Raw genomic sequence first — 72,089 nt, 5'->3', positions numbered from 1 at the left:
TCAAATGTTTAAAGATAGCTAAGTTACATCCTTGTGCCCTCCAGTCCATTCTTAACATGGTCCAAGCCATCTTAAATTTTATTTATTTGGTTAAATATTACTGATCCCTTCAACTATTCTTTATATGATCTGTTTTATGGACACTTTATTCTCCTGGTTTTGGGATATTTAGACTTAGTCAATGGGCCTTTGAAAATGTTGGGCTGAACCAAATACTTCAGATCTAGGGTAGTCATTTCAGAATAGCATCTTTGTCCTGGACTCTGACAACTAAGTTTCCCTTGAATTTTCTGGTAGCTGCATCTCATTATGGCCCAGTCTGAACTTTCACTCCATACATACCTAGGCCTTCTTTGCGCTGACTTTGTTAAAAACAACAGCAACAACAAATGTTCCATCCTGTTCTTCCCGTGGTTATTTGGAAAGTATTGTCTTGAAACCTTATTCTGACCTCTATTAAAATTCATTTATTTGTTCAGCCTATTTTTCCAGCATGATCTCATCTTTTTGTCTTGATTTTTGCCATCAAGAGCATGTCTTGTTTCTTACAATCATGGCATATGCTGGTACGATAAACATGTCTTGGCAGTTAAATGTCAATTGAAATGCTAATGAGGTTGCATTTTACATATTAAATTAGAAAAAAGTAAAAGAATGAAAAGGTGTGGGTGAAAGAGTCATTTTCACAAGATTATTAGTCTATTTTCATAGACAATAGGCATCAAAATTTCAAAGAATGTACATTATTTTGGATGTAATTTTTCTTCCAGTAAATAATCCAAAGGACTTAATCTGATCAGTGAGAATAGGATATTTATTCCCACATAATTTAGAATACTGAAAAATTAGGGAGATCTAAATGTATCAGTAGAGGATTGGAGTAAATCTATTTGGTTCTTAAAATGGAATATTAAGCAGTCAGTAAAAATGATATATTTTTATGCAGTTAAATGGGTAAAGAACAGGCAATAAAAGCCTGAGAAGTAGAGTTTTGTTTGTTTATAAAAAGATGAGTATGCATGTGTGTGATGAGTCTGTGTATATGCAGAGAAATATCTGGAAGGTCCTGTACCAGTTTAATTACAATTCTACCTTGGCAGGAGAATTGCAGGTGACTTTTACAATCTTGTTTTTATCTTTCTTGATTGTGTAAATTTTCTAAAACGAACAAGCATCAGTTTTATAATTAGAAGATACTCTATTTTAGACTTTGGGGGGAAAGTTTGAACGGTCATGACAAACGCAGATCCTTACCGCATCTCACTGAAGTTCCTTCTCAGGTTGATGTAAGTGTAAGAAATATTCATCAGATCGGCATCAGAGTCACCACTTGCAATAACTATTTATTTTGGCTAACGCATGATATGGTTCTGGAAGTAAAGTGGGATCGATGCTTCTTCCTCCTTATTTTTTACCCTACTGAGCGTGTCTTAGTTGGGTCCCTGCAAACAGACTCTAATACGGAGATCTTCCCATGAGGGTTATTGAGGGGTGCTCTCAGCAGCTACACTTGTAATGGAGTAAGGGAAGCAGAAGTGGGCAGGGGCAGAAATTGAGCTGCGATGCAGTTGCCACAGAGGCCTCAACCCATCCTGTGGGGATCTTGGAAGCTGGGAGGGGCATTCAGATATGACTTGTATTGAGGCAAGGGACAAGGCCCTGTCCCTTCCCCTTGACCCCGTTATTGGATGTGGGCTGCCCCGGCAAGGAACATAACCTTGGGCGAGACAGCTTTCTTTGATCGAGGACAACTGCCAAGGGAAGATTCATCTGTGAATCATCAGCAAATATTCCCAGCAGTTGGGGGAGTCAGTAACTCTTACCCCGAAGGACGGACTCTGGGAAATGACCACAGGGTTGGCTACAGAAGGGCAGGTTGTGCCTTTGCCTTTTGCCCCAACAATTGGGGGAAAACATAGAAACATAGAAATACCAATTCCGTGTTTTTGCTCACAATTTTCCCTCTCTCTCTCTCCACGTACAGATTCCCACAATTAAAACACCTTGATTCAAATACAATTCTATGAAGAATTGGACTGAGGGCTAGTTCGTTCATTCATTCATTCAATATTTGTATTTATTGAGCATTTACTGTTGTGGTAGGCATTGTTCCAGGTGCTGAAAACACTACAAGAGACGAAAATTCCTTTCTTATAGATTTTATATGCTAAGTGGCAGACTGTGGCCATACTCAAATTTTCATGGCTCCCAGCGTCACTGAGGCTTTGTCATTGGGCCAAGCTGACTGATACTCTGCTCTTAAGGTGAGTCTGCTCCTTTTCAGAAGTGACTTAGTCACATGTGAATATAGATTTCTAGCTGCTTTCCTCAAGTATTAGTCTTTCAAATGAGCCCAGAGAAGTTTGAATCCTAGCTGTGGATTCAACTTTGAGTAAAAATAAATAAGTAAATAATAAACAAGCTAAAAGTAATTGCTTGACATTATGCAGGCAAAATAGCCAACTGACTAATGACTATTCCATTCTTCAGCAGAGTCTATGGACATTTAGATACAACCTAAAATATTCTGTCTCAGATAACATGAGGTGATGTTTTTCCTGAATGAGCACAGGACTCTAAAAAGGCTTTCTTTACTCTTTCCTGCTTGGCACCTCTCCTAGATAAATATCATTTGCTTTATGTTCTCAGTTTTAAAGTGAAATTGAGCCAGTGACTTTGGGCTAAAATCAATCTTGAAAAGTGGGGGAAGATGAAGATAATTTCTCTCAGTGGCACAATTCTCACATTTTGATAAGTAAGGCCACATTATTTCAGGTGGGATGAAGAAATAACATTGCTAGCAGTAAACAAACCTACTGGGGAGAAATGAAAACAAGCAGATACAATAGGAATGCCACATTTTTTCTAGATTTTGCTTTCTCAAAACTTATTGAGTGGTTATCCATAAAAACGATATTACATTTTTAAAGCTTGTAATAATTTCTTTGTGGTTTTTGTTAAATAAAAGTGTGATGACTGAATTCAATTTTTATCAAATGAACACTGTAATGTTTATCCTTTCATGTGAAGGTGGGAAAGGATAATTGGTGTAACTGATAGATATAATGGCGTTGACCATTATCCTAGATTCAGGGTTAGAATCTTACTTAGCTCTGTGAGTGTTATGACCATGACTGAGATACTTAGCAAAATGTTCATGCATTCTCTGCAATTTTCTCTTTAAAAACAAAGCAAAAGTTAATTATGCAGATTTTATTTGGACACACTCTTGATTCAGATTAAAGGCCGTACATAAAACAAAAACTACAGTCAAAATCTTCACACAGTTGCTGTTTCTTCTTTTCAATGGAAAATTGTATTTCCACACGGGTGAACAACTAGGGTTGTGAATGTTGCCATAAAATATGAAAATAATCAACAATAAAAAATGCCCAGCCATTCACACAAATTTATGAAGCTAAATCTCCTAAGTAACCCTCACATTTTAGCGAGACTTCAAGCTAAACTCACTGACCAACATTTTACAGAATAAGTAATTTTCCATGCGAGAACTCTTGGTGTAAAACTAATAATGGGGTCCTTGTTATTTAGGTTGATTTGTTCAGCTCGTTCCGTAGCTTATCAGCACTTTTTCAGACACTAAATGAAATATCTCAATACGAAATATCATGGAGACTTAAATTTTGAACCACCCATGTCATCATCATAGTCTTTACCGCCATCATCATCATCAACTCCACTGAAGTACCGAATAATTCTTCGTGAAGGTGATACTTGGAGAATTTCCAACTGAAAATAGTGGTTTTCTGTATGTTATGTTAATTAGTTCCAAATCACTTAGAATAAAAGTAGGTTTTTATTCACTAAGTGTCCTCTTTTTACATTTATTATATCATTTCAAAAGGCCTTATGTATAAGATATCATTAAAAGGAAGAACAGTGTTTTCTGTGGCTTGGATGAAAATCAGTATTAACTGGAATAAGGTCCCTTTGAACTTATTTAAGAGCTGGTTAGTTCAAGTTCTTGTGCATTAGTTAGGGTTCTCCAGAGAACAGAACCAATAGGATCAATCTCTCTCTCTCTCTTTTATCTATCATCTGTCTATTTAAAGGAACTAGCTCAAGTGATTATGGAAACTGGCAAGTTCAATATCTCAGAGCTGTCATCCCACTTTGAGTTTGAGGGCTGCAGGCTACTGAAGAGACAGGAAGAGCTAATACACTCAGTTCAAAGGTCATCAGGCAGGAGACGCACCTTTTAGTGGGGCTTGTAGGGTCTGCCTTTTGTTCTAATTAAGCCTTCAGCTGATTGGATGAGACCCAAACCTGCCCCATTGAGAACAATCTCTTTTACTCAATCTACTGATTTAAATGTTAATCCCAAAACATGATCAAGTGTTGATATTCTCAAGTACATGGTATGTATTTTGAAAATGTAGTTTAAAGTATTATTTATTTTATCTCTAGAAAGCGTTTTTGAATTAGCCTTTTGTATTTGTTTTGTTTCTTTGTTGTTTGTTGTTGGTTTTGTTTGTTTTTTAGGGACTTTTATTATCCATGTGCAATTTTTTTTGTCTATCCTCAGTATTTGTCACTTTCTTGGGAATCCTTTTTTTCCCTTTACAACTTCTGATTTAAAATTTTTTTCTACTCTCACTTTCTATTACTTTTAAATCATTCATTATTGTGTACAATCATTCTTATAATCCTTCTTATTTAGTCTTTATTTCTGAAATAATTTTTCTCCCCCCCCCCCGCCCCGAGCTCTATCTGGGCTTCTCTAATTCTGATTTGTGTTGACTTTTCTCATCTAGGATTGTTGCTAGAAGCTGGTAGTGGTATAGTCAAAGCTTGAGAGAATCCCCTTTGCTTGGGCTGAGTGCCTTCCTTCTTCCTGGATGCCTTTCACCATCTTTTGTGGGGTTATAATCCCTCTTCTTCAGGGATTGCCCCTGCAGCCCGATACCGTGCGCGCTCATGGTCTGCCCTCTGCATTTCTTTCTGAGGACAGTTACTGGTCTCAGGTTGGGCACCTGTTTCTCAAAACGAGTCTAGCACCATGGCTTTTGATGTCGGCCCTGTGTTCAATCTTTTCTCATGACTGTTGGCAGCCAACTTTTCTGCCATGTGAAAAAAGTTATTCTTCACTCTGTGAGAAAAACGGAGGCTGAGATACTGAAAGACTCAGAGATGAGTGTGGAGAGTTCTGGCTGCATTGAGGTTACACTTATTCCTGAGGCTCCGATGTTTCCGCGGCCTCCCCGGTTGGCTTGTTCAGCCTGATACCTAAGTGTCTTCTCATGAACTCTCCCTATTTATAGACGCATGTTTGAGTGGGGGTCTGTTAACAGAAAGAATACAACCAAGAATGTCTTTACACGACGTTTCGCATAAACAGTAATCAAGTTTAGAACATGATGAACTCTTTCAAATTCTGTAAGAACTGCATTTTTTCCATTTCTGCAATATTTTAGATAATGTCTTTAATTAATAGTTCTATTTTGAGTGACCTCATTTAAGTTTCTTTCATTCAGAGTATTACTATTTCTACTTCACAGACACCTTTAAATCTTAGAGTGGATACACTTTCTCATATATATACATATATATGGGAAAATTGTAGATATACATGGGAAAATATAGATCTATTTCTTCTTGTTTTATCTCTTTCTGTTTTCCTCCTATGTTCGACATGGGTTTTAACATTTGTCATTCCACATAATTAAAAAAAAATTCTCTACAGTGTCTATTCTGCTTCTTACTGTACCCAAAGCAGACTTTCATCCTGCTAACGTGGTTCTTTTCTTATTTCAGCCAATATCCTCTGTATCTCTGCCTTTATTTCGGCTGTTTTGTTTGTGGAGATGCCTGCTCCTATTTTATAGAGGCTCTGAGAGCTCTGTGAGCACACTGACTCGGAAAATTCTTATATAATTTTGAAGAAAAGAATTTTCAGAGCCGTGACCTCCCCCGGTCTTTAGGGAAATCTCTCCCTCTCTGCCAAATGTTTTCTCCCTCTTAGGTTTTAGTAGGTTCCACTGTTGATTTCCTGGACGCACGGACTCGGGAAGAGTTATCCAGCAGGGCATTTTTCAACAAAGTTCAGTTTCCTTAGTCCTCTTTGTTGTTCACTGGGGCTCAGACAACTTTCCTCTTTCAAATATAAACCTGAAAGTCAGGATGTAGCATTTTCCTTTTATTCTGTTTGTGGCGCCTACTGGCATCCATCCCATCTGACCGCGCTGGTGCTGTAGTGACCCTCGGGCTGGGGCTGTGCTGGGGAACCAGCGGACAAGCTTCTAACTCATGGCTGCTTCTAACCCCTGAGAACCAGCACACCCATCTCAGCACTCTCGGCTCTCCTGCGTCTGTTTTGATTTTTGTGTACCCACCCCCAATACAAAATGTCCTTGGATACTATCTTAATACTCCTCTCTACTTCCTATTAATGGAATGGAAAAATAAAAAGAGAAAAGAGCTGATAGAGATAGGTATAAAAGGAGATATACAAGGAGGACAGGACTCCGGTTACTTCCAAAATGATTGCTCGCTTGTTTTTCTAGAGTCCAGCCTCTACGTTCTGCGGTTAGGTGTGCAAAGGGGAAATGAGTCAGAGATTTTTTTATTTTTATTTTTTTTATTTTTAGTGAATATCTTTTGCTTCTGGATCAGATGGTTACAGTAGAGTCCAATAATTTGCTTTTCAGTTTATCCCCATTTGCAAAGCATTTAGGGGAAATTCCCTGGAAATTTTGGTACGTCATTTTTTTTTCTTTTGCTGTTGTCACTTACTGTCTCTTTCTTTTATCTTCATGGAAAGACAGCAGACCAGACACATCTAATCTGTTTTCATGTTCCCCACTAAATCACATTTGATCTGGGGGGGAGTTGTACTAGTGTTTACGAAGACAAAACTCTACTAGTATACTTAACAGAAGCATGTATATATTTTTATTGCAAAAGGCAATGAAACAGAGATAGCCTCTGTTTCTATAGCTTCTGTTTCTGGGACACAGAATCTCTATAGTATACTGAGTAATAGCATGGATTTTGCAGGCACATATACATGTGTCTAAATCCAGGCAAGATTTTTGTGACTTTCTGCGACTTTGGGCCATCCTCAACCATTGTGAACCTCATTTTCTCATGTAAAATGGAGATGATAGTACCTATCTTTTAGTGTCGTTATGAGGAATGGACTTAGCATTGGGTTTGCGTGTTATAAATACTCAATAGATGGCAGTCCTAATTGATTATTGCAAGTGCGACAGGAGGCAGTATCTCTGAATTTCCAAAGTGCATTTGAAATTCACAAGCCTTATAAGATTAGGTCTTATTCAATATTTTTAGAAAATAATATTCACGATAAAGACCTAGGCCATTATCTAGCTAACGTATAATTATTTTAACAATACAGAAAAATAACTTTTCCTGTCCTACACACCTTGCCCATTATGTGTTATCATGCAAACATGACTGAAGTGATTTGTGTAGCAAGTGGTTATTTACTTATTCACTATGATAAGGGGGCAACTGGTTCACACAGAGAATATATATATATATAAATATATTATATATATATATATTATATATATACATATTTTTCACAGAGAGTATATTTCTAAAATAAAATTGTGAACTTGCTTTGTCTACAGGCACGATAATGGTCTCTTTTAAGAAACAACCTTCTTGATTATTGATTGATCAAAGATTATTATTTGCATCAAAGCTGACTAATTCTGAAAAGAGAATCTACATATATTCTTGGCAACATCACCAAACCATTTCACGTGCCAAGAAAGTTACTAACAATATTTACGGAGAGCCAGTTCTTGATTATACAGCAATGAATTCCATTGTCTAGAGCTTACCCAGCTATATTGTTGCCTATCCTCTTTTTCTTCTCCTTCTGAGGTCCATCTGCCTTCCAAATTACACTGCTTGTTAACTTCCTCACCCCTGAAATTAGCCACCTTCTACGATGGAACTTTCACTATTTTATATCTGATAGCAAGATTTGAAAAAGAAATTTGAACCTATAATCTTTAACAGGGTGTCGAAATATGTGAATTTTATTTATTTGAGATTGTTATCCTTAAAAATAGCACAGTATACATTTATCTATTTTTAAAGAATTATTTATTTATTTGAGAGAGAGAGTGGGCGAGAGGGGGAACGGGCGGAGGGAGAGACTATCCAAGCAGACTCCCACTGAGCACGGAGCCTGACGCGGGTCTTGATCCCAAGCGCCATTTGATCAGAATCTGAGCTAAATCCAAAAGTCGGATGCTTAACCAGCTGAGCCACCCGGGTGCCCCAGCACAGTATATTTTTTATTTTAAAACATTTCCAGCTTTGTGTGGTGCATTGAAAAAGAGAGAAAAAGGCAAAAGTTTAGCAAATGCTAGGTTCCATTCATTAAGAAGGAACTGCTGGTTCAGAGGAAGCTGACTTGTACAGTAAGGGCATTCACTGCCTTCGATCCATGGGGGACTGGGCAATCACCACATGGGCTGATACAGATGCATGTCTTCAAGAAGTCGCAGCTGCCTCCTGCTAGGTACGTAAGTGGGCAAGTCCCTTTAAATATCTCTGGATCTCAGCATGGCCAACTCTGAAGTGTGGTATAAATATAAACTCCGTCATGTTTGTATAAATTCTTCTAATGGGGAGGCTTTGAGAAAATGCAAGTGTTGAAAGTTCAAAACAGGACAGTAAATGAGCACCATAAATGTCTCCTTCGCTTGGAGAAATTCAACATGGAGTCTCCTGGAATAGAGAAAATTCTGAGTGAAGGGGACTAGGCGGCATAACGCCATGGCTAAGAGCAGGAACCCTGGAGCCAGACTGCCCAGATGTGAATCCCAGCTCTGCCACGAATCTGGCGTGTTACCTTGGACAGGTTGTTTGCCCTCCTGTTCCTCAGTCACCTCGTCTGTACACCGCGGATGGTGATGATGGCATTTACCTTACAGCGTCGGTACAAGGGGCAAATAAATTAATATGGGTCAAATACTTAGCATCTAGCATGTAACACATGCTATGGAAATACTTATTGGGGCGCCTGGGTGGCGCAGTCGTTAAGCGTCTGCCTTCGGCTCAGGGTGTGATCCCAGCGTTCTGGGCGTTCCGGGATCGAGCCCCACGTCAGGCTCCTCCGCTATGAGCCTGCTTCTCCCTCTCCCACTCCCCCTGCTTGTGTTCCCTCTCTCGCTGGCTGTCTCTCTCTTTCTGTCAAATAAATAAATAAATAAAATCTTTAAAAAAATTTTTCGATGAGAGAAAAATCAGTTCTTAAACAAATGGTCTTGGTGGCAGTTTTGTGTTAAGGGCTACACTGTATCCATGAGTGCTTGTTATGTGAGGGCTTGTTACTCTAACTTGGATATCATGTGGTTTGACAAGGAAATGAAAATGAATAAAAATCTATGCTTTTAATTTGCCTGTAGGATTTTTAAAAAGTGAGATGAATTATAAGGGATTGAAAGTAGTCTATCATTGGGTCTTGACACTTGAATTTTTGCGCCCATCAGGGGAGATCTAGGTTGTCACCACAATCCATCCGAATCTGAATAGCACAAGCTTCCCTAACAGCCCTCCGACGGCCAATAAGAAGGATATTTGGACGGGCGCCTGGGCGGCTCAGTCGGTTGAGCGCCAAACTCTTGGTTTCAGCTCAGGTCATGAGCTCAGGGCCATGTGGGATCGAGCCCCACATCAGGCTCTGGGCTCAGCAGAGTCTGCGTCAGAGTCTGTCTCCCTCTCCCTCCCACTCTCTCTCAAATAAATAAATAAATAAATAAAATCTTAAAAAAAAAAAAGGATATTTGGAGGAAGAAAACCGGGGTCCCCACGCTGGGAGCGAAGCACTCACAAAGCCTTATAAACAGCCGCACACAATCCCACAAGAGGAAGCTCTGGGGAAGTGTAATCCTCGGCTTTAGCTCCCACAGCGTGAACAATGGTGTGGCGAGTGCATGGGAGATTTCACTGAGACAGAGTATTGTGACAGGTGGGTTTATTCCCAGTTGTTCGCTCTCTGTCACGTGCTCTGGCCAACGAGATGGGAGTAGATATGACAGTGGTCTTATTCAATAGAAGCTTAAATGCAATGGGGTGCTTCACTTGGGCCCTTTTCCTCCTGCCCTTGACCATGAGAACGGCAGGTCTCAGAGAGTGGTGTCGGGGTTGGCGGGTGAGGACACCCGTGAGGCCTGCTGAGCCCAGCTGATTCCAGCAGGGTCGGGCTGAGTCACAGTCTTCAAGGAACAGGAGAAGTCAGCAGGTGCTTGTTGTAAGCTGCCGAGCTATGGGGGCTGTTCTCTACTGCTTGGTATAGTTTCCTCATCTTACCTTTTTGAGGACATTGTCTAGTGGTCTAGGGAAATTTGTGGTGCCCCCAAAGCACTTTGGTACGTTAGTCAAACTTGAATGTCCTTATCATCACACTCACAATACCCGTATGTTGTCAAGACAGTAAATCTAAGAGTTTGTAAATAGGGATTCTGAATATTTGGGGCCCTTTTTTTAATATGTTTGAAGGATTAGTAGCAGGTTTGAGGGTCAAGGGTCTGTTGTCTTTCTCTACTGCTGTTGCTGGGGTACCACAAAAATGGTGGCAGCACTTGAATTATAATCGTTTATTTGGAGTAGGTGGAAACAATAATACTCTGATTTTACATTTCCTCAGCTTCTTTTGTCTGAAGCATTCAAAGAACTCTTGAAATACTGTCTCACTGATTCTTACACTTCTTGCACGAGCAGCAAAGTAGCTATAATTATTCCACAAGGTTTGCAAGGCAGACACACGGAAGCGAGTGAAATGACGGTTCTGAGCAATAAAATATCTGGGTATTCGTGGTTTTGTAGGAGCGATATCGATGGCCAACTCAATTTAAAATAATTTCTATTACAAGTTATTGTATATAGTATACTATTTTGGGACTCTAAAAAGTTCAATTTTTTTAGTGGAAAGGAGCAGGGGACAAATTAAGTAAATGATACCCTCTTTTAAGATGAAGCATCTGTTTTCACCCCTACTGTGAATATTCTGACAAACTTCCTTATCTTTTTAATAATTTCCTTACATCTATATAAAAATGTCATAATTTTAATTTTTTCCCCTTTCATTCACTGGAATTTTTGGAAAGATTTCCTTGTGGTGAAGTACATAATTCAGTTATAAAAATTTAATAAATACAAGAGAACAATGTGTATTCTTGGCTAACATGGTACCTAGTTCTAGATATTTCTATTAAAGTAGGTTTATTCATTGTGAATTACATTTCTTTAGAGCCTTAGGGATGTTTTCTGTGCTTGATTTACCAAGTTCTGAAAGAGATATATTAACATCCTTCACTGTGATCATGACTGCTATGGTCAAAATTGCTTATCAATATTCTGCTCATTCCTTTTTATTCTTTGAAGATTTCAACATTATTCACCACTACTCTTGTCCTTTCTCTTGATGATTTCAGCATTCGTGTGAATGAACCACTCAAAACCCTTTTCTCTTATTGTCAATTATTTTTCTTCTACCTTTCCTCAGCCACCTACTCTCATACCTAGATCTTGTTATTACCAATAATTAAAAAAATTCCATTACCAATAACCAAAGTGGTTTTAATTTCGAGCAGTTGACATTCTGTCCACCATTTTTCCCTATCTTTCCAGTTCGTTTTCCACGGTAACAGTTCTTCAACTACCATATCCGATCCATGGATGCCACTACTTCCATTATGCATCATTCCCTCATATTTGATTTTTTTCTACATATTGGCCTGAATTCCATGGTCCATGACTGTAGTCACTCCTCTGTATAAACCCACAGTTTCTTTGTTCTGCTTTCCCTCCATTCTCTGCTGCTTTTAAACTCCAACTCTGGTTACATGCAACTCTTTACGTACTCCATGCTCATGAGAGAACACTGAAATACTCCTGGACAAAGCTATATGTCAGCTTTCTGCTTTCACTTTCATTTATGACCACAAAAGGGACACTCTCTGTCATTTCTACTACATCCCACACTCATTTAGGAAACTGTTTTGCAGTTTTCTCTTTGTAGGAACTTGATCTTTTTTCCCACCTCCTCACTTTCAGCTAATAACATCACTTTTATTTCAATGAGAAGACAGAAGCTCCCAGAAGACAACTCCCAGTTCTTCTCACCACCAGCCTTAGACCCTCATATGCATCCGCATTTCTATGCTCTTCCCTGCCCTCTCTCACCATGATGGGTCTCTGCTGCCTCCCGGGACCAACTCTTCCCTTTTGTATTCAGTCTTCTGACCCCTTCCCTACTCATGGATTTGTCTGTTCCGCTACGTATTCTTTCTCTTTCCTTCCGTCCTGATTCACTAACCTTTCCCTCTCTAATGATCTCAGGGATCATTCCCATCTGTATATAAACATAGTGTAAAAGGCCCATTAAAAACAAACCTTTCTCAGATCTCACACTCTCCCTCCATATACTGCGCCATTTCTCTGTTTTCTTGAAATACTGTGTCCAATTCTCACCTTATATTCTCTCTTGAACCCACTCCACTCAGGCTTTCTCCTTCCAGTACACCAAAGCTATTCTTTTCAAAATTATGGATGACCTCCATATTGCCAAATCCAGCCATCAGTTCTTAGTCCTCATCTTCAATGACTCACTAGCATTTTCATACAGTCAATTGCGTCTTCCTTGAAATGCATCCATTAGTTTCTGGGATACCTCCCTCTCCTGGTGTCCCCTTTACCCCCCTGCCTACTCCTGTTTAGTCTCCACCATAGATCCTCTCCTTTTTCTTGTGTCTAAATGCTGGAGAGCCCCCAGGGCTTGGGACCATGCCTGGTTCTCTTCTCCATATACAAGATTTTTCAGATTTTTCTCAACCAAGGCTTTTTAATGCTTTAAATGTTGACAATTCCTAAATTAGCTTCTTCAGTCTTGGCTTCTCCCTTGGGCTCTGGGGTGGTAGACCCAACTTGCTACTTGATACGACCTCCTAGATGTCTAATAGGTATTTTGAACAAAACTCTTGATTTTTCTTAGTCTTTCCATTTGCTTCCACCATGATTCAGTGAATTATCTATGCCTCAGATCTAGGAGTTATCTTTGATTCCACCCTTCCTCATACCCTACATCAATATACCATGCCATAGGCCATCTTTAAAATATAGCTCAGATTGAGCACTTGCACTGCTCTCACCGTCATCTAAGCTTCCATCATCCCTCTTGGGTTTCTGTAAGCGTCGTCACCCTTCCTCCTGGCTTCGCACCTCCTTTCAGTCAGTTCTTAGGACAGCAGTCAGAGTAATCTTGTACAAAGCAAAACTGTTTATAATCTTTCAGTGATTCCCAATTCTCTTAATAAAATAAAAATTCCCTGCAATGGCTCACAAAGTCTACCTGATCTGGCCCCAACTACCCTCCAACTGCATCTCCCACTCTGCCTTGGTTGCATCAACTCCAGCCCCACCAACTTGCGTGCTGTCTTTGAACACTCCAAACTTGTTCTTGCCTCAGGGTCTCTGTGTTTGTCCCTCATGTCTCCTGGGATGTGCTTTCTCCGGAACCCCAGATTGCTTTCTAGCTGCATTAAGTTCTTTGCTCAAATTGCACATTTTAAGAGAGACCTTCCTTGGAAATCAGTTCCTAATTAGTCTTCAGTATCCTCCTTTAGTCTTTTATCCTGCTTTATCATATCATATATTTCTTTGTTTATTGGCTGTTATCCTTCGTGTTACAATGTAGGTTCTATGATTGTGAGAAATGTGTCTGTCATGTGAGAATCAACCTAGTCACTGATATACCTCTAGTGAATAACCCTTAGCAGACTGCGGTGCTTAATATATACTTGTTGAATGACTAGATGCTTGAATTATTTTTGATATTTGATATATCCACACTGTTGTATCCTTTTTGTGGATTATAAGTTTTATAATTTAAAAATATTCCTTGTTCTAATTAAGATTCTGGTCTTAGATTCTAGCTTACTTAAGATCAATATTGTGTGTGCCAGGGTTCTTTTGTTTACATTAGACTACGACCTCATCTTGTATCTCTTTTTATTTGTTAACATTTTTCATAAGGATATCTCCCATTTCATTCCAATTTGTCAAATCAGATTGAATTGTTCCCTGAGAGCAGTGGCTTCAGCAGAGGCTAATGTACATAGAAACATCAACAGTCGGAGTTCTTTAGATCAGGTAGGTTTCTTGAAGTTAACCCCTTGAAATAAGAGCCTTCTCCTGGATTATTGGTAGCCAGACGGTGAGGGAAAAGACTGGAATCCATGGACCCTCCCCATTTGCTTTTGTTGAGTTTGAATATCATTTGTGTACAAGGAGTTGGGATGGGAAGAAATGGGGCCTTACGTCAAGTTGCTAGTTGAAAAGCACATGACAGCCCCAAAGTGTTGCTCTGAGTGGCCTGTTTTTCACCAAGCTCATTTATGAATAGATCCTGGTATCGCACGAGGGTACATGATAGAAATCTGGGGGAAATTTACCCATTCACCATAAATCATACTACGTTAAACTTCTCTCTTAACACCATTTTCACAACAGCTATTCTAACCTGGGACCAAGACTGTCATTTCTCCCTCATTTTAATCCTTAATATTTCTGTCCAAGGCCCATCCACACTCCTGGCTGAATGGGAGAGGTCAGGCAGCGGTGAACAATAAAAAGACTGAAGTGCATTTATACTCTCTTGGTGACATGTCCAATATGATGATCTTCTAAAACTCTGCCTCACGGTGCAAAAACTCATAGAATATTTTCTCAAGTCACCAACTCTGAGCCAGTTGCTGATAATGTAAAACTAATTCCTCACTTTTCTAGACAAGTATGTCACTCACCTTAATATCCTTCTTGACAAAAGCAACTAGGTAGCCAGTATTCCTTGGTCAGGTTAATAAAGTAGTAAAAGAAATAAAAATTGGAAGAGGCCAACTGGGGATTTTTGTCCCATTTAAATTTTATTATAAACTTATTACCTTGAGAAAACTCAAGTGTAATACACCAATATGTCGAGGTCCAATTTTGACCATCAGACCCAATCACGAGAGTGGATTCGAAGATGTGGTTACAGGTAGCATTGATTTAGCAAAGAAGGTCATGTACACTCGTCTATTGGACCTTGAAGCTTGCTTCACTGAGATTCACAAAATCAATTCAATTTTCTGGAACTTCTGTATTTTAGAGAACTTGCTGATTGATTAGTAATTCTCCTATGTATTGTGAGGCTGATAAAAACAAAGAAACAAAAACCTCAAGTTAAATTAAAGACCTGGGGAGGATTTCCTGCTCCTGCTTTGATAAGTAGTTTCTCTTCCTTGCCAATTTGTTAACTTTTCTGAGCATTTCCTAAATTTTCCCTCATTCATTTACTTATTCATTTATTATTTACTAACTTCTATGTGTTAAGAATGTCAGGAAATGTACTCTTGAACTCATTTCTACTCAGTATCCATCAGAAGTTAGCTCAGAAAAACATTGCTAGGGATGCCTGAGTGGCTCAGTTGGTTAAGCATCTGCCTTTGGCTCGAGTTATGATCCCAGGGTCCTGGGATTGAGCCCCAGGTCGAGTCAGACTCCTTGCTCAGCAGGGAGCCTGCTTCTCCCTCTGCCTGCAGCTCCCCCTGCTTGTGCACTCACTCTCTGAAAAATGAATAAATAAATCTTAAAAAAAAAAAGGCCACATTTAAAAAAAAAACATCTTCTAAACATCTTCTCATAAAACCTTAAATTGGGTTTCACTTAGATAAGGAAAAAAATCACAAGTATTATTTTAAAAATGAATAACCGCTTGTTCCTCGTTTTTAACCACCAGCAGAAGAATATCTTAATTTTTGTAAACTCTCGTCTTTTTTATTCAATTGTACGTATTATCTTACACTATTTTAAAATTTTGATATATAGAGATCCCCTGTCCTTGCACTTGGATGACAAGCTTTTAAAAGAAGGGACATCGGGGACAGACGCCTGGGTAGCTCAGGTGGTTGAGTGTCCAACTCTTGATTTTGGCTCAGGTTATCACTACTTCAGAGTTGTGAGAGCGAGCCCTGTGAAAGGCTCTGTGCTCAGCGGGGAGTCTGCTTAAGAGTCTCTTTCTCCTTCTCGCTCTGCTCCCCCGCCCCCCACATGAGTTCTCTCTTTCTCTCTCTAAAATAAATAAATAAATATTTTAAAAAAAGAAAGAAAAAGAAGGGACCTTGTCTATTACACCCTAGTCTTTTACCTCTTTTATGTTTCCTCAGGACACACATGGTGCCAGGAATCTAGTAGCTGTTTGATAAACATGTTAAAAAGAACGAATAAATGAATGGATGAACAATTGGTCCTTCAATCTCAGGTGACAGAATATTAATTGGATCTCCTTAGAATTGTAAACATCTAGGAAAACTTATTAAGAATTTTAAGCACAATAATAAAAGCGAGGACCCTAATTTGTATGAAAAAAACAAAATAAATCCCGCTAGTGACATCCTTTCCTAGGTAGCTTCACGCCTTTGACTTCTTTCTGCGGAGTATTCTGTACTCATACTTTGAGCAAGTCCACAGCTAAATGAGAACCTGTATGTATGCTTAGCAGGATCGGGGTTGGAGGGCAATGGATCAGTTTCTATCTGTATTGGGGGCTAAAACGTATGGCTCTCAGCAGTTCCCAGTTGCTGGTGATTGATGGGTTTGTTTACCACTTCTCCCTTTGGTCCGGAGGGAGATACTGAGTGGGGTTTCTGCCAGCAATCTGGAAGGTTTGGCTGAGTCCCAGAGCCAAGAGCTCTGCAGCCCAAGCTGTGTTTACGCCACAGAAGCCCTTGGGCTTTGGGGGATTTTAATCATTTTCCGAACAGATGCATTTCTGTTAGGATGGACCAGGTATTGAAACTTGCACTCTGCTCTGTCGAACCTAAATTCTGTTTGGCCATACAAGTGTTCATTGTTTTGCTTCCAGCAAAGAAATTAAGTGGAAAATATTGTTTCTTTCAACTTCATTCCTGTTTCCACAGTTGCATTTCTGACTAGGAGTAAAGAGACTACTAAACTCTAATCTCAAATTATGAATAACACCTTTTTGGTTGAACGAGAGGGTTAAACGGAAGCCAGTACCTAAGACGCCAGCGAACTGTCTGTGCACAGCAAGCTCATACAAGGTAGTATGCTGTGCACATCTTCGTACAAGAAAAAGATGTGTGTGTGCGTGAGTCAGCATGCTTTACCCACAGGCAACATGTGTCTACTTTTCATTACCTGACAAGGTCTATAGTGTGTTACTTAATCGCAAATGTTGGCTTTCGCACAAAAGGAAAAGTTACTTTTAATTTCATAGAACTGTCCTGTGAAGAAGGAAGGTGAGAATTTAAGCCAAAAATAATAAAATAATTTTTTTACCTTCTTGCTGCCAAGAAAACATCATATACACAGTCGGATAATTGACTCGTATTGCTTTGTATGCCTGGCAGGCTCCCTCTTTCTCTCTTTTATTTCTCCTGTATTATGTGTTGCCTTCTCTGAAAAGCCCATAGAAGCCAAATCTGGTGTTTTTATTGTGTTGAAATGATTCTGGTAAAAACAGATTCTAAATAAACATGACAGGTGTCAAGAAAAGCGGCTGGATCTGGTTTAGAGGTCTAACAGATGGGAAAACATTAAGCTGGAAAGGGAGAGAACGAACCTTTGAGTCTCCGATACAGACACCATTGTGATTATGGGTTTGTGACCATTTCCAAGAGCTGCTAGCCACTAGCCTTCATCACACTGTGACACTGAGTTCGAAGTGAAAAATGTCAAGAGAATGAAATTGAAGACAGATGTCCCTTAGAGTGACAGGAAGAGAGAGGATGAGGCTATATCTAGTTGACTCAAAATTTTGGTGAGATAAATACAGCGCTTTTCTCAATAACTCTTTGGTGAATAAAGACTCTTTATAAAAAAATTTGCCTGTGCTCTAATACGGAACAAATAGATATTTTATAACGTGTGTAAAGCAATGTTGTTATTTTTTCTACCCTGTAACCTCTGATTCCTTAGGCCCTATGAGTCAGGATATAAACACTGAATATTATCAACAATAACAAATTATTTCACGAGCTCTAGTCTTTGTGGAATCTCCCCTCACCCCAGTGTTTCTGGAAACATCCAAGGCATGGTTTTTCTAAGTTCCCAATACACCCCTTTTAGCTCTAATTGGTCAACTTCCATTTCTTTTTCTTCCACGCTTAACTTCCTGAGGGGCCTGTCTCAGCAAGTCTTGCGAGAGCACTTTTCAATTGCTGCCACCACTTACAGTGTGTGTGAGTCAATGTGTTGGGACTCTTTTGTTCACAAGTGACAAAGCCCAGGTTAATTTTACCTTGACTGGCCAATGAAATCCAATGGCAGGATTGCAGCCATCGCAGGGGCATGAGGAGTCAGGCTAGTCCAGCCTTGTCAGAAGTCTTTCTTTCTCCTCTCACCTTTCTGCTTCTGCTTTATTCTTATCTTCAGATCAGCTTCCTCTTCTTCTCCAAACCACATGTTGATCGCATCTAATCCTCGTATTTCCTAATCCCGGCTCCCCAAAGAGAGGGTCAACTCTCTCAGTTCTAGAATTCCCAGGCAAGGGACTTGTTGGCTCAGTGTGGGTCAGGTGCTCTCCCCTGGATCGATCCACTGTGGTTGTGGGATAATAATACTCTGATTGGCTCAGCTAGAGACAGCATCCCACACTCAGACCAGTGAGTGGTGGTCAGCCAGCAAGGTGACGGGGTTACGTGGCTGCTAAGTGATACACGGTCAGGAATCACATCGCTGAATAGACTTTATAAGTAGGCATTTTAAAAATTGTGGAGAGAATGAATTATGTGTGTACATGCTTGTGTGCGCGCATGTGTGTGTGTGTGTGTAGAGTGTGGAGTGCTGGGAGTAGAGAAAAAGGGTTTTATACACTTCTGACCATGCCATTTCTCACTGATGCCCAAAGTGACAACACTGACCCAAACCGAAGGTTTTCCACAGTTCCGACATCGGGCTGATTTCTAACAGTGCAAAATCTCGGGGCAATCTCTTCTAGGTTCTGGGCTTCAGTGAGGTAAGGAGAATTCCTTTCCCGAGGCTGCTGCTGCTGTGGTCTGTTCACGTCTGCTGCGGTCAGGCTGGGCTGGAGCCGTTCTTCCATGTTGGTCACTGGCACATGGGCAGTGATGGTAAATGGCGGACGCCTCTTCTCTTGTTCATGTCGACCACACGGACCGGCTCTTGAAGTGGACAGCCTTCTCTTGCTCCGGGGTCGAAGGCCCTACAACAGTGTTGGAGGTTGGATGGATTCCTTCAGCATCATCTGTGGGTCTTAGACCCCAATATCGTGTTCTGCTGCGAATGATCCCTTGTCCTTCTGAGATGATGGCGTCCAGACTGAGTCGAGTTTGTGTTCCTGAGTAGCTCTTCCTTTAGGATCGGTTATCCCCACACGTTCCCGTGTGCTTCACCCAACTCATGCTGTGGTGGGTCTGCTCTGTGCTCTCGTCGTGCCTAGCTAGACGTGTTCCAATCTGAAAGTGCACATTAAGTTACGCTTGAACTGGGGCCACAGGGCAGGTCTGGCTGAACAGAATTAGTCAGAATGCCCAGCACACGACTGCCATTTGTCCAGTTCAAACACCCTACGCAGGAGAGTGAACAGGACCAACTTGAGACGTGATCGTGAATGCTGAAAGATATGTCTTTCCAAGCTCCACCTCTTCCTTCTTGTATCCATCATCTCCCTTCTGGCTGGTGATCACCTTCTGCCTCAGAGGCATTGATCTGCGTTGGCATTTGCATTTTTAACCTTTTAAACTTTTGCTGCCATATTGTAATAGACATTGTTTTTTGATATAATTGTGGGGCAAGAAAGTTCCATGTAGTCGGCTCTAGCCAGGGGAAAAGAAGATGCTCTTTGGGGCGTGGTTGGGGTGGTGCACGCAGGTAGGATGGGAGTCAGCCCCAGCCCCTGTCCCTTTTCCTATCCAAAGATTCCTGTGCCCTTGGAGAGAACGAGTCAGGAGTAAGGCACACAGAGAACGCTAGAGGAGCTTCAAGGCTGGACGGGTGAGTGGTCATTGTCACCTGCTTCTTCGGGACCTGAGCTTACCCTAGACATGCTGTCACCTCCACCACCAGCTAGCGTGCTTGCAGCTTTCCTTTCCCTTCTTCCCTGGCCGAGAACACTCAGTGTTCTCAGTCTCAGTCATTATTGTTCCAGAGTAGTTTTTCAGACTTACTGTGTTTACTTCTTTTATTTTTATTTATTTTAGAGAAGGAGAGAGCAAGTGGGGTGAGGGGAGGGGCAGAGAGAGAAGAAGAGAGAGAATCCTAAGCAGGCTCCACTCCCAGCACGGAGCCAGATGTGGGGCTCCATCTCACCACTCTGACCCTGAGATCATGACCTGAGCTGCAATCAAGGGTCAGACGCTTAACAGACTGAGCCTCCCGGGTGCCTCTGTGTTTACTTCTTTCAAATTTGAAAATAGTAGCAACACAATGACAAAAATTTGGAAAACAGAGAAAAGATGAAACGATATGAATGTTCACCATTCTGATGAAAAAGAAGTTCAATTTTTGGTACATAATAATTCCCTTCTGTTTTTTTTCCTCAGCATAGTTTTAAAAATATATATACAAATGTGAAGTCGTTTGATCACTTGGAAGCCCATTTTTTTCTATCCTACTTGTTTTACTTACTCTTTTATATGCCTTTTATACGTTTTTGCATGGTTCATGACCAGTTGGTGTGTTTTTAACATAAATTAAGTTAGTATTTAATTATATTTTCACTCCCTGTGATACAGAATGCTTCCTTATTTGATTTTAACTTCTGGCCATCAGGCTTCTAACAATGGAATCTGTTTTTAGAAAAATCCTCTTTAATAATAGATGAAATGCTGCAGTCAGTTTGGAGCTTAGAGCTCCCTTGATAACTGAACTGGGTCATAAGATTGAACAATTTTGCCGTTTGAGATAGCCCCAACCACCCATCCATCATAAAGTTCGGTTGGATAGTTATGTAACCCAGTGTGGGGGAAAGGGAGAAGAGACATGTATTTCATTTATGATATATGGCCTTAATGATGTATAATAGAGCAAAAGGTAATTTGCTGCTTCTCATGCCAGCTCAGGGGATAGTTTGAGGTTTCTCATCTCTCACTCGATTTTTTTATGTCTCCTCCAAAAATCTCAAAAAAATGTAGGTAATTTTTTTCACTGATGGTCTGGGTAGCATCTTACTCTTTCAGCATGCAGAAAGAAAATTTAAGAATTAAGCCACTTTCCAGATATTTCAAGTTATTTTCCAATCCTTGTTCCCCCAACAAACAAAACTCCAGACCACTTCCCACTGCCTCAATTCTGTATTTCAAGTCCATATGGATTGTTTTGACCTAGATTGTCTTGAAATCGAACTTTTGGTGTGTGCCTCTATTTACCTAAGAGAGGAAAGTTTATGTATCATAGCAAAGGTCTCCACGATTTCTTTAGAATTCTGTCCTGCAGTGAAAGCTGGTTTTTCAAGTTGTCTGTTTTGAAAAAATGCGAGAACACACTCCTGAATCATTACTGGCCTGATCCTGGAGCTCTGCTTGCGCTGGCTTCACACACAGCATTCATTAGCTCTGCAACACAGACGTCCATCCTCCGAACGGGAGTGAATGGTGGGGATTTCCTGAGTCCCACAGGATCAGTCACCTCTGGGCAGCCCGTGCCCTCAGAGAGCAAGGGACAAGCTGTGGAGGGGAGGCGCCCTTTGCTTCCCTTAGTTTTCAATGTGGGCAAAACCCCCAGTGTATTTGATTGCAAGTTTATTAAATTTTATTTGTATCCATAAATAATTTTAAGGAGAATTTATATAAAGCAAGTAATTTGAGAGACCAACTATTTTGGCTTGTGGCTTTGAATTCTCTCCTCTTTGTCTTCATTCTACATCCCAAAATTTATTTCCAATTCAAATTTTGCCTGGTAGAGAAGGTTGAGTTGACATTTGTGTTTTGAAGGATCTTTATAGTCCTAATGGTTCTAACTGCATCTTTAGGACTGAAGATCGCCTGGCAGAAGAGGCAGGCTGTCAAAACGGTAAATGGAGGTTCGGATTTCAAAATGTGGCTGCTTGATGAATCTGGAGTGAATATTTCATCTCGTCATATTTAAATATCTGAATACGTCACACTGATCAGGTCAGTAGTTTCAAACTTTTTGGTCTCAGGGCTACTTTACACTGAGATATTGTTGAGACATTCCCAAAGAGTTTTCACCTATACGGTTTATATTTATCAATACTGTTTTAGAAATGAAAACTGAGAAACTAGAAAACATCAATTCATTTAAAATTCTAAAATAATCAATCAAGTATGTGTTAATGTAAATCACATTTTCGATGAAAATATTAACCTTTTCTAAAATAAATGATGAGAAGGGTGACATTGTTTCACATTTTTTCATTTCACATTTTTGAAATTCTTGCACTTAGTACAAGACAGCTGAATTTTCATATCTGCTTCTGAATTCAATCTGTTGCAATATGTTATTTTGGCTGAAGGTCTGTACAGATATATAGTTTGAAAAGGGTATGTTAGTAGCCCTAAAAAGGTCATTACGAGTAATCTTTTTTGATATTACCCTCAAACTAGGCAAGTGTTAGTTTTTAAAGGTTAGCTGCAACATGGATTCTAAAGCCATGTCAGTGAACTCTCTGTGCACCTGTCACATTCGAATCTTTTCGTCTATCTTGCAATGTGACTGACTGTTTTAACACTGCTTGGCTTTATAACATCATGCACTGGTTATTTGGAAAACATTGCTTCCCTGAGTTATGCATAGTTTCCTAATGTTAACACATTTTATTATACGATATGATGAAATCACATTCATTTATACCACACAGATCCTATCAGAAGAGCCTTTCGGTATTACAAAGTTGTCAACCCCAATGTCGGGGATACGGTGCTCAAACTGGTAACTTTTGTGGAAAGCTCAAGTTCAGTCATTGGCAACAGATACTATCTGTTGTTTTCCTTAAAGTAACGGGTGTCCATTGTTCATTGTTGAGAAAAATCATGTCAAATACCCAACTCAAATCACCGTAACCAGGATGATCAGGGGATCTTTCAGGCAAGAGGATGTTCCGTGAGAAGAGCAGCTAGTTCAGATCCCGACGCGGATGATGGTGCATGTGTTTTTCTTCAAGACCAACATTGTGCTACAATATTGCCGCAGGAGCCCTAGAAGCAGAGATCTTAACAGTTCTCATCACAAAGAAAAAGAACTGTAACTGTACTTGGTGAGGATGTTAAGACTCGTGATCATCCCGCTACTTCCATGAATGTTGACTCAGTGTGTTGTACACTTGAAAGTAATATGATCTATGTCAACTGTTCTCTTAATAACAAATTTTAAGAAAATTTTTAAATAATAAGGAAGTGGTGCATGTATATGTCCCTTTTTCTCACACAATTAAAATACATGTACGTAAGACTTAAATCTTAATAAAATTAACATTTCTACTGCTTTTTAAAGAGCACCATTAAGGGAAACAGCTATTCAGATAGTCATCATTATTATTACTTTATTTTATTTTTTGAAGTAGAGTTGACACACATGTTACCTTGGTTTCAGGCGCACAACATAGTGATTCAACTTCTCTTTACCTTTGGCTGTGCTCACCGCACGTGTAGCTACTATCTGTCACCGTACGATGCTCTTACAGTATCGTCGACTGTATTCCCTATGCTGTGATTCTCATTCCTGGGACTTATTCATTCCATAATGAAGGCCTATATCTCCCTCTCTCCTTCAGCCATTTTGCCCATCCCCCCAACCTGCTTTCCTCTGGCAACTGTCAGTTCATCAGTTTGTTCCATGTATTTATAGGTCTGATTGTACTTTTTGTTTGTTTTGTTTTGATTTGATTCCACATACGAGTGAAAATACATGGTATTTGTCTTTCTCTAACTTATTTCACTTACCATTATATCCTCTAGGTCCATCCATGTTGTTGCAAATGGCAAGATCTCACTCTTTTTTATGGCTCAGTAATATTCCATCGTATGTATACACATAATATTTTTTATCCATTCATCTATTGATGGGCACTTGGGTTGCTCCCATACCTTGGCTATTGTAAGTAATGCTGCAGTGAACATAAGGGTGCATAGATCTTTTTGAATTGGTGTTTTTCATCGGTAGTATTTTTACTGTACATATGCTATGCGCACATTGGCTACCATTGCCTTGATCTGTGCTTAAGCACCCTCTATTGTTTGTGTTATCTGTGCAAACGCCAACACAGTGGAAACGTCCCTAACACTGGAGCATTGTTGTGAAAATGGCTCTGACTTCATAGCCTTTCTGAAAGTGACTCAGGGATCCCCGGAGAAGTGTACCACACTTTTAGAACCACAGCTCTCGATCCTCAACTGGTCCTTTTTTTTTTTTTTTTTTTGTCTACATTTTTGGTATTTTATAGAAGCAGACTAAGTGAAAAAATTCTGGAATATGAAATTTTAATGGTTTTATAGACTACAAGTTTTAATCTAAAAGAAATAGCAATGTGTTTCCCACTATACAGAAAGAATTTCCAGAAGTCAAAAGCACACAGTTGTCAAATTTATCTTAGAATATGAGGATGAAAAACAGAATTCAAGCCTTCTAGTAGTTACTACTTCAACACAGATTTTTAAATGTTTACTATTATGAAGTTACATCGAAATGAGAAAAAGAAAATTTAGAAGTGATACATATATATATATATTCATGCACTTTTATTAAAATGTTTTTTATAATTAATTTAAAATCTCTTATTTATGTGTATGCTCCATAGAATAAATTTCATTTGTTTGTTTAAGTGAATATCTACTTTCAGTTTCCAGTAGAGAAATCCTGTAATCAAATCAATTCTGAAACCATGGCCAATGGCTACCAAGTAAGTAAAAATGTTACATGAAATTTAGAATCCTTGCTATGCAAAGTTCTCTTTCCTCCCTCTCTCCCTCCCCTCCTTCCTCTCCCCTTTTTTTTTCTTGCTTACCATTTGTTGAGAAAAGTTTATTTTTTAAAAATTATCTACAGTGAACTACCTTCAGTCTGATAAAGGCTTTTTTTTTTTTTTTGCCTATTGTTTTATTTTTATTTTTAAAGAAACAGTCTATTTTTGCTAAAATGTATCCTTGGAATGAATCTGAGATAATTCTTACACATCACTCCTACCTTCCTTTTTATTTTTATTTTCCATCCACAAGCACCTCTGTGAATTCCTTTCCACGTGTATAAGGTTACGCTTAGAGCTCTTCCAGAGAGCAGAGCTGGTACCAAGCTACTGGGCAGGTGCTCTGCTCTTGGAGTCTAGGGACTGTGTAGTAGTTAAGAGCTCTGGAGTCAAGGGGCCTTAGGTTCTAATCATGTAACTAATGATCTTGGCCAAGTTACTTAACCTCCAAAGCCTTGATTTCCTTATCTGTAAGAAGGGACTAATATTAGTACCTACCACTTGAGGTTTAATTAAGACATTATACATAAAACACTTAGTGTAGGGCCTGGCATGTGGTTAACTTAATGCATGTTATTATTACTTCTGAGTCTCAGTGTTCTCAGCATTCATATTCAATAATATATGAATTAATTTCTTTCAGTATAGTTGACTATTAGTATGTTATCTATTAGTATGAGGAGAATCACAAATTTACATACCCCATATACACAGATATCAAAAGAAAATGCAGTTTATGTTTTCTCTTACTTATTTTTATTTTTTTAAAGATTTTATTTATTTATTTATTTATTTATTTGAGAGAGAGAGAGAGAGAAAGCATGAGCAGGGGGAGAGGCAGAGAGAGAGGGAGAAGCAGACTCCCCTGCTGAGCAGAGAGCTCTACATGGGGCTTGATCCCAGGACACCGGGATCCTGACCGGAGCTGAAGGCAGACACTTAACCGACTAGCCACTCAGGTGCCCCATGTTCTCTCTTACTTATTTAATCTTCCTTGTAAGTCCCTAATCTGTACTAAGTAGGAAAGTGAAACTATTTATTCTAATCCAATGATTTTCATTTAATCCAATAAATTTAAGTCTTTGGGCAACCTGGTGTTTTTTTGGTCTAAATTTCAGTATTTTGGCTTCCTTCTTTTCAACCTGCTTTTCTCCCACACGGTGTCTGGGTGGACTGGAGAGGGGTATGTTGTGGTGAAGGGAAAGAGACAGTCCCTAAGATTTCTTTTCAAGGCTGTGTACTGTCCTCCAGTCCCTGTGGAAATGCCTCTTGTTTACCTCTGACCACTCTTCCCTGTTATCCTTAGAGGCTGAAGTTGTTGTCTACTCTACAGTCAGGGTGAGGGCTAGGTAGCTTTTTGGTTACTGGCCATAAGCTCTCTGTGACATCCACTCAGTCCCTGGAACACTGCCATCCCCACAGCCACACTGATTCCCTACGGTCCCAAATGAGCTGACTTTTTTGCGCCACCTTGGGGTCAGGTGGGGACATCCATCGTAGGACTCTCACTAGCTGACTCAACTAAGATCCGTCTACTGCCCAATCTCCCTGTGCTACAACTTTTACTCTTACTAGCTAGCACGCCTTCCCTCTTGTGAAGTAAGATGAAGTCTTCATGATGCAGGCATTCTCCAAAATCACATATGCTTCTCCTGTCCAGAGCTTTGCTTCTGAGATAGGAGAGCTTGACCCACATGTCTCATCTACTTGGCTTGCTTTTCTTCACCCAGGCTGGAAGGATGGGCTTTCCACCTTCTTTACCTCATACCCTGGGTTTTGTCATCAGGGACACCAGCCCGGGCTCTTCATGTGCTTAAAGTCGTGCTTTATGATTCAGACTTCTCTCTTTCTCCTGACAGCCTGCCTTTCAAAAGTCCACNNNTTCCCTTCAAGAGGTCAAGAAAGTCAGCTCTGAGATTCAAAGCTAACCAATATGTCTTTGAGGCTATTTCCTCTCCTACATCAATAACTCAAGACTCAAACTGCTGAAGGAAAGCTGAAAGCACTTCAAGGGGAAATTATGAACATTGTTCTAATATTTACAAAATAATGTCCACTGTTATGTTAATTTGCCAATGTTTGTTTGACTACAGAACCCATACTTTTTCCCCTACAGGATATTTAGCGTAGACAAGCTTGTGGTTTTTCAGGGCAAGACAGAAGAAAATCAGAAATCAGAGGATTAAAGAGATTTGAAGTAGTTGGAATTTAGACACAAGGAGTGAGATTGAGATTCTCTGAGAGCAGTTGTGCCAAGTATTACTGCTGTAGAAATTCCTGAACATTTTCTGATGTTGCTTCAAGACTTAAATGTCTCCATTTTAAAGGATTATTAGTAAAAGGACTCCTTGCAATCCAACATATACAGGTCTCACCCAGTGGTATATCCAGAATAATTAGGATATAATTTAGAATACTGCCCCATAGAATTTCTTTAAATTTTCAACACTTGCTTGGAGACCACCCTAAATGAACTAGGTTGCGGGAGTCAGTCCGTCCGGAGTTGAGCCCTAGACCATACTCAAACGGCACATGAGAACTTCAGTTTTCTGACCTATAAAATGAGGATTATAACAGTCAACATTTATTGAGTGTTTTTGTATGCCAGACACTCTTCTAAGCATGGGCACATTAACTTACGTAATCAGTAAATAATCTCAGGACGTATTATTAGAATCTCTGTTTGCAGATGACAAAACTGGCTAAGAGTTTCAATGACCTGTGCGCGATCATATATAGTTATCTAGAGGCGAAGGTAGGGTTGGAGCCTGGGCAGTGTGGCTTGAGATCTGAATGATGACAGCTAACCCTCTTGGACAAACTCTATGCCGGGCACTGATCTAAGATCTCCATATCCCCTGAGATAGGAGCTACTTTTATCCCATTTTACTGGTTAGAAAACTGAGCACAGAGAGGTTAAGTGTCTTAATCAAGCTGACATGCTCATTAAATATAGAGCCAGGTCCACCCAGTCTGGCTTCAGTTTGTGCTCTCAATCTCCATGCTATACTGTCTCAAAGGGTTTTTATGGGCAATAACTACAAAAACCAGGTGAAATACTCAGCCCAGCACCTGGCACAGAGGAAATGCTCCATAAAATGAATTAATTATTACCAACCAGGAAATCCTATAAATTGGCAAATGTGATGGAGGTCCTTTAAGCATGGAGTGTTCTGTGCAGGTAGACCTTTTGTTATCTGTGTTCCTCTGTAACTCTCCTCATGGTTTGGTTTTATACAATTCCCTTCCTTCCTTCATGAATTCATCCCATCAGTCAATTTCCCCTCACACGGTACTTTCAGCACGCCCTCACTGTGCCAAGTGCTTTGCTGTGGGATGTATACGTATCTCTTTGGAAGAGGCTCATAGATTCATTGTACTGAAGTTAAAGACGCACTAAACAACTCTAAAAACAAATTCTATATCAGCAGTTAAAATTCTCTCACTAGCTGATTTCAGTTGTTTGGGAGGAATTTTCTGGGATTTGGTGACACCGAATAGCGCTGTCATTTACCTCCTTCAGGCTAAGTTTTTGCACCGATCGTGCAATATTTTCCCACTCCTAACTGAGATGTTTTATCTCTTACTCTGACAATGGCGTGCCAAATTTTTAATGTCCCGCTCACTGTTATTTCCTTAGATATTTTACTTTATATTTTAATTTTTTGGCATATGAAAATTTATTATTATCATGTGTTCACCATCCAAACTTAGGCTCTTGGTCCTTCCTTCTTGTCTTTGTATAAGGCCCAAAGAGCGACACTGGCTCTTTTGACAACCTTAGAGTGAACTCCAAGAATGACACTGACATTTGTGACCAAATCCTGAGACCAGAACCTCATCGTTGTCCTCAGTAAAATTCAAACAACCAGCGATGGGTACAAAGGCCTTTCCTGATCAGCTGGAGCCCGACGCACTTCCTGATGGCAGAATTTGGCTGTTTGGCTGCAGCCCTTACTTTTTCCAGCACAATTTCCTTTGCGTGGGAAGTTCCTCCAAAAGGGTTGGCCTTCAGGGCTGTGCCCAGTTGAGCTTTCTTGGACTGTTTATCACGCCACTTCTGATCTCATCGGTGGCTACGGAGCTTCCTGGCGGTAGGAAGACTGCGACGCTTGCCCACCCCTGCCGGCGCCACAGGCCAGAGCCAAGGAGAGGAGCAGTGCGGGAAGGAGCCACCTATTTCCTTCACTATTTTTAAAACATGGCGTCTGTTCTAAACGCCATTTTGCTTCTGCTAAGGGGTTGAGAGAGAGTCTGTGGAACCTAAAAAGCACAGGTTTCAGAGTCAGAGCACAAGCCCAAAGCCAATTCTCTCGGCTCTTTGACCACTGGCCAGTTATTGAACTGCGTTAAACCTCCGTTCCCTCGTTTGAGCAATTTCTCCCGCGCGGGACTGGCTGGTGACGGAGCTCCCCCCCCCGGCAGAGCCTCCAAAACAGCGCCTGCTGCTCTGAGGCACCCTGCTCGCGCTACGTATTTCTATCACACTATGATCATCCTCATAATTTTTAGGAAGTGTAATTTCGTCTCTCTTGACTTGAAGTCACAAACAGGTGGTCATTTCTTTTCTAAATCCATTTTCTTTTGCATGAGTGAATCCTGTTCTTTTCTCTTCCCGTTTTTCAATAGTGTTAGTAGTGGCAGAAAGGGGGTTTGGTGGTGCAGCGTTGGGCTGATGCCCATACACGTTTCAGGGGAATAAGGCCCCATCGCTGTGGGTGCCAGGGCAGTAGATTTGACAGGGTGATGGGAAGAGGAGACCCAAGTGGAATTTTAGCACAATAAAAAGGGGGAAGGGCAAGAGTAACAGATTTCAAAACTGAGGTGAATGAAGAGAAAAAGGATCACGGCCATGAGAACTGCCTTGACTTTTGCAAGCCAACATTTGAAATGATAAAATGATTGAATCTTAGAGTTTGAGAGGCTCTGATAGGCCCAAGGGAGTCCAGTGCCCACCCACAGCCTCCCTGCTGCGTGGCCCCCCAGCCTGGCTTGTTGGAGAGAAGGGACTCCCATCTTTGTGAAGCATGCTGAGGCAGGCCCAGGGGCTACTAGGTGCTCTGCTGGTCTGAAGGAGACTGATGCCCTTTCACAAAATCTACCATTCTCAGAACGATCACGTAATTGTTCATACTTCTTATATGAAAGTCCTTCAAATATTCAAAGACAGTCTTTTCTTCAAATTAAACGTTTCTTTTAATCGATCTCTATGGGTTGCCGATGTTTCCCTCAGAATGTGGAGCACAGAACAGACCTGATTAACGAGTATTTTTTCATGCAGATTGTTGTCAAGCCAGGCCTCTCCCCTACTGCCATGAGTATTTTTTTTAATCTAAAAGAAGATTTTATGAATACCTGAATCAGAATTTGAACTGAGACACATATGATTTCAAAGATAGGCTATTCCTAGCGCCATATTATTCCACTGTAACCTACATTCTAGGCACAGAGAACTGTTTTTTTCCAAATACCCGTGTTCCTCACCATAATTGTCCACACATGGTCACTTCTGCCTGTAATGCTTTTACATATTTTTGTCCTGGTAAATTTAACTCAACCGTCTATACGTGGGACTCTACCTTTTGCTCTCTAGGCCCCTGACACCTGACAGACGTTCTGACTTCCTGAGCCTGCACTGCAGACCTCCCACACACCTATCGAGAAGAAAGGGGCCACAAGGGTCCAGGTTCTTGTCATTTTTAAAGTCTGCTTGATTTTACTTAAAATAATTTAAACTGGCAGAGGACTGACCATGTCAGTCGTGCCTTTGAACCAAAGATATTTGAGCCAAATATTCTTGCAGAATTTATTCATTTAAAATGGAGCTGGAGGGGCGCCTGGGTGGCTCAGTCAGTTAAGCATCTGCCTTTGGCTTAGGTCATGATCCCAGGGCCCTGGGATTGAGCCCCGCAAAGGGGCTCTCTGCTCAGCGGAGAGTCTGTTTCTTCCTCTCCCTCTGCTGCTCCCCCTGCTTGTGTGCTCATGCTCTCTCTCTGTCAAATAAATAAATAAAATCTTTAAAAGAGATAAAATGAAGCTGGAAATATTTCAGGAATAGATAGAGGTCTTTAAGTAGAGTGTGTTTTGTTTTGTTTTGTTTCTGATAGAGGAAATCCTATAAATCTCCCAAATATATCTGTTTTCCAAAAATTTTCAGTAGAATTAAAGTTTATTTTTTAAGTAATAGAAAAACAACTGAGGTCACCTTTGGTGTTTGGTGCTTCTGGACATTTTTAAGCAAGAAAACATTTTAGAAGTTTTTTTACTTTTTAAAAGATTAGGTAACCTACTTTCCATCAAATCATATTTTATTATATATTTTCTCACTGTATATTAATCACAGAAATGAGTACTTTACTTAGTAATGTTTAGCAGACACATTTACCAAAGCTAACTAACATTTCTGCTGAGAACTTCCCTGAGGATTTTCTCCTTTCTGAGTTTTGAGGACAGTAAGACTGCATGACACCTAATGACTGAGAGGATTAATTTACATTATATTTAGAAACATAACCTCCCACATGTTACTACATTCAAATGGTAGCCAACAGTTTGAAGTTTTGCAAAAACAACTTTATTTTCTTTACCTAATGTGCAGAAACACTACCTGGTGTTTGGTTTGGTTTGGTTATTATGAGTATTGTTTAAATCACCATTTTATTTTGAACAATGTTGCCATGATTCTGTTTTTTTTTTCTCATTTATGATAATAGCATGGCCTGTCTTAACATATTAACTGAACTCTCTGCTTTTCATGATTTTTATTTTCTCAAGAATATGAATCGATGAAATTTGAGAGGTTCAAGGTAAAAGTCTTGATGTAGTCGAACACCAGAAAATTCAATTATATTTACTCAGAGCATGTATTGAAGCCACGTGACACAAGTCATGTAAAAATTGTAGTTGTAACAATTTACTCTTCAGCACCCATTTACCAGTCACAGGAGAACATCCAAAGGTTCTGTTGAAGTACTTGAATTTCCTGTCCTTATTCTTAAAGTTGCTTTGAAATTTGAGAAAGAACAGCCTTGCAGCTGCCGGCCAAAGTGCTACCAAGTAAGACATATGTTCAAAGCAAAGAATGGTGCTAGATTCTTATCGAAAAGGACACACGGGGCCTAGTAACCTCATAAATAGCTAACGACAGCAAAGCAGGGAGATCGTTGAGTGACGTTTAGACTCAGGAAATTAGAGACTCAGAGAATCATATGACAGAGGGGGACCTCTCTCCGCATTTACGAAGATCATTTGAGGTCATAACTCAAACACCCTCCAGGTAGGTGATATAAACTAGGGGTGTGTCGGGTGGGGAGGGGGGCCGACTGTAACACACACAGCCATCTCCGGGGGGTGCGTTCCCTCCAGGGTCGGGGTACTGTTACTCTAAGGGAACCCAGTCTTTACTGCACATCCTGGGATTTCTCCAAAAACACCAGAAATCTGGATTTTACTGTGAAAGTTTCTGGGCCACTTTGCACAACTGCACAAACTGTGAAAGTATAGCGTACGCAACGGCACACACTATGCCTGTTTGTGAACCAAACAAAAGATTGCACAAGCGTTAAATTTGACCCACTGGTAGGCAGTCTGCCACTTCTGGCTTACACTGTTAGAAAGGTTTTTGTTATTATTGAAATGAGATCTGTTTTTCAGTAGCTTTGATTCCTTGGATCTTAAGGTCATGTCAAGCAAATGTAATTTTTTACGTGCGCGTGCGCACGCGCGCACACACACACACACACACACCCCAGTGTTTCAAATATTTGAAGTCAGTTATCCTATTTCTTTTCTTAATTTAGGGTCTGGAGAGCCAGTGAAAGAAATACATTGTTAGTCTGCTCTGAATGAATGATAACGAACGTAGGCCGAGTCCTACTGCTCACTTCTTCCCCATCTGAATGGTAACAGCTACTTTAATAATTCATTCTAGAATCTCACCTTAAATCAAAGTCAAGACTACTGGTCTATTGCTTGGAGACTCTGTCAATCTTTGGTTTACTCGGTGACGAGTTCTAAAGGTCTGCCACCTGCGAGCTCCTTCCTGCCAAGTCCTTGAACCCATGAGAGCATGGCTGGCAGGGTATTCGGTGAGTGGGATCCTAAAATAGTCTGTTGTGTTTGCACCTGGTGTGGAGGGAACTTGGAGGGAATTTAGCCCCTCGGTGACTTTATGAGCTTTAGACTATATCCTCTCTCACTAATTCCCACTGTGTGTGTGGCCAGTATCTGTTAGGCTGCAAGGACATGCTTATAAACAAGTAGTAAGGACTACTAAGGTTGTGCTGTGCACAGTTCCCTTTCTACATTAAGTCATTAAATCCTCATAGTAACTCTATGAGGTGTTAGTCTTGGTTTTTACCGACAAGGAAACCAAGCACAAGGAACTTACCCAAGATCACACAGTTAATTGGTGAAAAAGCATGGATTCAGACCCATGTGTTTGGTCCCAGAGGAGTACATCTTCCTTCCTATATGGTTCAGCCTAGGTCCCTGAGTCTTTAATACCAATTTAAATTATTTCACAGACTGGAACTGGGCAGTGAAAAATACCAACTTTAGTAGAGACTGTGATCTACCCACTGCCCTGTGTCTGGCCCTCAGCCAGCCTGCTCTCCCAGGGACTTCACACCACCTCTACACCAGCCCACAGACCGCGGTAAACCCTCCAGTGTGTCCAGACATGGTCATGGAGGTCTTGTTGCTTGATGCTAACCTGCCTCGATGCCTCCTGTCTTCATCCAATATGGAACTCCAGGCTCTACAGCCTCTGTGGACCCTGACTGCAGAACTTGGGGTTTGTACTTTGTCCTCTCTATGTTTGAACCTTGATCTAACTTGACTTGAGTGTTTAATGGGTCATGTTGGCCTGGCGCCGCTGAACCCCAAACTGACGTGGGCTTGCGTTTGGATTCCACCACTTAATGGCTATGAGACTTTGAACAAGTGAAATGTCTCTTCAAGGTTTACCCCTTAGCAAAATGGAGAAATTATATATTTGATTAAAAGGGCTAACAATAACGTATATAAAATGGTCTAGGATAGTGTCTAACACAAAAGTCTTCAAAGATACTTCTTATTATGATAATTGTTATTAGGAAGCAGCAACTAACTCCCAACCAGACCTTAAAAATCTCAGCTCAGCTTTTACCCTAAGCGTCAGATGGTTGCGCAGGAAAAGACGAAAACATTGGTGATCTTTGAATAGTTGGAAAGTCCAAGTTTAAAAAACTGGCCCTAACATGTCCTTACCCATGAGAACAATTGATGAGACGTGAGTTTATCAGGAATGATTAATTGGAATGATCATTTACAGTATATATGCAATGAAAGAAACAATTTTATTGTACATTTTTAAGCTACCATTTTATAAAGAAATTCTGAACGATTATGCTTATATTTATCTGACTTTTTTTTTTTTTTAGCTGTGTGATACAATCTGTCCTCTGTTGGGGGGTTCAAATGAACTTGACTTTTAAAGAAAACCCACTTATTGGGATACTTGGAAAACATGGAAAAGTATAAAAAAGAAAATTAAAAATTACCTATAATTGCATAAATCAGGGATAATGCAGATAACGTTTTGTTGTTATCCTTCTAGTCTCTTTTTTTTTGCAATTGTAAAGTAAATAAAGATAAAATAAGAGGAAATACAAATAAGAATTTCCCAAATTGTTAAATTGTCTATGAAAAATAGATTTTATTTTTAAAGATTTATATATTTATTAGAGCGTGTGTAAGCAGGGGTGGGGCAGAAGGAGAGGAAAGAAACTCAAGCAGACTCCAGGCTGAGCACGGAGCCTGACAGAGCTCGATCTCAGGGCCCTGAGATCAGACCTGAGCCAAAACCAAGAGTCCAGCGCTAGGCCACCCTGGTGTCCCTGAAAAACAGATTTTAAATGATGATATATGAACCCCATCCTACAAGTATGTGGGCATATCCTATTAAATTAACAGGTTACCTGATAGGTTCCAATTTTTTACTTCGAGAGAGTATCTTTAAAAGATATAGCGTTTCTTTTTCCTTTCAGCGCATGAATCCCCTCTCCCTGTTGAGGGACACCCCTACATGCACACACCGTAGATGCTGGAAGATACGGCAGATATTCGATTTCCCAGCCTCCTTTGCAGCGAGCGCATGGGCTGTCTTGACCCTGAATAGAAGGATGCACACTGAAGAAGATGGGCTCTGTGGAATTATGTGCTGAGAAGGGTGGCAGCTAGTTCCCCCTGTGGACAGTGACAGCGGTGCCAGCAGCAGCCTTGGGGGACTAGAAAATTATGAATATTTCAAGTTTCTTTATCCTTATTTAAACATGCCCTATGAAAAGCTAAGTTAACTTGCATTCCTGCAGCCCTGGCATACCCAATCTAAGTCCTTTTCTTCTAAAATGTGTTTCCGTAAGACACACCACGTCAGAAACGATTGTTAAGTAGGGAAAGAGGTCGGTATCATGTGGGATTTAGTCCAGTCCTGAGCAGTTTCACCACAGTGGTCAACGGGTAACAAAACCTGAGTACAAGTTACAGGAACACAGTGAGAGGCGGCAAGCCGGGAAATACAGTGCTGTATATGGGGTGTGTTCACCTCCTGGGGTCCATTCACCTCCTGGGCTTCGTCTGGCATCAATCTGGCCACTACTCTGTCTTCGAAGTGCATATGACTTGGTCCTCCCACATTATTTTATGGATTTGGTCCTCATCTTCGTGACTGGACAGTCTAATCCTCCCGCACACACCTGTTCATTAAGCTAACTTTCACTTTTTTTAATGGTAGAATCCTGTATTTACTGTAGTGTGTGTGTTGTCTTTTTTACTTGTGTCGTTTTTTGTTTATTTGCTTAATTAGAATTGTTACTGTTTTCGTTAGTGCTGTGGGTACGTTACACGGGTTTTGCATGCCCTTCTCTAATCCTGCTTTTTCCCCTATGAACTCTGTTATTTTTGGAGTACAGTTCAGCAGGAAAGGAGGTTTCTTAAAAATGCTACATCGGGCTCCAGCAGAAGCATGGGAAATGCCCTCCCTTGCCCAGTCACATCAAATCCCGGAGAGACTTGGTAAACACAGATTTCAGAACCCACTCAGATCTCATCAGGAATCTCCAGAGGACGGCTCTGGCAATCTGTTAACACGGGACCTAGATGATTCTTATGTTATACAAGGTAGGGAGACTGCCCTTCCGTGGCCAGGAATAGTCAGGGTGTTTTGTGTTTTTTTGTTTTGTTTTGTTTTTCCCACATTAACATGGTATTGCCCTCAATTAAAGGCCCTCTGCTAGAAGTAATTAACTGCATGATTTAAATCGTGCAGGTCTGTAGGGTCCTCCAGGCTTCCTGGTTTTATTTGCAGTAATTCTTTTTATTTTTTTTTAAGATCTTATTTATTTATTTGAGAGAGACAGAGATATTGCCAGAGAGCACAAGCTGGGAGGAGCGAGAGAAGCAGGCTTCCCGCTGAGCAGGGAGCCTGATGTGGGGGCTCGATTCCAGGACGCTGAGATCATGACCTGAGACAAAAGTAGATGCCTAACTGACTGAGCCACCCAAGCGCCCCTGCAACAGTTCTTTTAAGGCAAGTCTTCTCAGACTTCATTTCATCCATTCCACCAATGATGAGCCCAAGCAGCCTGCATAAGGGACCTGCTTGTATCGTTTTTGTGTAATATACTAATTATCAACTATGATATAATAAAAGCTTTCTCTTTAAATGATACTGCCAGGACAAGTGAATTTTTAAGCTATTTTATAAGTACTAAGTGCAAATCTTGTGAAGATGGGGTTCCAATGAAGGGTAGGATAAACAAAAGTGTTGGGGGGGAAAGGTACTTGTCAAAGTTGAAGTTTTAAGTGCAATTAAATAGAAAGACACCTTATGTTTAGAGGTCATTTCTGGTTGCTTGTTTTAAGCACTTTCTGTTTGCTTGCTCGGTCTAGTCCTGAATTTTTAAAAGAGGGAACTGTATTTTGTTTATTTTTCCTGCTTGAGCTAAAGTATACAAAAGACACATTGTAATACTGTCATAAAAGATTTATTATAAACTATGTAATTTGTTGTAATGCTCAGTAAACTCAGAGTAATAAAGATAAACCAACTCATAATGGCAGTCCTTGAATTCCAGAAATACTTTTCTTCCAAAACAAACTTGTTCATTGCTCTTCTAGTTACACCTCGGAGGCTGGAAATCCGTAGTTTTTATCAACATTCCTCAGGATTTATTGTCACTTACTCTGCTTGTTAAAGGGAAACACAACATATACCAGTCTGGGAGCAGTGAGAAATAGTTGTTTTAATTGATAACGCTGTACTCTCTCCAACGATTCAAATGTTGATGGATGGAAGGATGGGAATGTATGCCAGTTTGGGTTGACTGTCATGAAGAACTGAAGCAATACCTTCCAGGGCTTTGAACCAAGAGCAGCCTTGAACTTGGGCTCTCATCGTGCACACCAGGCGTTTCTGTAGCTCCAGCAGTAAAGCACTCTTTGCCCCCACAGGAACTGGAAGAGACCATCTGCTATGGTGCTGTACACAATAATATGTGATCTTTTCAACGGGGCCCTTTCACGTTTGGAGAATGGATTAAAAAAGAAACCGTTTTCTCATGACCTGGTTGTTTTTCATCATACCTGGGATCATGAATGAAGAAGTCTAGAGCATACAAAAGTTTAGAGATCGATCCTGCCATGTGGGGAGTTATTCTTATGCCATTTTCAGTGGGTCAGGTCAGAATTTTCCAGCTGTTCTCTCCACCTACAACAAATACATGAGACCTTGGCAAAACTCTTTTTACTGGTAAACACTTCCTCTGCTTAATTATAGGTACACGATGTATCAGTTAGATTTGTGTTTGGTGTATCAGAATTATTCCACACGAGCCTGAGAACACCGTATTGCAAGTTTAACCTTTGAGACTGAGGCAGAGTAAAGACCAACAGGAACTCTGATAATTTGGATGTTCAAACATTCTTAGATCTTTCTCCTTTTCAGCATTTCAACACACCTTCTTTCTCCGTTCTGTCTTTGCACATTCACCTTAAAGGACTGGTTGTCGAAAGGATGCCGTACCTAGGGGCACCCCCCAGGGCCAGGGCGCTCATTCCCCAGCTGCTGGTGTCCGCAGCGGTTAGCGGAGTCCTTCTCCAGGCATTGCGCTCACCCCAAGCCGTGTCCCTTGGAGCAGCACTCCGATTAAAGCCACAGCCCTCCACTCAGTTTTCAGAACTAAGCCGATTTCCTACCCAGCACCCATTTACTGAAGGAGAGGTCGAAACTCCTGGAGATGAAACCCCGGCGGTCCACTGACAAGCACCTACAAACAAGGACACCCCTGTTCTTTCCCAAGGCGACCTACAACCATTTACTCGGACAGCTGTACAACAGAGAAGGAGCGACACGGAATTTCCAGCTGTGTCAGACATGGGCTCGGAGTTGACACGGATGACCTGGCACCTGAACAGCGTTACAACCTCCGAGGAATCAATGAAGTCCCAGCCCAGGTGCAGCTCCGAGTGGCCACCGGGCTCATGTCCGCACCTGGTGGTCACTTCCTCTGTCCGCAGACGTGCAATTCCAATGGACATATGTGGTAGTCGGTACAAGGTAAGTGCTCCGGTCTACAGAGTAAGAACGACCGTAGTGGGAACAGCCACGAATAGGTGGACAAGTGCAGCACCCATGGTCTAAGTCCACGGTGACCAGGGGCTCAGACCTCTCGGCAGTGAGGGTCTGGGTCAGTCTGCCAGTGAGTCACCGGGCTCGGAGAGGTGGTCCAGAGGAGGCGGGGAATCTAGAATGGTAGTAGGGAAGGCATGGTGCTCGCTTGTGGCTTTGAGACCACCTGCATTAGCCGGGTTGTGGTTTGTCTCATTCACTTTCAGCTCTGTCAGTTTCCCTGGGAAGGAGATCAAACAGAATCCTGCAAGAGCTGGATCTAGAATTTATTATATGACCCAAGGGGATCTGAGTGGCACATGCAAGGGACTGGGGTAGAGGCTTCGACCCTCTTCACGTCTGAGGCTGGCATCACCCTGTGTCAGCATGTCAGCAGCTGCCTTCAGCCAAAGAGCGCTGCCCTGTCCAGAGCCACACACCCCGGTCGTGGGCATCCTGATTTTAAGGCCTGGTCAATAGGGGAGGGGATAAAGGTCAAATCCTGTTACTTCAGAGAGAACAATTCTGAAGGGCATTCAAACTCTCGAGCCTTCTGAGGGTGAGGCCTCTTGTCTTTCGAGAATGTGTCAACTGTTCAAGCTTTTCCTTGCTCAGGTCTCCTTCCTTCTCTCCTCCAGAGGTCTTGATGGAGAAGCATGAACTTCCTGCTGCCAAATCTCCACTTGGGGTCTATTTCAGGGTCCACCTAAGGCAGTTATTAACACAGAAATGGTGCTAAGTGTAAGATCTGTGGTAATCTTATTTTATGGAAGCTTCAGGAAGTTCTCTCATGACCCATTTTGGGTAATGTTATTTCCTTCTACACTAAACACCTGACACCGGAAGTTCATGCTGTCCCCCTTTTTCTCTTCCTTATGCTCAGCCACCAAAGCCAGTCACTGGTCCTTGTAATGGCTCTTGAACTAATTATTGTCATCATTATTATTATATTCATATAAATGGTTTCTTCTCCAGTTTTGACTTTTCTCCCTTCCCACTGAGGGTATTTCAATTTGTTCTTTACTGACCTCTTGCCTCCTGTCTATGACTCCTTAATCATTATATACAATATTGTCTGATTGATTTCCCCTAAATCTATATTGTTATTACAATAAACACCTCACCAGTTACAAACACACGAAATAGCTCAACTGTGTAGAAACTGCATTTCTCCGTGTTGCTTCCCAAAGACCTCTACATTCTGGACCGTATTGACCTCTTCCTAGTCTAATAAGTAGTTATTGAATAATGAGGACAAACATCTAAGTCTCTGCCTTCAAGTTGCTCAGAATGATTTCAAATTTTTTTTCCTTTGCCATATTCTTCCTATGTGCAACCCTCTCCCTCTCTTGAATAGATCTTCTCATGCATATTGCTCCATTTAAAAAAATATATAAAATATTCAAGTACACAGAAAAATATAGTACAATGGAAAATAACTGTCTGTGTACTGGATTTTAACACTTTGCAAACTGATTTTATTTATCTTTAGTTTTTTTAAAAAAGACTTTATTTATTTGAGAGAAAGAGAGAGAGAGAGAGCTGCACGAGTGCGGGGAGGGGCAGAGGGAGAGAGAGAAGCAGACTCCCTGCTGAACAGTACTCGATCCCAGGATCCCGAGATCATGACCTGAGAGGCAGGCAGACACTTAACCAACTGAGTCACCCAGTGCCCCTATCTTTTTTTTTTTATAATATTTTTTTATTATATTATGTTAGTCACCATACAGCACATCCCTGGTTTTTGATGTAAAGTTCCATTATTCATTAGTTGCATATAGCACCCAGTGCACCATGCAGTACGTGCCCTCCTTACTACCCATCACCAGCCTATCCCATTCCCCCACCCCCCTCCCTTCTGAAGCCCTCAGTTTGTTTCCCAGAGTCCACAGTCTCTCATGGTTCATTCCCCCTTCTGTTTACCCCCCCCTTCATTCCTCCCCTCCCTCTGCCACCGATCCTCCTATCTCTCATGTTCCATATATGAGAGAAACCATATGATAATTGTCTTTCTCTGCTTGACTTATTTCACTTAGCATAATCTCCTCCAGTGCCGTCCATGTTGCTGCAAATGTTGAGAAATCGTTCCTTCTGATAGCTGAGTAATATTCCATTGTATATATGGACCACAGCTTCTTAATCCAGTCATCTGTTGAAGGGCATCTCGGCTCCTTCTACGATTTAGCTATTGTGGACAATGCTGCTATGAACACTGGGGTGCATATAGCCCTTCTCTCCACTACGTCTGTATCTTTGGGGTAAATACCCAGTAGTGCAATGGCTGGATCATAGGGGAGCTCTATTTTTAACTTTTTAAGGGACCTCCACACTGTTTTCCAGAGTGGCTGTACCAACTTGCATTCCCACCAACAATGTAGGAGGGATCCCCTTTCTCCACATCCTCTCCAGCAATTGTTGTTTCTTGCCTTGTCAATTTTTGCCATTCTAACTGGCACAAGGTGGTATCTCAGTGTGGTTTTGATTTGAATTTCCCTGATGGCTAATGATTTTGAACATTTTTTCATGTGTCTGTTAGCCATTTGTATGTCTTCATTCAGGTGCCCCTATTTTTAGTCCTTGATCAATAATTCATTAGAGGGGCGCCTGGGTGGCTCAGTCATTAAGCGTCTGCCTTCGGGTCAGGTCATGATCCCAGCGTTCTGGGATTGAGCCCCGAATTGGGCTACCTGCTCAGTGGGAAGCCTGATTCTCCCTCTCCCACCCACTCCCCCTGCTGTGTTCCCTCTCTTGCTGCTTCTCTCTCTGTCAAATAAATAAATAAAATCTTAAAAAAAATAATAATTCATTAGAGATGCTATTGTGCAGTGTTTTCAGATCTCATTCCATGTTCTCTCTAGGGGCAATTATTATATTGAATTAGTTTTTATTTTTTACATGTATGTTTCATCCTGTTACTACATATGTGTGGATCCACAAACTGTATGTGTTATACTATACTAATTATTCTTCCTTTTTTTTTTTGTCAACACAAGATTGTCATTTAGTTAAGTTAAAATATGTACCTCAATTTTTCTTGTATTACCTATTACATCTGTATTTATATTCTTATTTTCATGCCTAGGACTGCTCATAGGTACTTTCTATTTTTCCCTTGTTCATTTTCCCCAGTTTGTCAATGTTATTAGTGGTCTTTTATGAAAGATTGTGTTTTGGCTGGTTTTTTTTTGTGTGATCCTATTTATTGTGTTTTTTAATTCTTTAATTGCTGCTTCTATATTCATCATTTCCCTCCTTTTAATTTTTGGGATTTCAAAATTTCCTCTTCTACAATCGTGGAGATTTAACTCATTGATTTTCAAGTTTTCAAGTTTCATTGTCATTAAACTCAAAGACTTTTCTAACTATTTCACCTATGAATTATGTAGAAGTGTGTGTATTTGTGTTTAAATTCCCAAACTTATGGCAGTTTTGTGGTTATTTTTATGTTTTTCTATTTATTTCACAGAACAGTCTGTGTTAATTTAAGGTTCGCTTGTGTTATATATAAAATGTGGTAAATGTTGGGGAATGTTTCCTGTATACATGAAAGTAATGTGTATTTACGAAGTTGGAGGTTTATAGTTCTATGCATGGTTACTAAACGTAATATGTAGCTGTCATTCAAATCTTTCACTTCTTTAATTCTCTTGTAAATTGATCTCTCAATTATTGAGAGAAGTGTATTAATAACATTGACCAGGCTCATATTCAATTTACTATCTAATTTTATGAATTTGCACTTAACATTGCACTTAATATTTTGAGGCTATGTCATTGGGTGTACATGCACGACTCCGGATAGAAAAGTCTTTTGTTCATTGCACTTGCTTTGTAACAACTAGGGGCAGGCACAGCTCTCAACACTGGCTTCTGGGAAACAATCCTTGTGGGTGGTCATGTTTCTGCACGTCTCGCAAGTGAGCTAGTTCTGGACTATCTTTTCTCTCTCTCTCTCTTTTTTTTTTTAAGACTTTATTTATTTATTTGAGAGAGAGCGAGCCAGCTCAAATGAGGGGAGGGGCAGAAGCAGAGGGAGAAGCAGACTCCCCACTGAGCAGGGAGCCCAATGTGGGACTCAATCCCAGGACCCTGGGCTCATGACCTGAGCCAAGGCAGACGCTTAGCCCACTGAGCCACCCAGGCCCGCTGGACTATCTTTTCAAGTATGTTCATATACTGAACAACAGCGGAAGATAGGTAGCGTCTCCCTCTGGAGCAAAGGGCAAGCGTGCCCATTGTAACAGACTTGGGTTCCCTCAGTTCACAGTTCGTTTCTTTGAGATATCCATCTGGGCCCAACACCATTGCTCCGGTGGGACATGGGGATGAAGGGACTGGTGCAGGTATGCTGATGCTCATGCTGGTTGCTGGACGTGAATAATACAGTCCTTCGTCTCCAACCGAGGAGTCTTGAGTCGTATACATGTATCCACAAAACTGTGGCAGGCTAACATGTCACCCTTAAAGTAGGGGAAATCTTGGGCTATCTAGAATCCTTGACATCGGACTCACGTCCCTTCCTGTTAAAAGTCATTGGGCTGCTGCTAATACTTCCTGTATACTCCGCAGTGCCTATTATAGCAAGTTCTATTTGATTTATGTGGACGCTACCTGGAGAATTCCGAAACACAATGACAGTTGACTCAATATCTTTATGCTATTGCTGATAGGACACTGCAAAAATGCTCTTTTATACTCGCTCTAAAGGGCTATAGTCTGGAGTTTTGCCTTGAACACATGTATGAAACTACCCTCATCTTTCCCAGCAAAGTCGCACTTGAACTATAATTTGATATTTGATTTGAGATTTGACATGTTTGCCTTTGCATTTTCTTCAGTATGTTCTGAGTAGATTGAAGGAGTTTTTCTTTTTTTTTTATATTTGCAAGCTACTGACTAATATATTTATGTAAATAACTTGACCTAATTATCAGTTTTGGAAATAAGATCAAACCTTAGTCATCCAGATGGCCAAGTTCCTAGGCAGTCTCTTTCAAATAGTCTGCATTTTCCAGCATGCTCTGTCATAATTCCTCATATATTGTGTGCTCAGGCAATAAAAATCATTTTATATTATCTTCTGCAAAGGTAAATGGGTCACAAGATTAATAATATGTAGCCCACGGCCAAATGGTAATGATTTTTGCATTTTATGTTGTTTTTCATTTTTTATTCTGTGGCTTCCTTCCATGGTGAGAATAATTGAAAGCCGGCTATAATTATTGTTGAAGTTTGTTCAGAATATTTATACTAGGGAAAATTAGTGACCCAAATAAATGATCAGATCTTCCTATTTCTTAGAGCTAGTCTAGGGAAAATATACTTGTAAGTACAGAAAATTCTTAAGTAGAGCTATAGTTTGAATGTCATTGCTCATAGCCTTTTAAAATTTTTAAATATTATATTAATTATTAAGTAGGTATGAAAACAGATTGATGAAATACACGTGGAGCATAAGGAGTCAGGATTCACCAATATAGACATTTCTACCTCCCACATACTTCCCATCCCTTCAGATATCCTCTGCCTTCTTAGAAATCTGTGCTTATACATCCCTGGATTTTTCAAAAAGATTTATTTATTTATTTTAGAGATGGGGGAAGGGGCAGAGGGAGATGGACAGAGAGACTCAAGGAAATACCTCACTGAGTGTGGAGCCTGACCCGGGGCTCGATCTCACCACCCTGAGATCACGATGTGAGCCGAAAACCGCGTCAGATGCTTAACCAACTGTGCCACCCAGGGGCCCCCCTAGATTTTTTTAAAATAGGTAAACCACATATATTGGTATCCTTAGACATTTTAGTTTTGTATGTTTTTAATCATTACATAAACAGAAAAATAGCCCATTTCTTCTTTTATTTATTTATTTATTTTATTTTTAATTTTTAAAAAAAGATTTTATTTATTTATTCAACAGAGAGAGAGAGCGAGAGAGGGAACATAAGCACAGGCGGAGCTGGAGAGGGAGAAGCAGGCTTCCTGCCCAGCAGGGAGCCCGATATGGGCTCGATCCCACGACGCTGGGATCATGACCTAAGCCAAAGGCAGATGTTTAACGACTCAGCCACCCGGGTGCCCTCTTCTTCTTTTTTTTTTTTTATTTATTTGAGATAGAGAGAGGGGGTGGGGGAGAGAAGCAGAGGGTGGGGGAGAGAGGCAGAGGGAGAGGGAGAGACAAAATCCCAAGCAGACTCCCTGCTGAGCGCAGAACCCCATGGGGGGCTTGATCTCAGGACCCTGAAATCATGACCTGAACAGAAATCAAGAGATGCTCAACTCACTGAGCCACCCAGGCACCGCCCCCGCCCCCCACCCCCCCTACCATTCATTCTTTTGTGATTTCTTTTACATTCAATATTGTGTCTTAAAGTATCATCTGGGTCATTTGAAATTTAAATTCCATTCATTTTCATTGTTGTTTAGCATTCCATTTATGACTATGCCACAATTCACTCATCACGATTCACTACATTTGCACACATTTGTGCTGTTCCCACAGTGCTCTTCAAACAGTATGATGCTTAATCGTCAGTCTCCTAGCACATGGGTGTGAAAGTCCAAGGCTTTCACAATATACAAATGTGTTCTCTGGGGGATGGAAGGCATGCATGATTTTAAGGGAACCAATTTCCAAGCCCTTTGCCTCTGTAAGCACTCTTCCTTAAAAACAGATCTCCCTGAGAAGCAACCTGAGGTGTAGGTCTTGATTGTTCACTTCCTATGTAACGACCCTCTTCCCCACTTTAACAAAAGACAGCCTCTCTCTGTTGGCGAGTCTTACCACAGTGCTCTATGCTGGGGCGTAACAACCTAATTTGCAAGGTACCAAACAAAAGGACAGTTTGAAATATTGCTGGAGGATAGTATTGAGAAAGTGAACTATTTGAATGTCTGATTTTATGGGCTGAATTGTGTACCCCTGATATTCATATGTTGAAATCCTAACCCCCACGAACTTAGTATGTTATTATATCTGGAGGCAGGGTCTTTAAAAAGATAATGATTAAGTTAAATGAGGTCCCTCCTCCAGCACGACTGATGTCCTTCTAAGAAGAGGAGGTTTGGTCGTAAACAGTACAGAGGGAAGATAATGTGGGACTGAGAAAGTGGACAGCCATGCACAAGCCAAGTCTCTAGAAGAAACAGCTTGATCCTGCCAACAGCGTGAGCTCACAATTCTAGCTTCCAGGACAACAAGGAAATCCATTTCTCTTTCAGCCACCCCATCTGTGGTTTTTGTTTTGGTGGCCTAAGCAAACTAATACATCTGGGTAATAACAAGTCCTTGTGCAAATGAGGTGGTTTTTAATCCTTTGGTTTCAACAATATTGAAAGAAACCCGAATTGAATTATCTGCATATTGATCATTGAAAATAATTTTTGGTGATTAATATTTAAGTGATTTTGGCATATATCTTTAAAGTAGCTCAAAGATTGATTACAATTTGATACTATAATAACCAAATCTCATCAATTCCCATCTACTTATCGATATAAGTATGTTTTCTCGGAGTTTACATCTGTAGAAACAAAACATAGGAAGGGATGCTAAATCCTCTAGTTCTGGCAAAAACCAATATTGACCTATAAATTAATTCACTAATTTAAAAGAATCATCTCACTAAGAGATAGTATTTTTGTATTTAATAGTATTTATAAAACTCAAAAACATATTGAATGTTGTTTTGATAATTGTGTATGGTTATTACTTATCGAATTAACTCGACCAAAACATTAACATTTAAAAGCCTTATGATCGCAGGAAATTTTTATAAATATAACTTTATAGTCTTTTTTTAATTGCAGAGAAGAAATATTAACAAAAGACTTTCGATCTTAAAATATGTGAAGGTAAGATTCAGTTTAAAAAGTAGTCTTTAAGAAGGCACAGAAAAAAAGAAAAAATAACACTGAAGAATTGTATCCTGTTGAAAACCTTATTTTTGTGTTTTCTAAATAAATGTCGCTGAGTTTTAAATCACTCTGTTATTTACATCCCACTGGAAACATTTAACAAGGTGATGTAATCATTTTATTTTAAAAAATTGGTATTTACTACATATTGGAAGGTACGTCATTTGCAACTTTTTAGACTGAGGATGAAATTTTTGGATGGCAATTTAACAATATGGCAGGGGTGTATTTTTATAAAAATTTTAAAGTGCAACCAGCAAAAAAGTTTGAAGAACACTGGTCTAGGTTTGATAACTAAAATTGGAATTAATGACTCATAAAAGACGTTAAACTTCGGCTCTGCAAACTAACGCCGGGGTGCAGAGATACCGTATCGATCGGCATGTTGAAGTACGCCTTTTTCCCATATCCTGACCAATGTTTGGAACTTTCAGATTTTAAACTCTTTTTTTTTACTTTTTTTTTTTTTAACTAAAATGGATGCCTACACATTGGTGTCTTGTGCTTTTTAATTTGCATTTCCCTTATTACTAGTTCGACTGAGCATCTTTGCATTTGCTTATCAGCCATATGGGCTTCCTTCTCTGTAGAGTGCCTGCTCAAGCTTTTGCCCATATTTTTTCTTTTGGGTTGTTTGTGTTATTCTAATTGCTTTGAAAGGATTTGTAATGTATTCTGGTTACTAACTCTTTCTCAGTTACACGTAGAGAAGATACTTTCTTCCAGTTTGTGAAGAACTGTGTTTTCATTCTCTTTTTAGTGTTATGTGATAAACAGAAGTTTCAGTGATTTCTTTGCATCTTATTTAAGAAATCTTTCCCTACATCAAAATCATAAAAATTATATTGTCTTCTGAGAGCTTCCCTTTCACATTGAATTTTTTTGATCAATCTGGAATGGATCTTTATGCTTGACGTGTCTGCATCCAATTCCATTTTTCCACGTAAATGTTTCTTATTGGACCAATTATTGAAAAACACCATCATTCAGGCACTGATCTAAAGTGCCAATTCTGCTGTTAAATCAACTTCCCTTATATGTCTAGGGCCGGGTCTGGGCTCTTTACTGTTCCACAGACTAACTCGCTTTGCTGTGTGTGGCACAAATAGTTCCTCCAGCCCACTTCCTTCTGGCGCACTGTGCCACCACCTTTACCGGCCCTTTTTGCAACTGATGGGGCCATGTGACTGAGTTCTATAGGGGACGTCGACAGAAATCACGTAGAGCACTTCTGCACTGGGCCCCTGAATTTCCCATGAAATCCTCCAGTTTCTCTCTTCTCTTGTCTGTGGCAGATGCAAAGGCTCCAATGGAGGAGTGTGAGGCTATAGTCAAAGGCAGAGTCTAGTCAGGAGTCTGGGGTTCTGAGTATCTGTGTGGTGCTCCTCCCAGCACATCACCATGTACCTGCCATCAACCTGCCTTGCACTTTTATTAATAACCTTGGACGGTTATTATCATCACTAGTTTAAACTAACATGGGTCGTTGAGAACTAAGTGTAGTAGACCGAAAATCTTTATACTTGCACATCCTTCCGCTATGCAAATGGGAACCTGTCAGTAGTGCAACTTGAAGCCGACTCCATGAGGATTTAGATTGTTATTGGTGAAATAGATTCAGGGTCCATTACTGTAATTCTCTCTTTCTATTTCTAGAAGGAAAGTAAAACATCCCATTCCTCCAGGAGGCCAGCACACACTCTAACTAAGGGTTTATTCTCTACTGGGGGAGAAAGGGGACAGATTATACTTTTTTTGAAGGTACGTGAGAAAGTAGCCAGGCCAACTGAACAAGAGAGGCACGAAGGTGCCAGGACTGAAATGCATGTAAACTTAAGCATTTGGAAGTTTTTTTATTCTAAGCATAGCTCTGCTCAGTGAATGGTGAGTATTGACAGTAGCCTTCTCATTTTTCCTGCCTGAAAAGAAACCACATTAATAATTCTTTCTTTGAATTTAGAGGCAGATGTTTCTGACATCACTTTTACAGTCTTTTGGTGATGTGGCTAAGGTCTCTGTGCTGCCTTGGGCACTTGGTGGCAGCGTGGTGAGTCGACTTGGCTTTATATAGTTCTCTGGCTCTCCTGCATAACTCGGTGACTTTGGGCAAGTTACTAAACCTTTCTTGTGTCTGGTCAGTTATCTACAAAATGGAGAGAGCAGTAGTCTCATTTCACAGGGCTCCTGAAGAAGTGAGATCATTTATGAAAAGTACCAAAACAGAGCCCAATACTCAGTAAGTCTTTTTTTTTTAAGATTTTATTTTTTTATTTGACAGAGAGGGGGGAGAGAGAGAGAGAGACAGAGCACACGCGCGTGCAGGGGAAGGGGCAGAGGGAGAAGCAGACTCCCTGCTGAGCAAGGAGCCGGATGCAGGACTCGATTCCAGGACCCTGGGACCATGACCTGAGCTGAAGGCAGATGCTTAATGACTGAGCCACCCAGGCACCCCTCAGTAAGTCTTATTAAATGCGGGTTAAGCAGTGTGAGAAATTTGAGCTAATGACCATAAATAAGGAGACAGAAAAGATGAAAAATTCAACTTCATGAATAATAGTGGAATTAGAAAGACATGTTGTTCAGATGGCATAAACTAGTGAAAATGAAAATGTACACTGATTTTACAGTTTGGTAAGTCGGCATTTGGTCATTCAAAAAACCATAGAAAAAGTTTACACATCAGTTTTGGTTTGTAAAAAGGTGGTTGCCAAAGGAACTCAAATTATTAATGTTTTTCTATAAAAAGTATTATTGTAATTGAAAAATTATGAGGCAAATCACTATTGATACATACGCACATGTGATAAATACAATTAGAATATTACAAGTAATGATACAAAGAGCTTTGTCAAAAAGGGGTAATTGTTTTGTCATCTTCCCTCAAATACTGTCAGATACATTTTCTGGTGATTATTGCATCAACTCATTAAAGACAAAGAAGACAACAGAATTAAAAATATATGATGCTTTATTGTCAAAAATAGACAAACTTTAATTTCCTTTAACAGGAATATTAATTTAAGAATCTCCATAAGCCGTCACCATTTTGTGAGCACAAAAGACAAGAGTCAATGCCAACTGTTCGTGGAAGAAGGACGACGGTTTGACATCCAAGCCAGAGAAGCCATGCCCACAGAGTCACCGTGACCTTTAGAGCCCCACACAGTAAACAGTGACAGACACGCGAACGGGCCCAGTCCCGTAAGGATCGGCTTGGCTTTGCCGTATCTTTTCAAACACGTGAAAAGCTGGATTTGTTAGACTGCGTGCTGACTTGAATAGAAATTCTAGGTCACTTACGGGATCTGTAACAGGATCACACCCTCTTTGGAGCGATACCAGGATGGAGACATTTGGACCTTCAACCCTGGCTTCAGGCATGTAACGTGGCACCCATAATTTGGGCAGGACACCTGACTAAATAAACTCCTTCTCCGTGATTTACAGCAAACATGCGAGGGCCTTGCTGAATTGAATACCGCTAAGTGGAGGCTACGTTCTCTCTTTAACATTAAACAAGAATGGCTAAGGACCTAGCTAGGAGGAGCAAGAAAAAAAATCAGGTCTTTCTTGTTCCCTAGGGACAGGCATCCAAGGCTGAAGACAGCTGGTTATCTATCTATCATGATTTCTGCTCCCTAGTCTGTACCGCACACCAGATAGCCACAGACAGAGCAGACTCGTAAACAGGCCCATGGTGATAATGAAAAGTGGTAGCGTGTGCCTACTTTCTCCTTTGAAGATTCAGTTTAAGGAGAAACATCTCAGTTCCCAGGAGAGGCCAGAGCCAGATAGCACTGATGTGGTGAGATGCTTCATCTGAGGTTAAGCTTATGTGATAATGAAAAGAAGACAGATTATCAAGTGACTGAGAAAGGCAGTTGATCTGAGAACTCACTTCCTATCCCAAAAACATTCACCATGCCCTCGGGGGAAGAGTGACCAACTATACGCAAAAAAAAATCCATTCAACACTTTCCACTTCTCTAGCTGAAAGATAACATTCAATACTTCAGAACTAGAAAAACAGAGCTTGTATTGTACCATAAAGTTATTTTAAACAATACTGTGGCTACTGAAATTACAATACAGGCTTCTGCCACCTCTAAAACAGAAGCGTAGAGAGACTGCAAAGAAACAGTAGAGCAGAACTGCTCTCTTAGTCACTCTTGCACGGGGTGAAGTTTCAATTACGTTCACCCACTCAATTCTACCCTCCAGTCTAAGAACCCTTCATATTTGAGTAGGGGCAGGAAATTGGTGCGGGTTTCTGGAAGTTTTGGTGGGCTAAGCATCATGACATTTCTGTGATTGAAAGGATTACTCTGAAAATATACAGAAAAAAAAGCCATAGGAAAATCGAATTAGGCACATTTGGTTTACAGTCTATTTAGCAAGACTACCTGGAAAAAGCGAGGTCAAATATAAAACCAAAGTGGACTGCTTCTTTTATTCCATGCCATTTTGTAAAAACATGTGATATAGGCAAAAAATGGGACACCTTCTCGGGTCCTTTCTCAAAAGCCATGAAATCAGCCTTTTAGTTGGGTTGCTATACACGTGAAGCCTGCAAGGGAGATGACTCAATCTGGGGTTTCTCGTTGAGAGCAGGCAGGGGGACTAAGACGACTTTCACGGGGCAGCTGTGCAGTTTGATGACCCAATCCTAAAAGGACCTTTAAAATCTTTCCTTGTCAGCACTCTTCAATGACTGTGGTTCCAATCAAGGAGTAAAGCTTTCTCTTCACCAGCCGGAATCCTGAACTCAGGATCAGAGTTCGCCTGAGGCCAGATGAGAAGCGACCTCGGCTAAAGAAAAAGTCCTTGAAGCTAGTCCACGAGCAGTTCTCCTGCTTAAACACAAGCGTGAGCTCGAAAGTGGGCACCACGCTCGAATCACACACAATCCTATCCAGCTTTTTACATACGTTCTCGATTTCCAAGTTCACGTGCATAACGCAACCTCGCAGGCCGCAGGGCTCCGTGGAGGACAGCCGCAGGACATCTTGAGCAATCCTCTGGGTCAGGTTCTCAGGGACAAGGACTTTGGAGCAACCAAGTTTGGTTTGCTTTGACTTGGACAGACAGTTCTCCAGCATTTTCGCCAAACTCTGGCAAGTCGTCTCCTCAAACATCACCTCGTTGAGGTTGGGTTCAGGAACGACATAATCCCAGTAGTCAAAATCTGTAGGAAGTGGAAGTTCGAGATGAAAGAAGGAAAGAAAGAAATCCCGGAGCAGATGAAACACACCAAGACAGTGACACGGGCTACTTCTACCTACCACACCCGCCTGCTGCTAATATTTGCTGGGAAGTCCAGGGACTTCGCTTTGCTGGTGACTAGCCTGGGTAACAGGGCAAGTCACGGAATCTCTTGGAAATGGAAAATGCATCTATGAAATAAAGGTTTTGATAAATAGGATGGATAAATTTACATGTGTAAACACACACAACCTTACAGCCTGAATCAAAAATCTATATATGGTTATCCTAGAATACCAGTGATTTTCTTTTCTTTCTTGCTCCCTTACTTGCTCTGAGGATTTTCTAATTTTGTTTTACACAGAACATGCTTCACTTTTGAAATAAAAATGGTTATAATTTTTTTTAATGAAGGGACCGTTCGTTTTTAAGAATTATCTGTGTTATTGTCAAATGCATGATTTTTGTTACTTACTGATGAACTTAAGATGAACTTGAGCTACATTAAATATCGAATTTGTGTCTTCCTTTAAAAGTCTCTATGGGAATGGTCTGTAGATCCCAATTTTAGCTTCAACCTCTTTGATTAAAAATTGCTCAAAGGGAAGACCTTTGAGGTCCACGAGGATATTTATAACTGGCTGGGTAGTTTTCTGTAGCCAAACAAAACAAAACAGTCCTAGGAAAATAAAATTAGATTTGCTCAAAGGAAAAGAGATAGCTCTGCATTTGGTCACCTACCTTCCAAATTCATCCTACCGCTTGGCAGGACGCCACACCACACACACAGTCAACTGGGCAACCCCTCCCTAAGCATACTTCACCCTCATTGGCTACTGTCTCTTCCTCTCCCCACATCTTCTACTCAGTTAGGTCACTGTTTTTGTTTTTATAACTCAATGAAACAAATGCACTCCAAATTATAAGGCCCATATTTTACCTATATTGAAGAAAGAGAATTTTTTGGAGCTTTGGCCTATAAAATTAGTTCATCAACCACTTGGCCTTCTAAATGAGGAAGGCCCAAAGAAATTAAGCAATTTGTCGATGCCACACAGCTCCTTAGTGGCAGAGCAGTGTATTAACCTAGACACTGCTGTTTAAAATTGCAAAAGAAAGTATGTCCAGCACCACTGCTGTTTGAAAATTTCCTCCGGCATTAAAACCAGAATACTGGTTCTATCCACAAATAGAATACTACTCAGCAATAAAAAGGAACACATACAGATAGCAGCAACCACATTAAAGGATGTCAAAATCACTGGGCTGCAGGAAAGAAATCAGATACAAAAGAGTACACATTACATGATTCCATCTGTGCGAAACTGCAGAGGCAAAACTAATTTATGGTGACAAAAAGCAGATCAGTGTTTCCCTGGGGACAGGAGAGAGGGACAGTGGAAAATTGATGGCAAATGGGCACGTGGGAATTTGGGGGTAGGGGGTGATGGCAGTGGTTACAAGGGTGAATACATTTGTTAAAATTCAAAACTGTACACTTCAAATTCACCGTAACTTCACAACTCCTTAAGGAACCTACATAACTTTTAATCCCAAACATCCTCTTAGCCGCAAACTAGATCGTGCAGCTTTCGGTTATTTTATTTTTTGCTACTTTTGTTTCTCACTACCATGAACAGAAGATGCTAGAAAGTTTGGAAACGAGTCTTTTCAGATGGATTTCGCGGCACACCCTACATCAAGAAAAGGGGCGACGCCGTCTGCCCGCCCATCTCATCTATCGGGGGCTGCGACCTTTGGAGGAGAGAGAGGCGGGCAGCTGGAAAACTCACCATTTAGCAGGCTTCCCGGGTGGAAGCCATGGTCCAGCAACTCTGAAATGCAGGCCGGGTTCTTACTGCTCAAACTGCCAGTTGCAACCATGGTCAACGGCTCCGTTTCCCTCGCGGGGGCGGAACGGCCTTTCCGGGGCGCTGGAAAAAGAAGGGAAGAAGGACGGATTTGCAAAAGCAGACAAAACGTGCAGAGGCTTCTAAAATGCCCAGCGTCCAGGGAGCGAACTAGCCTAGGAAGTCATTTTTCAAAGGGGAGGAACCGGCCTCCGCAACTCAAGTTTACAAAGCCCCGGGAGCGGAGACGCCAGCTATAGTCACAACCTAAAACTAATTCAAAGTTAGCACAACTCGAAGCCGACGTGCCTCGCGGAGCGCACCCTTGGGCAGGAAGCAGCGGAGCCCTCCGCCCCCGCTCCGTCCCCCGAGGCCGCTGCCTCGCTCACCTGCCGGGAATTCGCTGGGATGGGCGCGCTCGCTGGCAAAGCGGTGGGGTAAACAGAGGCACGGACTCTTCTCAGGAGCCTCCTCCCTCGGAGGCTCAGGGACCTGCAGACCCAAGCCCTGATCGACCCCCAACCCACGCAGCACCCGCTTCACCGAGCAGCATCGCCCTTGGGGCCGTGAACACTTTATAGGCCCAGCCTCCTCACCCTGCCGCGGCCCGCCCACCTGCACCACCCCTCCAAGGCCCTGCGCCCCGCCCTTCCCGGGGTCGGGTTGCATTTCAACCCAGACACTTGAAGCCGCCCAAGGGGAGCCGCTGGGAATTGAGGATAAGCTTGCGCAGGGTAGACACCTGCTGTTTCCTGGGTGGGCCGCAGGTCACCGAGTCCGCAATTCTGGGTGTACGACTCGCGGAAAACTGACCCCTCGCCTCCACCACTAACTTGGATTCTTTGGCGCGACCCCACCCCCAGCGCGCGCACTCTCACGCCGCCAGTGCCCTTGTTAAGATTCTGCCCCGGGCAGCGGGAAGCTTTCCGTCCTCTGTCCATTACCGTGACCTGAAGCTTTGCTGTGTCATACGGAAACTTTGCAAATATCTGTTTCGATATTCAAAGAGCACCATTTATGCATTTCGTTCTGGCCTCTAACCAAGTCAACTCCACTCCGTGGGTTTCTACATCTTTCCCTGCTGCCCGCGATCAGATCTAGCTCGCCTTTTCCGCATCTGGGACTCTCCAGCATTTTAGGAAGGGTCTTCATCTTCCACTGCACTCCCGGCACCCTAAGGCGGTTTCATCTATGACTAATGCGTTTTCTCCGCGAGAAGGGTGAGCCTGGTACTCTTCTAATTAGACCTGGCTCCAGAGCGCCGGGAGCGTGAATGAAGGGGAGTTTGCCAAAAACTAAGCAAAACCATTAGTGGGACCTTAGCGGCTTCTTTGGCCCGCCTGATCGCCGGGAGCAGTTGTCATACCCAGAAGCAGACGTTTCTGGCGAGCCCCGTGGTCTTGGGCGCTCTTGAAGGGGCCTAGGGCCGTGAAGATACGGAGTTTTAGAAGCTGCTGGGAATGATCCCTGTGACGCTCGATGTGCAGCTCTGAACCCGAGCGCACAGAGAGACAGAGGAACCGTGCAAAACTCTACATGCTCGCACAACCCATACGCAGGAGGCCAAATACTATGTTTTCTTCCAAAGTTACTAAGCCACTCTTTTCCTGCTTTGATGTGCAGTAGGAGACGATCTGCTCAGAGGGGTCACTCCCCAAGAAGGTGGCGGGTCAGGAGCTGGAAGGAGGGGAAGACTGTTTCTACAAGTAGGAGGATCTAGTGTTGGCTCCTGGTCTTTTAGGATTATGTGTACGAGGATCTGTAGGTTAGGGCCTTGAAAAGCAGTTTCAGCTGTCCAGGCTGAAAACTCGTCCTAAGAAAAACAACAGAAGGGCTAAGGAGGGTGTGATAAACAATCAGTGGGAGGACATTGGGAGGCAGCGCAGCAGAAATTAAAGCCAGCCCTACAGTCCATTTTTAACTGGACTCAGGCAGCTGCACTGCCCGAAGGTCGGGCCAGCCAAGGAAGGAGATGCTGATAGGCTGGGCTTTTGAAAGCAGATTTCCACTTCTATTTCAATAACAGAAAAGTGGGAAATAAGCAAGCCCATTTCAGCCTATTAAAAAGCAGTTTCAGCGGCTAGTATGTTCAGGACCAATAGAGGAGCCCCTGTTCCTGTCTCCTGTGGCCGCTGCCTAGCTGTCTGGGGGGTGGAGGGGAGGGCAAGCCACAGGGCGCCCTTTCCTTATCTGGGTGGCAATATTAATGAAGCGGCCACCTACCTGCCTCCAAGGAGAGTTATTAAGATTAATATAATGAGTGCTCTGAACCTATACCGGTGAAATAAAGAAATTACCCATTTCATTTCCCTTAGGTATTTAGGCAAAACACATAAACTAAGTACTCCCAAAGGGCCAGAAAGATTATGGGGCCTTCTAGAACGTAGCAGTTACTCTTCGCTCACGCAACTAACTGAAATTTTGCAAAGCCCTTTGGGATTTTACTGCGGAAAATAATTTACCTATGTATGAAAGACTGAATAATATTCTTTTTGGCTGAGTGGGCCTAGCTTTGGGGAACTGTAGGGCACAAGGAATGATGGCTGTGGAACACATACTTGGGATAATTAGTGGAGATTATCCTTTCTCATCTACTTTTTAAAGGGTAAAAAATGCATTCTATCACCAGTTTGCATCTCTGTGGGGCTAAACAAACAGACCTGATTTTTAAAAATAAATCATAGAACAGAATGTGGAAACACCAAGTGCCATCATAGTCTTGTCAAGAGATGGCACATTTAGTCCATTAATTTTTACATGCTGTTGATATAGTTAATTATAACAGAAGGCTCACATGGTGTATCCGGTGTTTATGAGGTAGTGCGGAAGTCCGTTTCATTGCTGTTTTGTTATATCCTCTCTCATACTGTAAAAAGAGTTTGTGACGGTGCTTACTGGAAATAATAGTTGAATATGAATAGAAAACCTAATTGGTTAAATCATTTGATTGCCTTTCATAAGCCAGTGTAATATAGCAAACTACCAAAATCATAAGTAAGGACTTCGACTTAAGCATGATTTTTTATTAATACGATTTACTCATCCGCCTGAAAAAAAAACCAGCAGTAACACGTGGCAACAGGATGTTCGTCTGATGCGTATACAAATATGGAAGTTCCATGCTCCCCTCCTGTCTCAGTATAGTATTCGTAATATCATTTCTTGTATAAAGTATAGATTCAGAACACCAGGGATGTTACCAAAAATGACAAACAAATGTGATGCTTTAACGTATTATTCTAGAAGATACTGGTGTCTTGTGCATTCGTGACTTGGAGTGCTGAATATTTATTATACGTTTCATTGGCCAATTTTCTGTCTTTATCCAGCAAGAGCCATTGTTCTCGAGGTCTTATTAATACAGTTATATCCAATGCACTGCTAATTTCATTTCACGAATTGTGACATCAGAGGAAACATGACTGGGTTTCTTAACCTGTACCAGGGGTTCAGGGAAGATTTACGGGACACGGAATTCCCTTCGCAAGCTCATACTGTTGTTGTGAGATTAAAAGAGAAACCCTTATAATTAATGTTAAATATTATCCTTTTTTATACAGAAAATTGAGATCTTTAAATGCACACTACTGGGGCATCTGGGTAGCTCAGTCAGTTAAGCATCTGATTCTTGGTTTTGGCTCAGGTCATGATCATGGGGTTGTGGGACTGGACTCTGTGCTGAGCTGAGCGCAGAGTCTGCTTCAGATTCTCTCTCCCACCCCCTCTGGGGTGTATACCATTCCTCTGGAATTCTTACATGCCCACTACTTGCCCACCCCCCACCCCCTGCTCTCTCGCACTCTCTCTCGCTTTTTCTCTCAAATAAATAAAATATTTAAAATAAATGCACACCATCTCTGGCTTTCCTTGGTTATACTAACTTTATAAATCTAGTACTTATGTGCAGTTTCAGAACAGGGTCTGGTACATAGCAAGTGCTTAATGAGTGGTAGCTATTATTATTGCAATTATATTGTTCTGAAATTGGGCTTCTCTGTTTATTGCAGCAAGCACTAATGGGGCTAAATGGGGTTGGGGAAGTATTGTTAAAACAGAAAATTTATCATCTTTCCTGTTTGCAGGAAATACAGAAAATATTTGCCATTGATTGGGAAAGATGACTTTTTTTTTCTATGATAGACTTTTTTTTTCTATGATAGTACATAAGTGATTTAATGGGAGTGCAGGAAGGAGTTCTCTCAATGATACATAAGAAAATAATGTGGGTACAAAGTTGTCTTGGTGCAAAATACAGAGTTATATGTATTACCTTTCCTACATTAATCTACAAAATGGTTTTCTGGAAAAAAACAACACAGGTATTTGAAATGATTGCCTAAAGAAGCACCCAAATATTTCAAGACACTTATGACTCCTGTTAACACTCTGGACGAGATAGGTCATCATCAGTTTTGTCTGTGAGGGTGCTGCAACCAATAAAAGTTCCATTTAATGATGAAATATGCAATGAGTTATTCTATAGAATAATACGATTTTCCATTAAGTAAGGTAATCTGAAGACTTATTTAGTATAAGACAAAAAAAGCCCAATAGAAAGTAAAACATGATATCTGCGGCTAAAAGCTGAGAGAATCTTCCAGTAGCAGAAGGCATTGCCTCTCTAAATTCAAGCGGAGAAATGGTTACCATAGTGACTTATCTCTTTAAATAGTTGTATGATTTTTTTCTTTTCATAAACAATGTTACGTATTATCTCCCTTTAAGTAAAGAAAGCTGATATGTTTAAATGCACACAGTCCCTGCTTTTCCTTAATTATAAACTATTTATGATTAAGGTGCCTGCATAAGAGAATGTCAGCTAGGAGCATGGAGAAGGTCCTTGACACTTTTCTAGGGATGCACCTTGAAACCTTTGCAAGTTCCAAGTTGGGGAACACCACCATGGCATGGCATACCATTCCTCTGGAATTCTTACATGCCCAGTACCTGCCAAGTGTCCTATCTCATGGGCAAAATTTGCATGGCTTTTGTCATTCACGTTTGTGTCCCAGAAAGTGTCCCAGAAAAGTTCCACATTGCTTCATGACTTAACCTTATGGGGTTGCACAAGAAAATAATTAAATCCAAGAATGCTCACATGTGGGCCAGATAGAAAAATCTGGTAGTCTTTAGAGTGGGTCTGACCCCCATTCTGTAAAGAACATTAATGTTAAAAAGCTTGACAAGGTCAGAGAGAAATTCTGTTTTTTATCTTCATGGTGTAGTGGTTAGGCGTATGGACTGCGGGGCTTAACTGCATAGCTTCATATCCTAGCAATGACACTAATTAGCTGTATAAACTTTGATAAGTTACTTAACATAGCTGTGTCTCCATTTCTACCTTTAAAAATGAGAATTATAATAACTGTACCACATGCCGGGCTGTTGCGTGGATTAAATTAGTTAATACACAACACACTCAAAGAATATCAGCCCTGATTATGATTACGAATTTTGCTCTAACTTTGAAAAATCCCCAATGCCCCGGTGACATTTTTATGAAAAGGTAGCTAGGGGAGTGTTCACATGTGTTCGAGGGTGTGTATAAAAATGTATCTTTTGTACATACTCATTCATTGGCCAATCGACATTCAGTACGTTTTAATCGAGTATTAACTGTTAGGGACTGAGAATACAACAGGGTCCCTGTCTCCAGGAAGATTATAGTTTAGAAAGGAATGTAGACAAATAAATATGAGGTTACAATTAGTGTGATAAGTTAGGGGTGCTGCAGGGAGCTATGGCAGCTAATGAATGATATGAACACTACCATATTTTGAAGGAAGGTTTATGGCCTTGCTCCTTGGTGTGTTTCATGGACCCATAGCATGAACACCTTCTAGGAGCTTGTAAGAAATCCAGAACATCTGTCCTCAACCCAAATGACACAGAATCTGCTTTTTGAAGAAAAGATTCCTAGGTGATTCATATTGTATGCAATTAAAATTTGAGAAGCACAGAGTAAGGAGAAAAAACCAGTAAGACCAACTAAGCATTTGTAAAAATTTCCTAGGCCAATTAATAAAAATATTTATTGAATTCCTACTATATGCAAGGCATGGACTTGACCGAAACGTGGATTCCCAGCTGTACAAGTGTTTGCTGATTCTTCAGAGCTCCAGTCAGACATCATGGCCCTAATGGATCTAGTCAGTGCTGTGTGGCTTTTAGCCCTTGGGCCTGACTCATAAAATCATGCACAGCTATGTGAAAACAGTCCAATTTTCCAAGTAGACTGTAGTACATAAAAATAAAATCCTGTTTAATAAACTTGAGATACTGTCAAACTGTAAATTGTTTCAACCTCGTCGAAGTGGAAGCCAATTATGTAACATATGGAATGGGCTTACTTTGTTAAATGTATTTAAAATGATCACTCTATGGAATGTTGTGTTTGAAAACAACAAATTTGGAAGGAAGGGTGTAATACAGAAAGATATGGATCTGATTACTTCCAAATTTACTGGAGAGGGTAAATATAGCTATGCAAGTATTCATCTCTCCTATGATTATACCATAAAATATACTTTAAAACATTGCCTTGGCTTTTTGAAATATTGTGCAGGTAATTGAGAACTATTTTTATGGATGATGGGCATGTTATGGCGGAGGCTTTAAATTGTATATCGCTGAAGCAGCCTTTTGGGAGATGTCAGTATAGCTATAAGCACATTGAAGTGCATTCAGTTGTGTGATATCATTGATGCATCATATGTAAGCTGAGCAATGAATGGCACTTAACAAATTTATGTTTAGCAATACATAATCACCTTTGCAGTAGGTTTAGATGTCCATATACTAACCACAAAAAGAAGTACTCACTTCTGTATGGATATCAGAGCAGCCCACCTTCATGTTTTGACTTTAGGCTCTGACTCAACCAGACTAGGTTTCAAATTCTGCTTTGGATACAAGTAGGCATGGTGCAATGAACTTAAATCCTTTGAATTTCAGCTTCCTTGTCTAGACTATGGAAGGTTCAATGGAACAGTGTATGTTAAGTTTCCGCAACATGAGTCCTACATGTTAAGAGCTCATTCAGAGGTGGTCATCCCCAAAACCCATAGCTTGTGGGTTTGTTCATGTGAATGCACATTCTATTGCATATTATAATAATTCACCCAGTTCCATGTTGGGTTTTTCAGGATGGTAGGAGGTTTTATTTTGCTCATAATGGGCAATCAAGAGTGCACTAGCTGGAGAATTAGGAGACCTGGCCTCACATAATAGTTTCTATACTGGCTTTAACTCTGACTTTGGACAGGAGTTGTCTATGGATTTAAGAGCACTGGAGCCTAGGCCCTGGCTTAGTGTGTCTAGGAGGTAGAAAGAGAGGAAGTGGACAGGTTCCCATACTTGAGAACAATTCCTGATGTGTCCTGAGGATCATATGGAATAACAGGAAATGACGAGATCTCATGCTATGTTGAAGGCACGATGATGGATGTCTTGGTTCTAACCTGTGGGTGACAAATGACTAGAGGGTGGGTGTGTCATCTTCCTCCAAAGCCTGAAGTCTCAACATTGCATTGGATTTCAAATCCTTGACATGAGCATTGGGTCTATGGAGTAGGAGGATGAGAATTGTTGGGGGGAGAATGGCATTCAACTTACCTCTTCCTTGGTGGAATAAAGGAGAAATACCAGATATTATGCTAAACTAGCATATAACAGAGCAGTAGTGTTTATGATTGCATAACCACCATGCGAACTAAGATTGATTTTATTTATGTCTATCTACCAACACAGCTATAGTTCTAATTCTAAAAAAATACACTTATTATTTTTCTTTTTTGTTCAATTTATGCATCTCGAAGCAGCTTTCTTGGAAGCCCTACTTTTAGCATTTATGTCTAACATAAGAGTTCCCTATCTAGTGAATTTTGTAGCTTAACCATTATTGAAATATTGCTGCCTGCAAAGAAATCTATATATAAAGTACTTCTTAAAAAGTGTTTTTAATGTGTTCTGTTTTTAAACGGTTACTATGAAAGCTCTATATATCAGGAATATTTCTGTATTTTCTATATCAGGGAGCTGTTTGTAGATTGACATCATAAAGGTATAACCCTTTTAGGCAATGATGTGGGTGGAATCCAACAAATTTAACTACTAAATTAGTAGTTAACTAAAAATTAGTTTTAGAAGAATGATCCTTACACATTCATCTTATTCTTAAGTAGTCTAGGGAAGGAGCGCCTGGGTGGCTCCGTCGGCTAAGCGTCCAACTCTTGATTTTGGTTCAGGTCATGATCTCAGGGTAGTGAGACTGAGCCCCGTGTCCTTCTCTGCCCTGGGTGTGGAGCCTGCTTGAGATTCTCTCTCTCCCTCTCCCTCTGCCGCTAACCCCTCTAAAGAAATAAGTAAGTAAGTAAGTAAGTAAGTAAGTAAGTAGTCCAGGGCAAGTGTTACCGAAGTAGGTCTGGAAAACTTGAAACAAAATGATAAAGTTAACAAAATAGCATTGACTTTGAATTCACAAATAGCCAACTTAAAAATTACAAAGTGAAAAATCAAATTCCTGCGGACTTGTACTCATTCTTTGCCCGCCACCACAGGAAGTAACAACTTGTATCAGTTTTTATGTATTCTTCTAGAATTTCTTTATGAAACTAAAAGCACATACTAATATATATTTCCATTTTCCCTCTTTTTAACCCTAAAGGGAAATATTATCCTTATGTTCTGCACATTGCCTTTTTGCACTGACAACATAGCTTAGAGATTTTTGCATAGGAATACATTTCTCTCTCTCTCTCTGTTTGCTGCTATGCAGTGCTCTGCTTTCGTTTAACCAGTACCCCACAGAGGGACATTTTGGTTATTTACAGATTTTTGCAATTACATGCAGTGCTGTAATGAATAATATTATTCATAAGTCACTTTGGGTTTGGGCAAGTATACCTATAAGATAAATTCTCAGAGGAGGGACTCGTGAGGCAAAGGGTTAATGTGCAAAATATAGTTTGAATGATCTTGATAAATTATCCTTATAGTGGTTGTCCAGTTTTGGGCACCCACCAGGAAAGTATAAGAATTTCTGTTTCCTCATAGTCTCTCTAACACGTATTCATTTATTTCAGACATATTTGAAGCATATACTATATTTTTTTGTATTGTTTTAACAAGCTCTAGAAACTCATTGTTTAGGTGTTGTAAATTCTCTTATTTTAGGTAGGAATGATATTATTATCCTAATTTTAAAAAGAAAGAAACTACAAATGGAAAGTATTAATGATAATTCTCAGGAAAAACTAGAGATATTTTATATGCTTCCTGATTCCTGACTTTTGAGGGAAAGCACTGGGGCTGTATCTACATTGACCATTATGACTTCACCGATTGGCCATCTCAGGCAGCAAGAATATAAATATGTATATATATATTAAATTTCACCACTTATACTAAATTGTCAATCAGATTTTTGTTGTTGTTGTTGTTATGTGGGGTCATTGCTATGCTTATTGAAGCCAAAGGCCCTTTGACTTCTGTTAAGGAGAAAATATCCATCAGAGCAGAAAACAACATCCTTTAATATAAAACTTACAAGATGCCTGTAACTTGATTTGGATGTTCAAATTGTTAAATAACATTTCTCTCTTTTCATTGCAAACCATGACTTTGTTATAGCTCACAGTAGAATATTCAATTAAACGCAAGGCAGTGCATCAAATGTTTGTGGACGTCATTACTGAGTACAGGTGACAGCCTGGATTGCAGTGCAGTTTGGGGAAAGTTCTTGGTCAGCTCTGTCCAATTCCATAGCCACTACGCATTTGTGACAAGTGTTAAAATGTGACTAGTCCAAAGTGAGATCATATAAAATACACAGCAGATTTCAAAGATTTAACTGAATATAAAGAATATAAAACATCTCATTAATAATTATTACGTTTGTTACATGTTGGAATGGCAGGATTTTGATATATTGGGTTAAATAAAATGTATTACTAAAACTAATCACCTGCTTCTTTTTATGATTTTTAAGAACATGGCTACTAGAAAACTTAAAATGTTCTATGTGGTTTGCAGTATGAGTCACCTTAAATACAGGACATAGAAATATAGGACAACACCGTTCTTGATCTTTGTCACTTCATCTTAAAAAAGGAAAAATCGTAGATCTTTTCTATATATATGAGGATTAGAAAGTTCTTAAAATTGTACTCAGTACATAGTAACTACCAATTTTGGGGGGTCATTCTTATGGAGGTATACTCTGAATATATTAACATCCCTCTTTTCGGTATAGAGGTCTATGAATTTTGAATGATCCCTACAGTCATGTAAGTACCACCATGATCGATATATACAACAGTTCCATCTCCACAAGATATTACCTCGTGTGTGCTTGTAATCAACCTCTTGCCTCAGCGCCAGCCCTTGGCAGTCAATGGTCACTCCCAGAGTGTTAGACAAATGAGGTCATGCTCTACAGATTTTTGAGTCTCGTTTCTTTTATTGTGCATAATGCATTTCAGATTCATCCAAGTTGTTGTGGGCATAGTTCTTTCCTTTTTATTTCTCATCGTACAGATGTACCAAAGTTTGTCTATTCATTTGCTAGTTGAAGGACATTTGGGTTGTTTCCAGTTTTTAATGATGATTAATAAACCTAGTAGGCATACTTGCTTATAGATTTGTGTATGAACATCCATTATCATTTCTCTTAGATAAATGCCTAGCAGCAGGCTTGCTGAGTCATAGGATAAATGTATGTTTAATTTTACAGGACACTGCCAGAATGTTTCCCCCCAAAATGGTTTCATTTTGCATACCCACCAGCAATGTATGAGTGTTTCAGATGTGCCATAACCTTCTCAGAATTTGCTATTGTCATCCTCTCCACTTTTATTTTTTTAATTTAGCCCTTCTAATAGGAATGTAATGATATCTCATTGCGGTTTTAGTTTTTTTTTTCTTCAGTGACCCATGATGCTCAACATCTTTTTGTGAATTTCTTTACTACCTGTATCTCTTCTTCGGTGAAATGTATATGAAATCTTTTGCCTCTGTATTTTTATTGGATTATTTGAGGCTTGAGTGTTCTTTATAAATGCCGGATACAAGCCATTGATCAGATATGGTTTTGCAAATAATTTTTCCCTATCTGTGGTTTGTGTTTTTATTCTTCTAACAGAATCTTTTGAAGAGAAGTTTTAAATATGATGTGGTCCAATTTATCAATATATTTATAGGTCATATTTTTGTCGTCGTACCTAAGACATTTCTGCTTAACCAAGATCACAAAGGTTTTTCTATCTTTTCTTCTAGAAGTTTTATAGTTTTATGTGTGTATATATGATTTATTTTGAGTTCCTTTTTTTATTTATGGAGTAAGGTGTGGGTTGAAACTTTTTTTTCATACAGATATCCAATTGTTTTAGTACCATTTATTGAAAAGCCATACTTTCTCCATTGAAATGCCTTTGCATCTTTATGAAAAATCAATTCACCATACACATGCCAGTCTATTTCTGGTATTTATTGTATTCTATTAATCTATATGTCTATCCTTTCAGCAGTATCACAAGCCTTAAAATCAGGTAGTGTGAGTCTTCTAAATTTGTTCTCTTTCAAAATTATTTGGCTTTCTAGGGGCGCCTTGGTGGTTCAGTCAGTTAGCTTCTTCCTTCACCTCAGGGGTCCTGGGATGGAGCCTCAAGTCTCCGTGACCAGGCAGGCTCTCTGCTCAGCAGGGAGTCTGCTTCTTCCTCTGCCCCTCCCCCACCTGTGTTTTCTCTCTCTCTCTCTCTCTCTCTCTCTCCCTCGTAAATAAATAAAATCTTCAAAAATTATTTTGGCATTCTAGTTCCTTTGCATTTTCAAATGGATTTAGAATCCACTTACTTATTTTGAAAGAAAATATCTCTTGAGATTTGTTTGGAAATGCATTGAAGTTGGAGCATTTTGTATCTCAACTTTCTTGAGGTTTCCAACAATAAATGTGATTTAAACTCTCTTTTCATTCAGGTCTTCTTTGATTTCTTTCATTAGAGGTTTATAGATTCCAACATCCAGAAACTGCATGAATTTTGTTAGATTTAGAGCTAAGTATTTCATTCTTTCAATGTTATTTCAAAATTTCAATTTCTAATTGTACATTGCTAACACACAGGAATACAATAGAAGAACAGAAATACTATATAGAAATAAAAGAATACAACCTACCAAAAAAAATATATTGACCTCTTCCCATCACTCTTGCTAACCTCACTTATTAGTTTGACTATTTTTAAATAAATTCTTTGAGATTTTCACCACAATCTGCAAAGAGACAGTTTTATTTCATTCATTCCAATCTGTATGTCTTTACTTTATTATTATTTTTTCCCTTTATTGCATTGACAAGATCCTCAAGTGTGATGTTGAATGGATGAGGTGAGAGAGGACATCCTTGCCTCATTCCCACTGATAGGGGAAAGGATTCAGCCTTTCATCATTAACTGTGAAGTTAACCGTACGTGTTTCAGAGATGCTCTCTATCAGACTGAGCAAATTCTCTACTGTTCTATTTGCTAAAACCTTTTATTATGAATGGATGATAAATTTTGTCAAATATTTTTTTAACATCTTTTGAGATGGTTACACAGTTTTCTGCTTTAAACTGTTGATATGATGAATTACATCTTTTGATTTTAGAATGTTGAATGAGCCTTACCTTTTCTTTTTTCTTCTTTTAAGATTTGTTTATTTATTTACTTGAGAGCAAGAGAGAGAGAGAGAGAGAGTACAGGGGGAGGAGCAGAGGGAGAGGAAGAGAAGGAGACTCCCCTGACATGGGCTTGATCTCACAACCCTGAGATCTTGACCTGAGGCGAAATCAAGAGTCAGCGCTTAACTGACTGAGGCACCCAGGCACCCCAAGCCTTATATGTGCTTATGGCGTGTTACTGTTTTTATATCCTTGGATTCAGTTCACTGATATTTTGCTGAGGGCTTTTGCTTTTATTTTATGAGGGATATTTTCTGGCATTTTTTTCTTTCTTGTAGTATCTTCGTTGGCTTGGGTAGCAGGGTAATGTTACCTTATTAAATGATGAATGCAGTGCTTCTCCTCTTGTATTTTCTGGAAGAGTTTGTGTAGAATTGATGTTAAATTTGTTTAAAGTTTCATTTTAAATATCACATTCTTGGAGGAGACTTTCCTAACACCCCAATCTAAATTAGGTTCCTTCTGTTATTAAAACTCTTATTGTCTTTATAGATTGCATCAAATTTACAATTATGTACCTATTTGAGATTTATTTCTTTAACGTTTGCATTCTGTTCCAAGAGGCTATTCCCATGTCCGTACCGTTTACCATTATATGTCCATGCTTAGCAGTGTCTGACATCTAATAGGTGTTTACTAAATTATTGGCTCAATAGATACATGAGTCCTGAGGATTTAATGAATGTCCTTGTCCTTATTCATCATTCATTATTCCAATTATGAGCATTAGACCTATAATTGCTTACTACATATTCATGTAAACTTCCTACAATGAACAGGAAAGTACTTTAGACACAACACAATCTTAGTGGGTAGTAAAAAAACATAATATTGTAACAGAAGTAGATAATTGCCAACATAACAACTTATAACTTGGAATTAGAATTTCCATAAATTAACTTGATCGTGATAAAAATGCTTTTGTCTTTACTAATGTGAACTGACAAACTAAAATTTTGCAGACTGTTAGAACTCATATTTAGTTTCAGCATGAAAAAGAGAATTTAGTAGAAATTGCATTTTAGTTACTTAGCTTTTAAAGATTAAATATAATAAATTTAAGTAAAGAATTCAGTGTTATATATGTTTTATAATACTTTGAATATTGGCTAATTTTCTTTTTCTTTTTTTTAAAGTAAAACCAACTAAATAAATTTTGGTTAAAACAAGTAGCAAGCTGGTCAGAGCAAGAAGCTCCAGGGCGTGTGGTCCAGATTCGGGGGCATGGAAGCCGCCTTATCTGCTGAGACAAGAGAAGTGTTCAGGGAGGCATTTGCAATTTCAGTGGCTTCCACTTTAAGTCATCTTTCCATTTAAGTCACCTTGTTCTCAGTGAAACAACTGCTCTAATTCTCTTTGCCAGCAGCGGCAGCATTTTGGAGAATGGAAGAGAAGTGAAGCCTATGGTCAGCTACATGTGATAGAAGAACCCATAAATATGTTCAAACAGGAAATCTGAATTCAAGCAGAAGTGATTTTTCCTGGCCAGTCCACTTTCGTTCATTAGTTCTTTCCTTCTTTCAACAGATGTATTTTGAGGAACTAATATGTACCAAGTGCTCGGTAGGGGTGGGAATAAATTGGAGAGCAGCGTGACGTAGAATTTGTCTTCATGGAACTTATGGTTTAGTGGAGGACACAGACAATATACAAGAAATAACAATAGGTGATGTTAAGTCCTCTAATGGTGGATGTTAGTCAGGGGTGGGGCTGTCCTGGGAAGATTTCCTGTTTAAGCTGATAGATGAAAGAACTAAGTGGGAGGTAAGTACCGAAGCAGGGGGAGGAGTAGAATAAACATGATGGGCAGCAGAATTAAGACTATTAGTAACAACCAATACTTCGTGGGCACTTACTAAGTGTTCCACAGGGACAATTTCATTTGTTTTTTACGAAGACCCTATGAGTTGGGTGTTATTGTTCCAGTTTAGGAAGAAGGGTGAGGATTCTGGGACACAGATAGTTTAGAAACTTGCCTCAGGTAACACAGGTGGCAACCCAAGAGTAGAATAGCGTTGCTCTGTGTATGGCTATTCGCAGAAAAGAAGTTCAGGATAACTGGAGTGTATAATGCCCATGGGGGGAGGTTGTTGGTGGGGAAAGTGAGTGAATGAGCCATGTCAGGGAATAACAGGGGAGAGGATGGAGGTAAGGATCAGGTTCCTAGGGGTTTTTCAAGCCCTGTAAAGGAGCAAATTGAATGTCACTTAAATGTTAGCCATTTTCTCCCACAACTTAAATTCCTACCTTCAAGTATTTCTTGAGCTCTTTCATCTTACTTGATACAGTGAAGAATATTGCCCTGACTCAGCTGACATGACATAAATATGGTAAAGACTAAATACTAGTGCAAGATTGTTTTGCTTGAGGAGGGTTTTTCCAGGCCAGAGTAAAATAATCAGAGAAAGCTTTCTTATGTGAATTTACAGCTTCCTGACAAACTGTGTTCATTGTCTATAGTTTTCTTTCCCGAAATATATTTATTTTATTTTTGTCTTTGGGTTGGAATCATTCATTAAAGATTATTAATTTATATGCTACCAGACACAATGGACTGTCCTAGTCTATTGTAAGAGTACATCACACATAATCTGTTATAAAGTATGCATCATTACATTGTGTGCATGTTTTAATTTTTAAAAAATAAATTAACTCAGATTCAAATTTTTGAAACACATAACCATTGCATTAAGTTCTTCTTTATGAGTGGGAGAGGAAGGGGAGTAGTTTTTGGCATGAATGCCATTGCGTGTGGCGGTGTTTTGTGCATGTAAATCACGCTGTTGAGTGTATCAACGTGCATGATCAATCAGCACTAAGTGTGGTAGTCTTAGGAGGACCTCATTTAACCCAGACATGCGTTGGTTGCTGCAGGAGGTTCTTAACCCTAGCTGATCATGTTACACCAGAAGAAGCCTGGAAATATTGTTGCTCAACACAGTTACATGACCATGCTATTTTCCCCTACAGAAAACAGAGCAAACGCATGTCTTTTCAATGGTGGGTCAGTTGTTTCCTCTTTGGCAACACTGAAAGGACAGGTAGACAAAGAATTACAATTAGGAAGATCTCATTGTGAATTGATTTCTAATTCCATATATTTTCAGAACATTGGGCTCATAGCTCAACATTTTTATGAGTGAAACTGGGGATGTCTAAGGACCAGCAGAATGGTATAAAATCTATTTTTTTTTTTTTTGGCAGCAGTGGGTCAGAGATTTTACAGATCTTCATGACCTACGTGATCATTAGAGTTGTACGAATCTACTTTCTCTTGTTCATAACATTTGAGATTATGCATTGCTTATGAAATATGTGTCTTAGAAAATGAATTAGTCTTTGTAGATCTCCTTTTAAAAAAGTAAACATGCCCCGATGGAGATAAAAGCTTCTTTGGATTACTTCAAAGAATTGTCGCAGCAGGCCCCTCTGGAAGGAAGTGGAATTCTTGTCTTTGTGTTGGCTCCAGTCCCTGCTCAGGAGACTTGACCTTTGTACTAGGAATGCAACAAATTCTAATATTTTGGTTTGCTGATTTAGGCTTAAGGAAAATCTCCTATCTTATCATCAACCCTTTGAATCTGGAAAAAAGGAGAAATTGTGCTTTATGGAATTCTATAAAGTGAATCTGGGAGCAGACAAGGAGAAAAAGAAGAGAGCCCCCTTTCATGCATTGGGCATTCATTTCGCTCCAGAGTTTGCAAAGGGGCCCTGAGAGCCAAGGCAGCCTGACACTAATTGAGCTGACACAGTCATTCTCTTATGCACAAGAGTTGTCATTTAAAAACACTAAAAGTGAAAAGAAAAAAAAAATCAATGATTGACAGTCTAACAGGACTAGTTGACTCAGCGACTAAGTCATCAATTTGCCTCATTTTGGGAAGAAATCCAGCATTTGACAATTAGAGTTTTTCTAGAATTTGCAGTGGTAAAAGCAGGTCAGCCCTCCTGGACTTTGTCTCCTTTTTGAACAGGGGAGCTTTGGTCTGACAAAGCACAACGGGGGCTACTCAAGTGCACCTTCAAGTCCATGGACACGGAAGAGTTTGCCTACACTGTGGGTCGGTGCCTGCTCGTTTTGGGATAAGAAGAACCGAACCGGCCAGTCAGTCCCTTTGCAGATGCTTATGGTCTTAAATAAATATTTTGCATCTGCACAAGGAGAGCCTTTGGTAAAACCAAAGTTGGTGAATTTTATCTTCAGGGACGGCTACCCTTCCTCTCTATGCCCCCTGAGCACCTTTTCCTTGTTCCCACTGTGGGCACGGCGGCATCTTCTGGCTTTGTGAGATACTTAGCCTGACAGCCTGGCCTCCTCACTGGGGCAAGTTTACCCTCCTCGCAGTGCCTCTTGCTCTGGGCCTTTCCCGTCTCTTCCAATAGCCCTTCAAAAACTACCTGGCTTCCTTCCAGTGTCCAAGCGCTCTCACTCCTAGGCATTAACGAGTGGCACTATGCATCAGATAGTCTGTAATTCCTGTTAATACATTAGATTGTCTATATTTTTATCTCTCTTGGATGATATGATGTCTTCGTCTAGTTAAAAAGATGAAAGTTGAAACATTTTAACAAAAGAATGACGGAGGGAGGGCCTTTACAGGCCGTTTATTTCACATTCCTTTACTAATTGCCTATTCCACGAGCACCTAGAACTCATTCTGTGGATATGTTTTTGTTTCTTTTCTTCTTCAAGACACTTTAAAGAAACCATAATTTAAGCAATTTGAGAGTTTTCAAAATAAAGAAGAAAGGAAAACATATTGCCTTTACATGTATTCTATATAAGTCTTTAGGGCGGACAGTCCCAGAGGCTACACTGACTTTGTCTATTTGCTTTAGTAGACTTCAAGATATAATCTAGTTTCATTCTCTTACTTAAAGAGCCAAGAAGCAGAGATACAGGGAAGTATTTATAAGGTCAGAGAGATTAGTTACTGGCAGAGTGGGAACCACACCACAGTTTCAATATAATTGATACGATATATTTTATTTCAATGAAGATTAATAGTTTCAAATGTTTATTATAAACATCGGGGCTTCATATGTCATGTTATAAAGATGATTCTTTTAACACCATTCTGTTCCATTCCACGTCCTAAGCTGTATCTCTCATTTCCTTTTAAATCTAACTCCAATTCACCTTCCTGAAAAAAAATGTGTGTGATTACCTTGCTCCAAACTTACTCTACTTGACATCTCATTTGCCTTTAGGAAAAGATTTTCAGTGTGCTTATGTTTAGCATGCATTCATTTATTTAAAAAGGAAGTTACTGTGTCTAATTTGTTTGCCTCATTTTCCCCATTACTAATCATCCTTCTTCTTCCCTCCTGGCATCCAATGGATGCCCTGAAATGTTGATGCCAAAGTACTTCTGATTTTTCTTTCCCATCCTGCGTCCTCTCCATTCTTTCGAATGGGCCCCCCAGTCTGAGACCGGAAGTTGTAGTGGGGATTAAGCCAAGCATTCTCAGGGCTGATTGCAAAGAACAGCAACTTCATCTCTTCTTCGAGAGGGTGTGGCCGAAGGGAGACCGCTGTCTTTTTACTTATAGTTTATTAGACGCCGAAGAGATCTGTAAGTAGTCTGGAGGTATGGAAAGCTGGTTGTAAGGGGGGACAAAAGTACACGATTTTTAAAAGCATGAGGGAAACAGCATCCAATTTAAATCAACCTCCTGTCTCTGCTTTTTATACCCTTGCTGTGAATTCAGGAAAATGAGCTCCCAATTTAATTGCGTTGTGGGTGTGCGGCCATGTGGCTGAGTGCTGGAAGTGTTTGCGCGGTAAATGATCCCTGTAATGCCCTGAAAGAA

At 40.3% G+C, this 72,089-nt stretch overlaps 1 protein-coding gene and 1 pseudogene across 1 annotated transcript; both read right to left on the bottom strand.

The window, feature by feature from the left end:
* Positions 1-28,361: 28,361 nt before the first annotated feature.
* On the bottom strand, positions 28,362-38,521 carry LOC103677983 (annotated as a pseudogene).
* A 10,420-nt stretch (positions 38,522-48,941) lies between these two features.
* Positions 48,942-54,097, bottom strand: DDIT4L (DNA damage inducible transcript 4 like). Its single transcript, XM_008707206.2, has 3 exons — positions 53,950-54,097; positions 53,504-53,644; positions 48,942-51,693 (listed from the first exon to the last, which is right to left on the bottom strand). Exons 2-3 carry the CDS (start codon positions 53,592-53,594, stop codon positions 51,203-51,205), a joined length of 582 nt encoding a protein of 193 aa, XP_008705428.1. The 5' UTR covers positions 53,595-53,644; positions 53,950-54,097; the 3' UTR covers positions 48,942-51,202.
* Between the last annotated feature and the right edge of the window lie 17,992 nt (positions 54,098-72,089).

Source organism: Ursus maritimus, unplaced genomic scaffold (assembly GCF_017311325.1).
Source record: "Ursus maritimus isolate PB19 unplaced genomic scaffold, ASM1731132v1 scaffold_8, whole genome shotgun sequence".
Taxonomy (NCBI): Eukaryota; Metazoa; Chordata; class Mammalia; order Carnivora; family Ursidae; genus Ursus; species Ursus maritimus.
The sequence above is the reverse complement of the archived record's forward strand: the minus strand, read 5'-3'. Positions and strand labels throughout refer to the sequence as shown.

Bases quoted from the DNA above. Each gene is read 5' to 3' on its own strand.
- DDIT4L (XM_008707206.2), bottom strand. From the start codon at position 53,594: ATGGTTGCAACTGGCAGTTTGAGCAGTAAGAACCCGGCCTGCATTTCA. The intron at 51,694-53,503 runs GTGAGTTTTCCA...CACTTCCTACAG, and splicing joins CCCGGGAAGCCTGCTAAATG to ATTTTGACTACTGGGATTAT.